We start from the raw sequence: 72,089 nt of genomic DNA, 5'->3' as shown, positions 1-72,089 counted from the left end.
GTGAATGACAGTCAGTATAGAGTCCTGCAGATATAAATGAAAAATCATTCATCTTCTCTATTTCAGACACATTTGGTCTCCTGATATTTTGTCCCATATTATTCTAGCATACTTGAAACTCTGAATGGTGTAGGAAAAAATAAGGTTATGCTGAAAATACAGGCCACTGGAGAGCAGCTGTGTTGTGCATCTATCATTAAATAAAGAATAGAGCTCTAAAAGTGTTTACAGATTATAAAACAAAAGCAGATTGAATATGTTTTAAATTCTAGGAACTAACCTAAAATTTGCTATAAAACAAATATATGGCTTACAGCTGGAAACCTGTCAAAACACCCAAATGATTGCTCTGCATTGTCTGGAAAGAGTTTCTGTGCCCAAAGAGTTTAGAACAGCAACAGATGTACTATTGCATAAGAGAGACTCCTTGTTTTGAATTTCAGTTTATAGGACAGAGAGGCATACAAGAGAAGTAAAGTTCTTTTCATCTTACCCAGGTGCCTCTGCTTCCTCCTTAACATCTTGCTCCATGCAGTTCTCCTATGGTAAAGCGATTAGCAGAGATATAGAATGATGGGAACATACATCATTTTAAGAATAGAAAAAGCCATCTGGCTCAGTGTTTGTGGCTGGCTCTTAATTCAACCATGTTGGGTTTTTTCCATGCCCCTCAAGCCCCTCCCTTTCCAGAAACAATCTATGTGATCCCACATCTCCTCCTCAGTAACGCATTCCAGATGGTCAGCTTTGTGCAGAACGGATTTGCCTTAGCTTCCCAGGTTTTTCCTAGGGTTTTTTTTTTTTTTTTTGGTTGTTTTGGGGTTTTTTTCAGATTGCTTCCCCTTTATTTGAAACCTCTTTACCCAATCATCTAGCTCTCCCTGGATCTTTTCCCCTAATTTTTATAGTGCAATCAAAAGATATTTTTCTCACATGGGTATTTTTATCACACTCACTCCCTACCACACAACAATATTGAAACTTTTCTTCTCTTTAAATAAAGGTATGGAAGAGAAGTTGTGGGAGGCTGTGTAAGTAGGCAGTTTTATTGAGGGTGTTCAATTAATCAGTATGAATTTGGCATTTTTATTGAATATTTTATTTGGTGGATTAAATAACATTCCTAATTCCAGTTAGCACTATGGCCTTTTGCACTTTAGGATGGCATCTACACTTCAGAGAGCTCATCTCTGCAGTTCTTATCCATCTCCCTGCTTCCTGGCTGCCCACATGGCACCAGTTTGCCCCTAGCCCCTCCTCTGGTTGAACTGGTTCCCTGCAAAGCACAGTGTGCATGTGGTTCTGGAGGTCTCTCCTCCCTCCTGAGACCCTCCTAGAGGATGGATTTGACTTTCATAGCCTGCTGGCAGGGTCCTGGCAGTGTGCTAGCCCTGTTTAGTCTATTCACATCGGTGGGACTGAGGAGGTTCTGTATTTACAAGAAATTTTAGAAACTGGAAATAATTATGAAAACATCCTGAGGCCTCATGGGAGTTCAATCATTCTGAAGATGGAAAAAGATGATCTTTTATAACTGAAGTGTTATACCCTCAGTCCTCCCTGCAAGGAAATAGCCAGTTTTCCTGGACAAGAAGTAAGACAAGTCTCATTAGGTTAGGAAGATTTCCCACATTTTCCATCTGTTGGTGCAAATTTTAGGAGGCAATGAATGTGTGACATTTCACAAGGTCAAGAGATTCTCTCAATCTATAGCTGGGGGCTATTCCTGCTCAATGAAAGTTCAGCCTTTAACGTACAGATTTCTGGGAGAAAAGTGGTTCTGTTCTGTGCCAGGACAGAACAGCTGGAGGCACCCAGGCACAGTCTGTCTCCAGCCTTGCCATGGCTCAGGGGTCTGCCTGGGAAGTCAGCTGGTCACCTACCCAAAGCCTTCAGCCCAAATTCTTCTCTGAACTGCTGCTTCTCCCTGCCTGCAGCCACAGGAGTGCATTTATTAATTTTAGAGGCATGGTAAAGCGCAAAGTAGGAGAATTCCTTCTATAAATACACCTTAAAACAAAGAGGCTTTTGGGGTTTTTTTAACATGGAAAAAATATTAAGCAAAACAGTGGATATCTCACAGCTCTTATTGTTTAGAAACAGGGATTTTATTTTTCCAGTCTGCTCTTAATTTTTCCATTCTCTCTCAGTTTGGAGGGCAATGAAAATACAGCACAGCTACATTTCTGCTTTCTGTCCTACACCTTGCAGATCACAGAGACAACAATTTAAGCAAAAGGATTGCTCAGAGTCACAAGGATCCTTTGATTTACAGAAACCCCTAGACTGGAGACACACCATGCTCTCCTGCAGGAGCCCAAAAAAGAATGTTGTGTGGATTATGTTGCATATTTTTATTAATATCTTTGTTGTGTCTCTTAAGTTCATACCAGTTATGAAGGAGAAAAACTTTCTGTGTTAAATCTTGCATATCAAATTTGATACATAAGCTCAGTTCCACATGTTTAAGAGCAATGACAAGAAAATCAGTCAAAGCAACCTATTTTTTTCATATTCCCTGGTGAAAAAGTCTTCTGAAAACTAGTTGTTTTATTTGTGTTCAGTACAGGCATTAATAAGGCTAAAAGAACTGCCAGTATGAAGACTATTCATAATAATTTCATATTGCAGAGGGTTTTGTGGGGAACTTTATCAAGATAAATGCATTATACACACACACTTCTTGAAGGCTTATCTCTGTTTTTTTCTATACTAGTAATTGAGCAAGAGAACACTGCAAGTATGTTAATCTGATTTGAAATAGGACTGAACCACATTTGAAATTTTTAAATTTCATTTATCATAGCTTTTTAGCATCTGAGCTTACCTAAATACCCAGGAAGTGTTAAGGTAGACCTCACTTGATAAAAAACCCCCAGGCCTCTGTTATAATTGTTTTTTTCACCATAATGTTTCTGATGAAGTTGTCTCCAGTCTCTAACAGAGACCCTGTAATTGTACCCTGTGCTCTCTGTCTCTCTGTCTCTCTCTCTCTCTTTCCTTATCTCTGAGAGAGCAATTGCATTGTGGAACCCCAAAACTCAGGAACACCTGGATTTGCAGTTAATGCATGTAGGACCAGGGCTGCAGTTTTGTATACTGTGTTCTCTAAGCATTGCTGTCCTGGAGCAGTTGCCTTTCACAACCTAAGCCCTGCTTGTGGTTGTACACCCTGATCCACTGTATGATCACCTCCACACAGACTATGTCTTCTGCAAAATTTTGCTGCCTCTGCAATGAAGCACAGTGGAGTCTGCAGCCTGTAAGATGCCCAGAGCTGAGCTGTGGTCTGTTTAGTTTTGGCTCTGCAATCAGGATTGTGCCTTTTCTTTGAGATGTTTGTCTTGTGACATAAATAAGTGATTTTACAATATAAATACTGTGGTTTTAAAGGTTACTTTTTGTGTTTGTTCTTAATTCTGGCAGTTACACCAAAGCTCTGGGGATAACCCTTATCTGTTGGGAGCACACCCTTCTCTGTTCAGGAGGAGTTGGAGATTGTGGCAGGCAGATGGGGCATCTGCTGTGCTCCAGGGAGGCTCTGGATCTGTGCTTGTCTTGTGCTAGCCTAAGGGTTTGTAAAGTCCCTTAGAGAAGGTGTTAGGGAATTGCTGTGTGTGGGCAGGCTCTGAATGGGTCCCTGCAGGAATTTATACAGCCTAGGTCCAAGGTCTGGGGACAATGACAGCAGTGGCAGGTGGTGACAGCATGGTCTCACAATAAACAGGGAAAGTGGCTTTGCAGCAGATGTGGGGAGCAGCAGAAAGCCAAGGAGAGGGCATCAAGCTGCAGCCCCTGTGTGCTCACAACACAGGTCTCTGGTGGGAGGCACCACAGCAGCCTGGTGGAGGCTCCAGGCCTGCAGAGTTATCAGATCCATGTGACATTACGTCTTTTGGCCAGGAAAACTTTGTGGAAAAAGCAAAAGTTGCACTGGATCTTGTTTTGATTATTTGTTTCTAACCTCACTACAAATGGAAAACATTTCTCTGGTGAGTGTCTGCTTGTTATTTTCCTATTGTTTTATCATCCTCCCTGCTCTCAGCAGGACAAGTAATCCTCAAATGCTGCTCCAAAGGCTGACACTTAGGCCAGATTATAGAGCTGCAGCACTGGGGATCTTTCCTTCTCTTTTATTTATTTTCCTTCACTTTATTCTGCATCAGCTCCACTCTCTCTTTCTCCTTTATTTTTCTGTCTCTCAAAGGACTAAATACAACCAGCATTGCCTGCAGCAAACAACTCTCTCTTTTCCTTCCAGTTCTGTTTGAAGGTGAGAGAGATAGCTTGGTTGTGATAAACAGGAACATTTTCATAATCAGGACAAGTAAGGTGTAAGCACATTGAACACACACAGACAGCCAGTATAAAGTAGGGCATTTAGGGAGTATGTTTCCTAAGAAAGAAACCAAAAAATAGTTTTAGGAAGAGCAATAATTTGTAGTAAATTTGCAGCTCCTGAATCAAACTGAACCAAAAATTGTGTTTGAAATGGCCTTTCTCAAGCATATATGGCCTTTTGAACTTCAGAGACTAAGGAGAAATCTCAGGTAACTATGGGCTCTGCACAAGAAGAAATTTACTCTCAAAGAACTGAAATACAGATTCATAGAATCATAGAACAGTTTGGGCTGAAAGGACCTTAAAGATATCTCATTCCAATCCCCCTGCTGTGGGTAGGGACACTTTTCACAAGAACAGGTTGCTCAGAGTTCCATCCAGTCTGGCCTTGAACACCTCCTTCACAGATTGAAGATCAAAATCTGACATAGGAGATGATCAATAATGAGGAGATGGAGAGGAAGAACATCTCTGCAACATCAGTGACCTTTGTGAAGCTGGATGTCCCATGTGGCTGGGCAGGTACATTGAGGTTTTACTAGAGAGTGAGTGCTGTTTTTTTAATGATAAAGATGTTATTTCACACTGAACCACAGAATCAGCTAGGTTAGAAAAGTCTTTGAGATCACCAAGTGCAATTGATGGCCTAACACCACCATGGCACTGAGTGCCATGTCCAGTCTTCTCTTAAGCACCTCCAGAGATGGTGACTCCACCACCTCCCTGGGCAACTCTTCCAATATCCAATCACTCTTTCTGTGAAGAACTTCTTCCTAATGCAGAATTTTCCTCTGGGTAGTAATTAAAACCAGTCAACATGTAGATATATATATATATATAACATATAAAAAATATACCTGAAATTATCCTAAGAAGTAAGTTTATTTCAGGATAGCTTTAAGTTCATAGGGTTTATGTTCCAGATAGGTAAGAGATGCATTACTGTGCCTAAGTGGAGAAAGATTATGCAATACTTAGCTAGATCTAGCTAAGTATCTATCTATCTAGATCTAGATCTAAAGTTAGGCCTTTTGTGATCCTTGCTAGCTTCCAAAGCACCTTACAGCTCATGTAACCCTTGTTGAGAAGAGCAGCACAAGGCCCTGATATCACAGGTGTCCCAGCTTTCCCGTCTGCTGGACCTCACTCTCAGCTCTGTTTCAAGACACAGATCACTAGAGAAGGTGAAGGTGAAGGTTATTCATGGTGCTTTTCCAGATGCACAGCCCTATCCTGCCCCAAAGTCCCAAAGGATGCACAGCCTCAGCTGCCTCCTAGGCCAGCAAAGCTGCTCTTTTTTTGAGCAGTTTTGAGGCTGCATCTGACAACTCTGTTAAAGAGAAGATCTTGGGGGTGCATCAAAGACTTAACTAGTCAATCATAATCTCTTCAGCTAGATCTTAAATTCTTGATTGCCTCTACTTATAGCCCAGTGGCAGAGCAGCATCCTTGCATCCCCATCCCATTCCTCTGGGCAGTCTCTCACCACATCCCGTCTTGCATGATGTGGTACCTCTCCCCTTACTGAGCTCCACAGTGCATTTAATGTGATGTTCTCTGATGAAGTCCAGACCACAGAGGAGCTTGGATGGAAAACAGCTGAATTTCTGCTCCTGCAACTAATGGAATATTGTAACGATATTTCAAAATAGAAGATATTTATGGTCAAAATGTGTTTTTGTTCCTTGTCCAATGGCATGAACATTTTCCATGGTGGCCACCTATTTCTTTGTGATGAAATTTGTTTACTCAAAACCCTAGTATTCTCAGTATTTTTTTGAAAATGAGAGACCAGTTCTAAACCATTGTATTTGTTTAGTATGGACTGCATTAGTCCTCTTTGTTAAATTTAAGGATAAAAATCTTTGAGATAAGATATATGGCCTTCAAATTTTGAATTTAATTCCCTGCTTGACTGAAGGCTGTTGTATGCCCACCAGGTTTTTCCAGCCACATCCACTCAGCACAAATACTGTGATGGAGTAGACCATGGGCTGCTGCTGAGGCTGTCAGCCTTTTCTGTGGAGATATCAGCCACTCAGACCCTGTGTGCACTATATAAAAGCATTTTAGATTAAAAGTTTGAGTCTGAACCCTTCTCTAGTTTCTAAGCATCGCATAAAACTGAATCATGTTTTTGACAAGTGATCTAAACATCGTAGAAGAATGTAAATGTCTGAACAAAAAAAGCTTTTCCATTTCTGGAACCCCCTTTCCCATTATGCCTCTGGACCTTTTGTTTTGCTAGTCTGATTGCAGGGACTTTAATAGAATCACAATTTTATTAAGCAATTCCTTTCTTTAAAAAGCAAACCTCTCTCTTTTAACATTTGCTGAACCCTAATCTTGGTAAAATCTTGTGCTCATAAAACTAAGCACTACAGTAGGAATTTTTTGAAAGACTGAGTTATTTCTTCCTGCTGAACTTTCAAATTGCAAGAAAAATATATTGCCCTTTTCTAAAAATATATTCTCCAGTTAAATTCAAAAATAAATCTCTCAGCAGGTGTCTTGATAGATGCACACTTTACTGTTACTAGTTAATAGAAAATTAGTTTGTCTTTTTAAGTCTTACAGTAACTTATAAATGGCCTGTTTATTTCACCTCTGAGGTTCATTGTTCTGTTGTTAGATAAGAAATTATAACTTCTGTTTATGTTCTCTTGTAGAGTATTGATTTTTAATACCTTACTAAGGGCCCCTTCCCTTCCCTTCCCTTCCCTTCCCTTCCCTTCCCTTCCCTTCCCTTCCCTTCCCTTCCCTTCCCTTCCCTTCCCTTCCCTTCCCTTCCCTTCCCTTCCCTTCCCTTCCCTTCCCTTCCCCTCAACACCACAGGACTCTCAGCATTGCCTGGCTTTATTCCACTTGGAAATTAGCAGCAGAGAAACCTGCTGTCCATTTGAAGTGATTTACCCTCTTTTTACAGTGACTTTACTTTGTGCTTTTTTTCATGAAAACAGTTTAAGAGACACACCTTGTGGTAGGTGGACACCTCACACCTGAGGGAGTTGGAGTTGTTCAGCCTAGAGGAGGGAAGGGAGAGCTTACAGCACCTTCCAGTACCTAAAGGGGGAGGGAAATGGACTTTTTGTGTGGGCCAATAGTGACAGGACAAGGGACATGAAACTGAATGAGTGCAGGTTTAGATCAGATGTGAGGAATGAATTCTTAATTCGGTGGGCAGTGATACACTGGAATGGGTTGGCCAGAGCATTTGTGGATGTCCCATCCCTGGAAGGATTCAAGGCCAGACTGGATGGGATTCTGAGCAACCTGGTCTAGTGGAAGGTGTCTCTGTATGTGGCAGGGAGGTTGGAATTGAATGATCTTTAAGGTCCCTTCCAACCCAAACTATTCTATGATAAAATGGCACTAAATCTCATTTTCATTTCCATATTGTTTTCATCAAGAAGGAGATTTGCTTCTTTTGCTTTATGTAATGTTAATTAACCATAACAACTATGAATTTGCTTTACCTAATTTCTCTTGTAAAGGTTTTTCCAGAATTCATAAACTGCAATACTTCACAATGGCACAGGAGGTAGCTTGAAAAATTAGTTGGCAGTAAAACTGGGCAAATATGACCACAAAGGGAAAGGCTTTGCAACGGGAGCAAAACACCTCCTTGGATCCACTGAAACCCCAAAAATGCAAAAAACCATAAGGCAGCCTCTTGAGATCCAACCCACCCTTTTCCCAGCTTATTTAATGATCTTCCTTTTGCCTAGATATGAAAAGTGATAAATACTCTCAATTGCATTTTAAGATCTCCCTTTCAATCCTTCATACCTTTGATCAAGAAAACTGAGTATGCCTGAGAAAGTCCCTCTCTGTTTAAATAGCTAAGGGATATTTTTTTTGTCTCTGCAATTTTTTTAGGAGATCTTTTTGGCCAAGATTTCATTAAAAGTGATTTTCTTCTGGAGCTTATGGTAGCAAAAAAAAAAATACCCTTGTTGTATGCAGTTGTTGTTTCAATCTGTCAGTACAGCTCAAAACAATTTCTCATGGAATTAGATATTACAAGGAAGAGTATGAGAAATATCTGTAGATAAAAAATTTTTGTACAGACCAAATGGGAGAGCAGTTCTGGTTTTTGAAGCTGAAAACTGACACTGAAAGCCCTTATCCTTTCTCAGTTTTTGCATCATTCTCTTGAAGAACCACTGTCAAGATCAAGATTCATGGTTTCTCCCATGGCTGCAGAGGAAAACATTATGTTTTTCATCATCTGATAAAGCTTATTAAAATGTTTATCTACAGCACTTTTCTTAGATTGTTTGTTCTGAGTGGCATGTTACACCATTTTAAATGATTCCCTAGGGAAATAAGGGCCACATTATCCAGCTGTTGCAATGAGTTAAGAGACATTCCAAATGAAGGGAGATATATTAACAAGAAAAGAATGGACGAGTGTTCTGATTCTCACTAATCTAAGGCTCCTTTCCATTGTTCTTTTTGAGAATAATATTTGATTAAAGACTGAAAGACTTGATCCAGTGAACTTCTGTTTAATGAATGTTCTCGCAGAAGGCGAAATCTACTCAAATCTGTGTTTCTGACTGTACCAAATCATGGATGGAACCAGTTAATGGCAGGAATAGCCTGGTACTGTGTGGCTGCTCTGAGAGGAATCTACAAACCTCAGATGTGTTCGCCCCAGACAGTCACTAAGTCACCAGTTACAAGAGGAAATGCTGCTGTAGCAAGTCATACACAACCATCAAGGTATTAGTAATAAGAGAAAAATCACAGAAGAATTTTTGAGGTATCAGTCACAAAAGCACTTCATAACAGTGCAGTAACCAGGTCCCATTAGTTCCTAAACGAGAATATGTGTTGCTGGATGCAAGAGAAAGAAGTATGGGAAATAAATGCCCTTTCATCCAGGATAATTTGGGTCTGTAATTGTCTGTATTATTGTTGATTATTTGTCAGCAAAAGAAACCAAACAAAAGCAAATAAAAAAACCCACCAAACAAACTAATAAAAAACCCCAACCAACTAAACCCTAAAAGCTACAAAAGTATAAGAAATGTTTAATTCTTGGTCTTTCAGCCATTTTTACTGCTTGGGGCCAAGAGGGTCACTACCTGCAGATTCAAGGGACCTTGACAGCTTGGAGAGAAGCAGACTCCAAATGGGCTGGAAGAGAATATGGCAGGGAGGGTTACCATGCAATCCTATTTTGGTATGTTGGGGTTTTTTCCTGCAGGTAATTAAGTCATAACATCTTAAAGTGGCGTATGTCTAAAGTGGTGTCTTCATTAACGTAAGTCCTTGCAGAAATAAATGATGAGCCAGAAAGTTTTCACATCAGGTGGCTCCTGAAAGAATGTGCAAGCTCCATGGGTGGCATTAGGTCTGCCTTTAAATGACCTCATGGTCTGCCTCATGACCTTTAAATTGTAGGGCCTTGTCACTACATGGAAAATGTAAAGTTGGCCCTGGCCTCCTTCAAGGAGTTGAGGCCCAGGATGGACTGAGCTGGCACTCAGCTCCAGCAAGCCAAGGGCACATGAAATTCACATGTTCATCTTATTGCTACAATCCTTGAGAGCCTGAGGAGAAGAAAGAGGGCTGCTCAACGAGACCTCTGACAGGAGGTTTGTTCATTCCAGTAAGATTTAGTACTAGATGTCTACCAATGTTGTGGTTTCCATCTGTGAGTGTGTCCCAACCCTGGAATACGTTTGGTATTGTCAAGTTTTTAATGTCAAATTAACTTGCGTGAAGTTGAAGCCAGGCCCTTGTGGTTTCTAAGCAACTGTTCCAAAACAGTGGTTAACAGGGGGCTGGGATGTGCAGAGCTGGAGGCAGGGAGGCAGGCAGCTGCACATCCACTGTCTCTCCCTGTTCTGAGCAAGGTCGTTCATACACGTGCACCTGAGGACTCTATGACCATCTTTGGGCTGGAGTCAGCACCCTGCTCTCTGCAGGGCTTTTTTCTCCCAGCTTCCTGTAACAGCCTTTTCATGACAAAGCACGTTTGGAAAACAGTGCTTTCACATACGACAAGCCACCGAATCCAGGATCAGAAGCTATAAACCAGAGGCAAGTTTTTCCACCCACACACAATTCCTTTGCCCTTTTGCCTGGAACCTTTCCTGATCCTGTTTTCCCTTCAGTTGAACCAGAAGAGCCAGAAAATACCTATGAACTGTCTCTGACCTTGAGAAGTCCCCTTTTACCCTGTTGATTTGGCAGCAGGCACAGGATGTTAATGGATGTTTCTGCTGTTCTGTTGATCCTGCTGTTCTTTTCAGGGGTGATCAAAATGCCTGTGTTTCAGTTTCCAACTGTCTCTGAAGAGTAGAGCTGTTTTAAAGGGGGAAAAAGCCTTTGATGACCAGTCAAAAGAGAAAGATGAAATTTGCAGAACGTAATGTGGGATGCCAAGGACAGGTGACCATCTCTGTACATATTACCTGTGTGGGAAACCCAGTGTGCAACATCCCTGTCAGTCACTTGGGTTTCCCCAGGTTGCAAATTCTCCCTCTTTAACTGGCAGGTTCTTGCTCATGAACTTACCTTGCTGACTCATCTTGAAAGCCCTCTTGCTCCCTAAAATGGATGCATGGATGTATTGTTTAATTTAATCTACACTACATTAAATTAGAAATGGGGCTTTGATGTGTGGGTAAGGGCAGAGAAAGAACCAGCTAGACCTCAGCTTGCAACTGCAGGGGCTCACATTGGTTAGTTCAAGTCGTTTGCCTTCATAAATCATACACAGTTGCAAAATGTCATGATACTGTTGAATGCATACCATCACACCTCATCTGGGTTTATAAGCAATTCAGACCTCACACTAAATGGAGGGAATGGCTTACATCAATAAAATCATTCAGGATCATTTAGGAAGAGAACAGCACTGAAAGCTGCAGGCTATTTTGCTCTCTCCCTAACCCACAGTAACTCTCAAATAAGAATATTGAACTGAACTAGATTGACTTGTGTCCTGTACTGTGCTCAGTAGACTGCTCTCCTGACTGGAATTTAAATGGAAATATCACTACCCTGCAGCATGGCACAAAGGCTGAACACGACCACGTCCCTGCTGACTGCTCAGTGCAGGTGACTCACCTGGATGATGTGTCAGGGAGCATCAAAGTGCAGACACCCCCAGCAGTAATTCCCAGAGATGTGTTTCACTCATGACTATCAGGGTCACAGAAAATGGTCCCTGAACCATAAGGGATTCGTAAGGGCCTCGTGTTCAGGGAGGACAGTGCCTGCAGAGCCACGTGGCTGCCTCTCCATTGCAGGCTCAACCATCCTGCAGAGCTGTCCCTGAAAAACAAATAGTTGAGGATAATGTGTTTCTCCAGTACACACAGACCAGCATGGGGGCTGGTCACAAAAAGAGGAGGCAGTTGAGGCGCACTTCCACCCCAATCTGAAGCATTACTGTGCCTAACTACGTGACTAAGTACCACTTTTTCTTCCAGACACGAGAGATCAGATTTGGTTTTGCATCTGATTCATCTGAAATAGCTGACAAGGGCAGTAAATCCTGGATTTGTTTTTTTTCTGATTTATTTCCAATGCTGCTGAGTAATTCCCTTTTATAGAGCTGTGTAGTTGAGATACATCTCACTCTTAATTTCCACTTCCTTTTACTTCTCTAACTATTTTCTTGCAGAAGATATAAGTGGAAAAGTGAAGTAGATGGGGACATGGCACAAAGGCAGAGGTTCCTACAAAACCCTCCCCTACTTGCTGTAACTGAAGATATATGAAAGAAAAAGATACAAAGCTGGGTTTTACACAGTATTCTCAAATGTTGTTGAACTCCCACTTGTTACAGTTTTGACTGCATTCTTTCTCCTGCTCTGAGTTTAAACAATTTTTAGTGGGAGTCCTTTACAGTGGATACTTCCAAGTAGCTGGCACTGATTTTGCATCTCTTATATTCCAGTCTCCTATTCATGGGAAACAACACGTCCTCAAAAAAAAGTCTGGGCTGATCTAGAAATCTCTAATTTTAACATAAATTCATATCATATTTACATCTCCCTTTCTCTATTCTTTTCAGGATTTTGTTTCTGAGGTGTGAGTCTTGTCAGCCCCCAGCCTATGCAGGCCTGAAGTGAGACATGGCTAGCTCCAGGCAAATGCCAATGCTTGCAACCCTCAGCCCTTGCTATTAAAACTGAAACTTTGATAATCAGCTTTAAGTGATCTTTCTGCATGCCAGTCTTGTAAGACATTTGCTTTTGTGATCTTGGTTATTACTTTCAGGGCTGTAGCATTATTGTAACTTGGTTTATCTGTAATTGGCACGACACAAGCCAGCCTGACAGCCTGACATTGCCAGTGGGACAGGGATTGCAGCTCAGCCACCAGAAAGCAAAGTTCAGCTGCCTGAGGCTGTCTGTAATATGATAATTGCATTACCACATGTTGGTGACTAAAAACCAATAAGAGAACGATGGGGCAATGCAAACCCCTTCATTTGGGAGGGTCTCTGTGTCCAGCCTCTTCCCACAACCCCAGTGCACTGGCAATGATTTTCTTCACAGTGTAAATGCCCTGAGGCCATTTTACAAATGATTCTGTAGTTCCAAATAGAATGGTGATATTTTGGGAGCTGAACCCCATGAAAACAACTCAGGAAAGTATCTTTGATCCATTAGTTACTACTTTTTTGTTAGTGCCAGCGTCATCCTTAATTATCCTGAACTTTTACTTTTGGTGCCTCTTTGGTTTTGCCCTGTGTTTTGAATACCAATAATCAGATATACATGGTCTATAGCCCTGAGCACTGAAATAATTAATAACTGATAATTTTCATCCTTTCCTTAGAGAACAAAGTGTTGTCCTGAGAACAATAACTTATGACAGCAACCAAAACTTCATAGAAAATGTGAGACATGAGAGAAAAAAGCACAAAACCTACCAAGCACTGGGACTGAGCCCATGCTTGCCAAGGATGGGTGCCTCCCAGAAATATAAACCCCCATGCCTCCCCACCCAGTCATTTCAGATGATGTTAGAAAAGGGCTAATAAAAAGTTCCTGTTGTAGTTAATCATTCCTTCAAACTCTCCCAGCCAAGCTGAGTTGCACTTCATGAGGTCAGCACACTCCTTGTACTCACAGCCAACGTTCCCTTTTTTATTAGTATATCAACAGCACAGTTTACTCCAGTAACACAGTCAGGGCCTCATTTTCCATGGCATGAAACTGTTCCCACTTCACCTGCTAGCAAACACAGCCCTGGCTTTTTTTGAAGTAGACAGACTGTTCCTATCTTATATCCCTTGACTTTGTCTTGAAAGTTTCTCCTGACAAGGTGCAGGCCAATTTGTGAGTTATTACCCTGTCCTCCAAAGTAGCTTAATGTCTTTCCCACGGTGAGGAAGGTAATTTAGAAAAAATGTTCTCAAAGCCAGCTTGGTTGCAACTGAGTTATTATCTACAGTTCTTATTACGGGCTCGTCATATGTGGGCCCTGTAAGGCTAACAGCAAACTGGGAGGCATGAGTTTAAAATATGTCAGTATTGTCAGTGTCTGACGAGTTCTAAAATATCAGGATGGTTTTGAAGGTTTTGGGGCTTTCTCAGGCTGTCAGAAATATGCTAATTAAGAAATCCAAAGGAATTGCAGAATCAGAGAAGCCCCCAAGGTGAGGGGGGCAATCCTCCTCTTCCCAGCTGTCAGTGATGGGAAGAAACTAAAAGCAAGAAAGTATTTGAAGGCTGGAAAAAATAAACAGACAGAATGGTTCCTCATTTAACAGGCATTAAAAAAAAGCTGTGGGCTCTAAATGGCCCTGGAAATCTTAGGAGATAGGAGAGATTTGACCCTGGTCTCTGCAAGGTAAATAAAGCCCCAGATCAGCTAAGGAGGAGCCTTGCTGATAACCAGGGTCTATACATGCATTTCCTTGCTTGATGTTTTTCATTTGCAATGCTTGCAATTGCAATGACTAAAATATCATTCTTAGCCTGTTGATGTACTGTAAGAAGTGCTAATTTCTTCTGATTTTCATCCAGCATTAAAAGCAGTTTCAAAGAAAAGTGACACACAGTAATGTTCCTGGAGATGATGCACCCCAAATGACATTTTTAGTATTAGTCACAAAGACAGACACATTTGGGGCTCCCCTGCAAGATGCTTTCCCCTAGAACTGTGTTTGCGAACTGAATAATCAGATGTTTAGTGAAGGAGGGAAGAGAAATCTTCCTCACTGGTTGTCACCATTCCTTCTTCTGCTACTAGGGAAAGGCAGCTGCACAGCAAACAAAAACATTGCAAAGATGATAAATGCAATGGTCCACAATGGTGACCAAATTATTGAAAATTAAAAAGTAGGATCTGCGGGGAAATCTGAAATCAAAGAGGCTCCTAATCAGGCAGAAGACTGCCTGAGAGAGACTCAGAGATGACTTATCTCCCCCAGAGAAAGATTTTCTGTTTCTATGGGGCAAACTAGCATGCATTTAAGAGCATGGAAAATATGCAGGTCCTGCAAAAAGGCAAGGAAAGTTACCTTGGAGCAGCCTTGCTTTCATGTCTTCCTTCAAACTTAGTAATGGAATTCCAGAAGCCAATAAATATTTGAAGGTCAAAGCAAGTACTCTTACATTTCCAGAAAACATAGAATTAACAAGAATATCACAGCAACCTTTTTCCTAAACTAAGCAAGCAGTGTTGAGTGTTTTTCATGTGTTAGATAATGAATCTTGAAAAAAAGGATAATTCACAGACTACTTTTCTGAGAAACCAGTGGGAGGATGGTTGGTTGTTTATTTTAAAATTCTTTGTATGGGTTACATATATCTCCCTCAGTTTCTGCCTGGAGGGAAGCTGAGAGCAGAATATTCTATTGCAAATTCTTCTGGAACTGTATTTTCAGCATTAGCTTTTTTAGGGGAAGAAATTGCAAAAGGGAGGCAAAATCTGGCAATATGTTAAATCAGTGGTTACATAATTTTTTTAGCTGTCTTTTTATCCCAACATGCAAGACAATACATCAGGAATTCTAGCTTGAAAAGGCTTAGGCTGAATCTTATAATTTTAGGCTGAGAGAGTCTCACTGGTAAGCATGGAAGTCCCCTGGGTCTTCCCAAGGTCTGTGAAGTGCAGTTAAATTTACACTTCTTAGGGTGCTTGAAGGGAAGAAAAAAAAAAGAGGCGATCAGTTTGGAGGGGGGAGAGCAGCCAGACACAGGAGTGGCTCTGGGAGGAGCTGATCCTGTTCTGGAATGGTTGGTAAAGAGCTGGGGCTGAAGGGCACTGGGGAGCTGGGCCTGCCTTGCTGAGTGGCTGCAGGTACTGGGTGCATCATCTCCAGGAATATTGCTGTGTCACATTTCTTTGGAACTGCTTTTAATGCTGGATGAAAGTCAGAAGAAATTAGCACTTCTTACTGTACATCAACAGGCTAAGAATGATGTTTTGGTCATTGCAATTGCAAGCAGTGTTGCAAAAGAAAAATACCAAGTAAGAAAATGCAAAGGACGCATTCTCAGACTGCTTTCCTGTACTCACCAGAGTGTTTTCCTCTGTGCTACCAAGTCCTTTTCTCCCCAGCATCCAGTTTGCCTGGCCCTGGGAGCAGACCCTAACCACACCGTCCCCAATGTGCCTGGTGTCCCTGGTGGGGAGTGCAGGGTGCAGGGCATGCACCCAGCTCAGCACAACCTGGTCCTGTCCAATCCACGTGTCCAGCCAGAGCCCACATCTCAGCCAATGACAGATGGAAAACAGCATGAGCTGGACAGAGAGCTGTGCTTTCAAGTGGTGTTAAATAAATGTCCAAAGTGGTGCTTGCATGACTGCCCCCTTCAAGCTCCGTTCAAATTGGCTGGGTGTTGACAGTGGCAGGTCACTAGTTTCCATTGAGATTTCATTGTTGATCAGTGAATGTACAGACTAGCCACAGGGTAATTTCTTCTCCTTATTTAATCAAATGGAAACTTTCAATCCATTTTTGTGTTCACAGAACAGCCATTGCAGTTTATTTAAGTAGGTTAAATATAAACCAACACCAAAAAACAGCCCAGCAGCATAACAATGGACTCCCTTTTATTTCTTGATAATGATTTGATACAATTGGCAATAATTTATATTATCTTTATTTTCCTTGGTCTTGTGACTTTTCAGAAGCATTTCCTATAGTGCCCATTGGCATATGTTTGCTAGTGCACAAAGCTCTCTGATTTATAGGCTTTGACTTGGTGCTGGGGCTTCAAGGGCAGCAGCTCAGCAATTACAGCTCCAGCCCAGGAAGAAAAAAGCGGCACCTGTGTTAAAATCAGGAACAAAGCTCTCCATGGATTTAAATGGAGCACAATGTGGACAGTTTTATTTTTTCACTAAATATAGACAGCACATTCTGTCCTCCAGATGTACAGAAATAGGAAAGAAGAAGATGTAGGTTTTATACAGTGGGATTCACCTGAACACAGTGTGATGGAAGGAGGGTGGGGGTGGCTTTTCCAAAGGCACTGGGGAGCTCCATGTGCATCCCATGGGAGCACAGGTCAGGGACACTGTAATGGCATAAGGTACTTACAAAAATTGCCTGACTGGTGCTGTGGGTGATACTGGGATTCAGGTGCAGCAGGGCCAGGCAGATCTGCACTAGATGTGGCTGGAAGGTTGGAAAAATTCCTCTTCAGTGGAGAAGAGTTGGGTTGGGGATTTTTTGTTGTTTTCTCATTTTCACATTCCCTGTAACAGCTATACACATGGAAAATCAAAAGTAGGCAGTGAGGGAGCAGGAGGGATGTCATTTACTTGAGGAGGTCTGGAGAAGATTCCTGTCAGCACCTGACACGGCTTGGCTCCTTGAGTTCTGTAAAACAGAAGAGATGGGAGTAAACTCTTCCCAGCTAGTGAACACTGAGCCATTGCAGAATTAAAAGAAAGTCAAACAGCTCTCAGGAAGATGTGATTGTTTGATAAACAAGAACATTTTATGGTAATCTCTGCATTTACAAACACAAGGATAGATCAAATGTCTGCTCTTGGAAATTTTTTTTTTCCTAGCAGAAATTTCCTTTAAAGCCTAGCAGTTAGAAAATGCTTGTGCTAATAATAACTTGTAAAAGGGCAATATCCATCCATTATCTTTCTCTCACAAAATTTAGTATTTTGCAAATATTGCTGGTTTTTAGATCACTCTATTTTTGGCAAGGTAATCTAAGCTCCTTCATATCAGATTATAGCACCTGTAAATCTTAAAAAACACTTAACTACAGGCACATCTGGGAAAGATTTCAAATGTAATGTCTGATGCTGAAAACTGAAAGGTACTAAAATGGAAGAGGATGTCAAAGACATCTATTTCAGCAGCTTTGGTGACAATATGTCCAAGTGTACATGTACAAATGGATATATATTGACATTTATGACATTATCCTTGTAGATGCCATTTTAATTAGCAAAATGTCAGTAATAAATGTAAGAAAAATTCACAAAGCCATCATTGAAATATATTCACAGAATGTGATGTTTCATCTTTAATCTGTGATTATTTTGATATACTTTGCTGATCAAATTATAAATAAGAAGGTAGCATTTAAAAACCTATCCTGATTGCTTGGAAAAAGTATTTACATTTCAGACATCCTGGCTATGAGAGGTTGCAGGCTGCTCAGTGTTTTTCATTATTTAAGAAAAATACAGACAGATGAAAGACAGGATCAAAATGCCAAGAAATATTCCTCTAACTTCCATGGTCCACATCCCATAGTCTCATTTCACTGAAAATTCTCATTGTCTTCAGTTCTGCAGTACAAATTTCATGGAACTAGAGGGAATCCTTCATACTAGGACTATGTAAAAGCCAAGCCAACTCTGTAGTGCTTGCCTGTTTTGTTTGCATTATGTGTTTTGGAAAGATATTGGTATTGATCTGAAAGACCTTTATGAAAGTTGCCACTGTAACCAGATATTGAATCCAGCTCTGAGTCTGTAGTGCACAACAGCTCATAACAATTAAAACTGAATATCCTCAAAGAATTAACAGTTTTGTGTAACAAAAAGGAAAGTCCATTAATACAGAAAAACACTGAACAAGACTAGACATTGATCTTCTCAGATTTGACACGACACTTTTTTTGGTTAGAAAAAAGCTATTTTGGACTACTCTGCCCTTTCACAATATTTTCTACATCCAGCTGCTAAGGTATTTTTGTTAGTTCTAATGTTTTGCAATGAGGATTCTGTGTATCTCATAACTTTTCAACAGTTTTGTTGTTAATTTGCTATTGAAACAACCAATTATGTCATTAAACGACTATATCACAGCTTATAATATGTAAATTTTAATGTCTAATGTATGAACAAGTTTAGGAGTTAAGTCTAAGCCTTGCTAGAGAGCTCCAAAATAAGATTAATGGGATGAGTAAGATAAATGCTAATTCCAAAATTGCAAATTGCAAGCTTTGATGCAGCTGATGACTCAAGAACATTACCATTCATTTTAATGTTGCATGTAGGCAAAAATAATTACTGTTCCAAATATAGAAACCTCAGAAAAATATCACCCACTTGAAAATGGAGAAGTCGAAGATTGACATCTATGTTTCCCACCTATGTTTCCATGGTAACATTGCCATTGTCTAGAGACATGGATATTCCCTGTCTGAGTAATGTTGCCTGGTGTTAACAGTGAGCAGGTAATGTGCCATCACATGCTGTGTTCCTCTACACACCAGATGTTCAATCACCATTATTTAAATAAAATTTTTATGATTAAAATAATAAAAATTATGATTACTAAGCTACTTCTTATAACTGGTGTGGTGTTGGTGAGATGCTGATTTTAGGAAGATTGCAAAGACAAGGATGAGGTTGATGGCAACAAGATCCAGTCATCATTCTTTTTTGTCCTATCTGGGTACTGCTGTACCTCCAACTTTGCCTGTACTGTAAATTATTTGGAACAAGATTAATTTCTAAGGGTTAAAGAAAAACTGCTTTCCCATCCTTATTTATTCTTTGGTGTCTCTTCCTACAGGCATGCTGATTTTGATGGGGGCAGTGATTTTCATCTGTATTGTGAAAATGTAGATTCAAGATGCCACAGCTGTGTTCACTAATTCTTCTACACAATGATCAGAGGTCAACACCTTCTGTTCAACACCAGTCTCAGCTGCAGGAGAAGCAATGATATGGCAGATGTGCTATTATTGTCACCAACATTCAGCTAGCCATCCCTTTCCAAAAAGAATTTGAAACTTAGCCATAAATTGCTCGGATATGTACAACAGAGAAATATAGTGAGGAGGGTGAGAGAGAAACATTCCATTCTTCATCCTACTCATAATCCTGCACAGCTTTCTCCACTTCCTTGTTGCCTAATATAGTAGGAGAGCTCAGCATCTCATGGCTGCTCCTACCTCCTCCCCACAGCCCTCCAGACTCCTCAGCCCTTACAGCCTGAAAGCATGATGCTTACAGAGATAGATCTACTCCTGCCTGTCATTTCTCTCTAGTGTGACCAAACTTTTTAAATGAGATTGGCTGATTGATAAAGTGAGGCACTATGAATTTATGTTGGACACCACAAAAGCCACTTAATAACATTCAACCAGTATTCCATTATATGTTGGTAAATGTTTCCTTTATGACCAAGAAGATCTGAATGACAGAAAACTTCTCCTTTGAAGAAGCCATTGTTTCCTTATTGTCCTTTGTGAAAAGATGAGAAGAACACACTAGTTTGATTGGCAAAAGCACCAAATCAGATGGAATGTACTCACCTGTGCCTGCTTTTTCAATAAACTTCTGGCTGTTGCTTTTTCCACACATTAGGTAGTATGGAGATGACTTCTCTTCTGTGAGGTTCTTTTCTTCATGGGAGGTAATGATCTCTTTTACTGCTGTTCACCAAAGTCACAGGCACAGGTTTTGTGGGTTTTTTCAGTGCCACAGCTCAAAGTGTGTTTGATGGTCTTTAGTGACTTATGAGAAAGGGTCTCTTTGCTAAACACAGGACCAAATCTGCCTGGCTGAGCAATGCCAAAATCCAGAGCTTTGGATTCTGACCTGGCTCGGCTGTGCAGTGTCGTTACAGCCATGTCCCTGAGCTGTGGGTGAGGAAACCCAGAACTGGAGTCTGTAGCTGTGTTTACCTCATCACAAGGAAAAATAAAGCAACATTACAAACATTACAAGATCTGGGAGAAGAACATGTAGCAGAAAACCCCACCAAATCAGAAGAAGGCTCCCTAGCAAAGAGCAATCTTATCTATGAAATGAAGCACCAGTCCCACACGTGCATGTATCATGACACAGAGTTAACTTGGTGAAGCTCCAAGAGTTTATGCACAAACACTTACAGTAATGTATTCCCAAAATGTTAACAAGGACTTTGCTTGCACTTTTCACCTCAGCCACTTTTCACCTTGGCCACAGCACGTCCCCAGCAGGAAGAGAGCATGGCCATGTGCCAGAGGCACTGGGGATGCTGAGAGCAGGCACATGGGAGGGCAGCTGCTCAGAGAAGGGTGCTGGCCTGGGGTCCCCTGGCAGACTCTGAGAAAGGAGTTGGTAAATGAAGACACTACAATGGGGGGAAGCAAGCAAAGAGTCATTGCAAGGGTGCTTTTGCCACAGGCAGAAGTTTAAGTCCTTTCCACTGACTCCTCTACAGGATGGGAGCTCAGCATGACCTGAGCTGGGCAAGGTAAAGGGGAGTGGTGGGAGAAGTCCCAGACATGAGGCACAAGGGAGTTGTGTATGATTTGCTGTGGAATGAGGCATGACTTGTGCCAAGAGGGCCCAGTGACACATGGGAATGGAGCAACCCCAGGAAAGCAGCAGCAAACTGGCCACAGGGCTGAATGCATTTAGAGACTTCTTTCCTATAGTTTTGGGCTTTACAAGACTCCGTAAACTAGTTCATATTTCAGAGCCATGGTATTTGATTCTGAGACGGAAAATAAAGTCCTTCACTAGCCTGACTGCCCTCCTGGTCTTTCCTTTGTACAGTGGTACAAAATCCTAAAGAGTGAAAAGGTCATTGTACTCTTTGACTTTTCTCGCTTGCCTTGAGATTGCTCAGGACTTCAACTCAAACAGAATGAAAGGCCTGGTATCTGGTTATGGGATTCAGAAGGATACACCAATTCCCAAAATTAATATCTTCTGCTGTCTGAGACACAGGAAAGGAGGAGCTCTCTGCTTTCTTCAGCCCTATCAAGGTACCAGAGAGCCAGGGGAACACACTCCCTTGTTCCTATTCCACCACAGGCTGGTGCAGGGACAGGCATGACTTTCACCCATAGCTGATAAAGCAGTGACTGAGCCATAAAATTTATCTCAACAGCCTTGATTGACCCTTCTGAAATATATAAAATTATCAATCATGTCATGATAAAACACAAGTTCTGTACAAACATGAACTTAAGCATTGCCTGACACACAAGCTCCTATTTTAAGTAGCCCTGAAGAGGTAGAAAGAAAAGCATAGGGACACAGATGAAGGAATTTATTTTCCCTCTAGTGTTCTAAGGTTCAATGCCCTACTAACAGACTGCCTCCTTTTAAATAATGACTAACATGCAGGAAGATGCTTCTCACATGTTTTTTCAAGCAACAAATCACAACAAATTAAGTTTGACACTAGTATGTGCATGCAAAGTCAATTAAATTCCAAAATACATTTTGTTTAGGAAAGATTTTGTTTTTTTCAGTTATAAATCAGTCACACTCAAAATATTTATTTTTTTCTTTAATGGAAAATTGTAAAGTCACAGCCCTGAGTGAAGATGAGCAAGCAAATCTCTCTAAGCTGCCATGCCCTGTGAACAGAGGCCACGGTGCTGGCCAGAAGGTTGAACTGCTATGCAGAAGATTTTGCAAGAAGAAAGGTCTCTGCATCAGTCCCAAGAAGTCCAGACCTGGTAGATAACATAGGATGTTGCAGTCAGTGGACAAGGAACTGAGAAATACATTTTTTCACATGTATGTCACACTCACAGAAACCAGTATTCAACATATACAGCTTCGATGTATATTCCTGATGGTTGGGGTAACTTAGGATGGTACAGCACAGCTCACAATGGGCCTTGCTGCCCTTTAATTCTTCTGAGAGACCCCATGGGCCAGAGGGAGGCACAGATGGGAGGGAGATGTACTGCACCAACACACACAGCCATCTGTGTTAGTCCCTGGGAGCCCAGAGCATTGACACACATGCCCTTAGTGCCAATATCAGTGTCTGTATTTGGGCACCAGTGAAGTTTGCTGTCCCACTGGCTATTTCTATTTAGCTTTACAACATGACAATTCTGGCCAGGCCATTATTCCCACTGTTATTTTTCCACCAGCTGCATGTTGAAAATTACTCCTTACTATTACACTGAGCCAAAGAAATTCACAGCTGATACAAGAAGTTCCTTGAATAAAAAAGCAAACTAGAAAGACAGTAGAAATTGTAATGTGGTATTATAAAAGACTTACACCAAGGAATGAGTTTGTTGGGTTAATCCCAGCAGCAATTTCCCTTTGGATCTCTAGTGGAGAGCATTTTCCACTGCACACACTGCACTGCACTGCACTGCACTGCACACATATCTGTCCACACATGGTAGACAGATACAATTTCAGCCTCATTGCAGCTTCTAGAGAAAGTCCTTGATGATCTTGGTGACTCTCAGGTTCCTTGCTCCTTTTGGGGTCGGTATGGTTGGACAATGCACCAATACCTGCACGTGCTTTCCATTTTAGTGTGTCCCCTGGAGATTTTTGTGTGGTGAATGGTTAAAGCACAGAGCCACTGAGAGACAGCCAGCTCCTGATTTGAGGGCAGCTGCTGAGCTGATGCACATTCCAGTGTAGCTTGGGTACAGAGTATGATAAACTGGGCATGATAAACTTTTCAGAGCTATCTCACTATTTCAGAAGGATGTAAATCAAGTCAGTGATGATAGGACATGAACTGGACAACTAAAAGAGGCCCATTTCAGTGGAGCTCATGTATGAAATGCTGCCTGGTGGACACTGCTGCTATGAAATGCTGCTGTGCTGGACACAGCCATGCTGGACACCTGATGCTGTCCCCAAACACAGATCAGTATTACTGCTTTTCTGTGGAAATCACATTCTAAATATGAAAAGAAACATGAGGACAAGACAAGATACAAATTAATTTACTCCACTCAAGGCTGGATGTTTGTGATGATATGAGCAGGATGTTACAAACCAGAAATGATCTGATGGTGCTCAGCAATGATTCATCTGCTCAGCAGAGATTACAAACAAAAGAGACCTTTGGCTTTGCTGCTGTTGCTGGCCAGTGCCAGGATAAACTGATGAGCATGTCCATTGACAGAAGGAAAAGAAACACGTAAAGAGAAGGATTTGCAGAACAGACTCTCTGCCTTCCTCTGCTGAATACTCCTGCCAGCAGTTCTGGGTGCAAAATCCCCTATGGGCTTTGCTCTGTGCTGTACTGCTGTGTCACTGGAAGACATGACAACCCACACATGGTTCAGACTGGAAATCAGGAGCAGATACTAAAGCCTGGTTTTGTCTGCTGAGGGCTCCCTGTCAGTCTGTAAAACCTCAAGCTCTGCCTCCTCTGCCTCCCTGGTGTTGATGTTGTTCCTTGCATGGGTGATGCTTATGCCCTATCTGGAGGTAGAGGAATAGCACTTCTGAAACAGCCCCCTTTAAGTCCTAACAACTTCTCCTCCTTTCCCTGCTTTGGGGGTGGTTAAGGAAAACCACTGACCCCTTCCCATTGTGCAGGTGCCCAGTTCTTCTTGGAGGGGGCCAGCAGTGACAAAAAAAGACATCACTCATTCTAACTGGGTTGGAGCATCCCCAAGGCACAGACCAGGGACACTTCCAGGGCATGTGACCCTGGGAGCTCTGACAGAATTGAAAGCTCTGGTGGGAATGGTATCTCTGGTGCTTGGAGAAGAGACAGCACTGACACACAGGAGTGCCTGTGGTGTGACACTGATCCTTGAGTGGTGACAGTGCTTGTCATGATATGGTGTTTCATGAAGCTTTGCTTTCTTCAGACGGGCTTTCTTCTTTTCCAGCGTTTCTTGGGTTTCTCTTCAAAATGTGGACTCAAGGACAAATGCTACAATAAACATGCCAATTATAAGGGATAAATATTGCAAAGCTTTAAAGATTTCTTTTGGCAGAGAAAGCACCTGATAATTTTAAACTGTTAGAGGGATAAGAGACCCTTCTGCTCACATTGTTAAATAGAACCACGAGTTGATTACTGAACAGCTCTTTTGGTTTTAAGCAGCTACAGACCCATAAATATTTCTGCCAAGGCTTGTCATCTCCACAGCAGTTCCTGCTGCTGTCCAACCATACCAGCAGCAGTTCCACAGAGGTTTGCAAGGGCAGTGTTTGTGCTGTCCAGCCAAGCTCAGGCAAGGTGCTGCGTGACAGCATTGTTCTTTCCACTCAGTGGCATTTGCAGAGTAGTCACTGCAGAGTGGCCCTCTTGTCAGGGCAGTCACCCACCATCCATCCATGCTGGAGCTGGGGCAGTCCATGGGATGGCTCACTGTGCAGAGATGTGTCTGAGCTGGTAAGACATCCCACCCCAATCCTGACCCCCCTCCTAATGTCATAATCTGAAGCCAAATAGCAGCTGAGCTCCGAGTGTTGTTTAGCTGTGTTTAACTTTCCCATAACAGACATTTTAAAATAAGCTTCTGCTTTCAGTGCAGAGTTAAAGATCATTCAAGAGTCACATGGGGACACTCAGTGGGCAGAGTCCCCCCCCCCCCCCAGCCCCTCAGCTCCTCGGGCTGAACACAGTTCTGCACTATGGATGATTTTTCCACTGCATTTACTGGAATGACCCTGTCCTGCACCAGTGCCCAAGCACTCTGTTAATAAATCTTTCTAGAGCCCAGCACCAGTGCTGCCAGAGCTGTGAAGCCACCTGTCTTGGGATGATGTGAAATTAAGGATGCACTTAGAGCACTAGAAACTTAGACCTCCTATGTGCAATACCTCTTTTCCTGTGTACACACTGGTGTACACAGCTTACACCAAACCACCTTGGCTGCTCCTCCTCAGAAACCCTCCTCAGTGCAGAAGCAATTTAAAAATTACTCAACCCACCCCAGGCCCGCACTGCCAGTGTTGTTTGTACACAGCATTCCTTTGGCAGTAATCAGCACTTGTTCAGAACTACCCAACTCTGAGGCGGCGAAGGGAGGGAACAGGACAGGCAACAGGAAGCACAACAAAACATGCTGTGTTTATCGAGGACCTGAGCCTGCCTGCTCCAGCTGGGCTACTCCCTCTGGCCACAGAGAGGGTGAGGATGGGCTCTCTGGTTTGATCCTGCCCCAGTGCACGAGTCCTGCAGAGAGGGAGGGGGCAGCTGCCCTGAAAACTGCATGCTGCAGGCTCTTGGTGGAGAAAGGGTTAATGTGAAAGAGCAGAGGGTGCCCAGAGCAATGCACAGCAATGCACAGAACAACAGAAGGCATGTTGTGTTGTGCTTCTGTTTTATGCGTAACTGATCAAGACTGGAAAAAGATATTGGGAATAAAGAAAAGGATGTGAATGGCCACATAAAAACTGGCAATTTTTTTTGCCAATGGAAGACTGTTTTTTTCAGTTAAACTATGTCATTCACGTTAAAACTGAAAGAAAGTTTCCATGGAAACATGGAGTATGTTGGAAGCATTTTATTTTGGAAAAAGAAAACCTCCAGAAGCCTCTCAGGAAGATGAAATATTTCAATTGTTTGGGTTTTTTTTTTTTGTTTGTTTGGTGGGGTTTTTTTGGTTGTTTTTTTGTTTGTTTGTTTGTTTTTTATTTTGTTTTTGTTTGGGGTTATTTGGGTGGGGTTTTTTTGGTTTTTTGGGGTTTTTTTGTTTTGTTTTAGTTTTGGTTGGTTGGTTGGTTTTTTTAAATTTCAATAGTCAATTTTAAAAATGCAGTGTTTTTCTGTTACTTCAGGATAATATTTTTCAAAATATTGGAGGTTTTTCTTAGTAAAAATGAAAAAGTCAATGTGAAATATTCTTATGGACAGAAAATGGTGGGTTTTCAGGATTTTAATTCACTTTGTGAGAATTTCATGGTGCTCTGTTTCAATTAGTTAAAGAAATTCCCTCAAACAAATATTCTGAATATGTTCTTAATCTGACTCCTGCTTCAGGATGGGATCAAAAAAGAAATTTGATTTGTGTTTAATTTTAACCTGTGTTCCAGCACTGTGCCCAGGTAGCCAAGAAGGCCAATGGCATCCTGGCCTGGATCATCAATAGTGTGGCCAGCAGGAGCAGGGCAGGGATTGTCCCCTGTACTGGGCACTGGTGAGGCCACACCTCGAGTGCTGTGTCCAGTTCTGGGCCCTCAGTTCAGGAAGGACATTGAGGGGCTGGAGCATGTCCAGAGAAGGGCAATGGAGCTGGAGAAGGGTCTGGAGCACAAGTCCTGTGAGGAGAGGCTGAGGGAGCTGGGGGGGTTTAGCCTGGAGCACAGGAGGCTCAGGGGAGACCCTTACTGCTCTCCACAACTACTGAGAGGAGAGTGTAGCCAGGCGGGGTCGGCCTCTTCTCCCAGGTAACAAGTGACAGGACATGAGGAAATGGCCTCAAGTTGTGACAGAGGAGGTTTAGATTGGATATTATGAAACATTTCTCACAGAAAGGGTTATCAAGCATCAGAACAGGCTACTCAGGGAAGTGGTGGAGTCACCGTCTCTGGGGGTGTTTGAAAGACGTGGATGTGGCATTTCGGAACATGGTTCAGTGGTGGACTTGGCAGTGCAGGACTAACGGTTGGACTCAGTGATCTCAAGGATCTTTTCCAACCTCTTTTATAGCATTATTCTATGATTCCATGCTCCTGAATGCACCTAGGTGTGTTTTAAGTTTAGCACCTGCTTTGTATGGTCAGCAAACTCTGAAATCTTCTGTAATTTTGCGCCTTCTATTTCTCCTCTCATCCAGCTCCTGGATGGGTGAGTACTTCATGTCTTTCTCACTCAGCTTTCTCACTTCTTTTCTCTTCTTTTCTTTTTCCTTTAGTTGCTATCCAAGATCTCTAGCAAGATTTCTAGCAAGATTCCCCTGCTTCTCCTTATGTTCTATATTTTCTGCCACAAGTATTGGTTTCTCTTCTTGTTTTCCTAAATCCTAGGCCCAGTGAATCTCAAGTTATTCACACACTTGCAGTTAATGTGAAACATGAGTATCTGACTTTTAAGGTTCTGTGCTCTGGAGTGGGCACTAGAGCAAGCCCAAGGCTTTTGGGCACATCCATTGCTGTGCAAGATGAGGAATACACAGCTGCCCAGATCCCATCAGCCCTGAAGTATATTTATTTGCTTTAAAAGGCACAAACTCTTAGGGAGCTGAAATGGAAGAACAGCAGTGACATATAAAGAAAGAAAAATATTTGCTTCCTGTGCAGATTAGCTTCGTCCAAGCTTAGACTTCAAAAAGATTTTGTAACTTTTAAACAAAGCAGTTCCCCTAATCACATGTCTATGATAAAATGATGGTAGCACCTAATCCACTGTAGGCACTAACTTTAGACTGGTTTTGGTATAATTCACTCGCTGTATTACAGAAGACATTTACTGTTACAAGGAAAATACATTGTAAAATTATGCACAGCTTATAGCTTTATTATGTAATGCATGACTCAGGCAACTATGATTTTTCTGTAACTTTTTCTGTAACAGATAACCTTGCACTGCAAGAAGGTGGTACTTTAAGGGAATACATGTTTCTAGCAGTCAAGAGACCTGGCAGTCCCAAAAAAGGGGGCACAGTACGTATTCCCCCACTGTGGAATGGTGTCGGTGGTGCATGTCCTGCAGTGGCATAGTGTAATCACACAAAACATATAATAACAATGCATAAAGCTTAACAGCCAGGTTCACATGGAGAGCTGCTCAGTAAAATGGGAGGAATTAATTGCACTGCTAAAGCAGAACAGGAATGATGGGCACTGCTGGCTGCAGGAGGTGAGTGCTTTTGGATTTTCACACATACAGCATTTTATTCAAGGTCTAGGGAGAGCTGCAGAGCTCCAGTTGAACCAGGCTGACTGCTCACGTGTAGGGATTCTTGTGGTGTTTGTGCCACCAGCAATGGGGGCTTGCCTCCTCCCCTGGGAGCACACAGGGCCACAAAGCACAGCATCCTGCTTCTCAGGCAGCCCTGCTGGGTGCAGGGATCCCTTCTTTGCAGGGATCCTGCTGCGTGTATACCAGGCAAATTTCTTCTTCCAGCGCTACTGCTGGGAAGATGTGCCAGTCTTGGCCTTCTGAGTCATGAAAGCCAAATTCTATCATCCACATTAATGTTGTTTGTAACTAGTTTAGATTTCCATCTTATGCCACTTTCCCTTATATAGATATTTTTTTCTCCTGGTGTTTACTCTTTCTTGATGTATTTTTAGAAACCTTTTGTATTCCTTTTCTCTTCCCTGCTAAGCAGGCGCCGGTCCCTCCTGTAGGATAGTCCCCATTAGTCTGACCATTGTCTCATTTGCTCCTGTTTCAATTAATCTTTCTTGACAGGGATGCCCAGGAATGTCCACAGTGTTTCAGATTGGACCTCACAGTGTGACACGCCAATATTCATAATTTGCTGGCTTTACATCCTTTCTTTTCTCATGGCTGCGTGGCAGCAGTGGTTCACTCCCATCTAACATCATACCACTATAGTAGGCTTCCCCTTAAGCCATTTCCTTCTGTTGTTTTAGAATCAGCAAAAATCATTTTTGATCCCCAAGTGATAGTGCCCCTCACAGTACTAATGTTCAAAACATTCTTGCTACCTATTTCTCAAGGTCACCTTTTATTCCTTAGTGATACTCTAGTTCTGCATTGTGCTGACAATCACAGACTACTTGTGTCTCTAGAAAAGGCCATTGGAAAAATACAGTATTTGCTGAAGTCTCAGAGGAAAACATTTAATTAGATGAAACCAAGTCTGATTTTTTTATAAACCCTAACAAGGTATTTCAGCCCAGTAATTTCCTTTTCAATATGATCTGTTTCACCTTCTCACTGTGAAAGCCTGGTATAATGTTTGATCCCATTTCTATCCTCTACCTTCCTGAGTTCTATTAAGCTGAGTTATATTTCCCATCTGACAGAGTATCAAAATACCAGCTGACACTCAGTGGAATTCCATCAGTTGGGTTCTGGTTTTTTTGGTTGGTTTTGGTTGTTGGTGGTTTTTTGATTTTTGCCCCAGCCCACTACTTTTTCCTTCCTGAAAAATCATATTTGCTATTCTCTACTCATAATTGCAACATTTTTAACTTGATACCAAAACTGTGGCTACCAAAATTGTCATTCACTGTAACTACTTCTAGAATTTAGGAGACAGAAGTCCATTATTAGAAGTTTTGTTTACACCTCAAAGGCTATAATTTTCTTTCGTTTCCTTGCTTGTTTCCATGCTTTATTCCATTTTTCTAATTGCAATCTAAGTCAATGTATGAATTAAATTTTTAGCCAATTTTTTATTTAGTCCTTACTCTTTTGTGGCCCTACATCTTTCCTTGTTATTTTTTCTTATTATGCTACTGAAAAAATGTTTTATCTTTCACTTTCATTGCAAGATCAAACCTGAGTTTTGGCTTATTCTTACTTTACATCTCCACATCCTGATGTACAAAGCTTGGTTTTATTTGTTCCTAAGAATTTGTTTGTGCTCTTTAAGGACCACAGCTTTATATCCTCATAAGTGTTTCTATTTTGAAAGGACTATTCCTACTGTCTTGTTTGAGAGGATACTCAGTCAATTAAGCCTGGAGTGCTTCTCTGCATCTCTAAGTTTATCTCTCCCTACAAGTAGTTTTTGTATCTTTGGCTTAAAGAAGTACCAAGAAAAATCCTCATTCAGGTCTCAGTCAGCTTCACCATTTTTATTTTTTTAACCAAAGCTCATGATTTTGGACTTGTAATTTTTGTTTATTGACTTATATTTGGCAGTCTTTCCAGAAAATATGAATGTTTAATATTTTAGCTAAAGTTATATTTTATAATCAGGCCTTTTATAATTTCCTCCTACTTACTGAAGTCAAGTCTAAAATAGTATTGCTTTTGTATATTGCTTTTGTTTGTTCAGCAGCTTTTTGAAAGCATCTCCTGGCTAGTATACCTAGGAGCAGCTAAGATCCAGTTCTTCAAGCAGACCTTGGGAAGTTCATGATTACACCACTCTGAGTCACATCCTAAACTCTGGTTCAGTTTGATGACTAAGATAGACACTGATGGTCTGCCACACGTTCTCTGCTCCATTTCTGGAGATTGTATCTTTTCTGTCTTACTCTATTTTGGTCAACAAAATTGCTCTTCTGTTTTTCAGTGTAACCATATCCTCTTCAGTGCTTTATTTCTGCTTTGTACTCCTGTATAAACTTTTACTTTTCCTTCCTCACTGTTTGTTTTCTTCTCTTGATACTACACTTCTCCTGCTCCCTTTCTCACACAATGATGTGTGTCCTGTCCATATTCGGTGCTACTACTTGCCTGTGGGTGCTCTGTTCCATCAGGGGGGGCTTCATGCATAAATAGCTCCTGTCAGGTAACTCCTCTTGTCATCTTTGTCATCACATCCATTCCTGGCAATATCTCTACTCCTGACCTAAAAAAAATAATTTAAATTCCATCATTGAATTTTTTCATCCCTTACATTTTTTCCCCAGTTGTTGCAGGGAAGTCTAAATACCCATTTATACCCTTTATTAATTGTTTTCCTCTTGTTTGGCCCAGTCTGGTCAGCCAAAGAAACTCCTTTCCACTCCCTGTGTACTGCAGTTAAGTGGCATGATCTTAGAGCTCTCTCAGTGCCCTCAATGTCCCACAGGTAGTGACAGATCCTACATGTGAGAAGTTTCCTCCTTGCAGCCTCTCCTGATTCCCATTCAGCTGTTGTTGTTTAATGTCATACCACATTACCACAGCCAAGACACTTGACACCATGCCCAGGCTAGAATGCTCCTTGGCCTGGGTTTAGAAAGCTAGAAACACTAATCAAAACATTATTTTGGGGGATGGGAGACACTGCAGTTATTCTGTCAAATCTTGGAGCAGCTGATGCATTACCATACATAATATCACGTGGTTCTATTGAGTTAACAACATTAAAGGCATATTTTTCCTACTCTATGAACAAGAAAATACCATTCCTTGCTGGTGCATCCAGGGATGTTCTGGAGTTTGCTAGTGAGAGGTGAAATTCATACTAAGGGCAAGTTCATTGATGTAAACAATGAGATTCTGCAGTCTTCAGAAATTAAGTATTTCAAGGATAGCAGGAAGTAGTACAATGTAAGTTGGCTTTCAGGGAACACGCCTGCATTTATCAGAGCAATAAATGGAAGACCATATTCTACTCCTCATACACAAATGTTGGTATCTTTAAGTACCCAAGTGTCTTGGAATGCTTCAAGTATGTTTCAAGTATTTTCCATAATAATAATGGAATGTTTCAAATAATGTTTCAAGTATTTTCCGTAGTGTTTTCACTAGGTTGCTGTATAGGGACATAATACAATAATCACCTATTTTCTTGAAAAACTAGAGTAATTTTTGTATTCCCTTTGCCCTAAGACATCTTTTTCAATGTCATCTGTCAATCTAATCCAAAATAAGTGACAGAATAGTGGTATAAGTGGTATTTCTGCATAGTATCTTCCAAGAGACCATAGACATTCTTCTTCTGGATCATTGTTTTGATGTTGGGAGCTTGGATGCTGCTCCAATCAACTAAAAAATATAGTCTATCTTTTTGATGTGTGTTACCAGTTCATCAAAGGCTTTTCAAGTGAGTAGCCCCTCTAGTTGTAGTCTCCCAAATGGAGATTTCATGTTTTAGGGAAGTCCATTTTGCCATGGAGCAGCCAAAGCAGATGATCACTTCACCCCTGGAGGTGCACATTTAAACCCATCAGAACTCTTCTTGTGGGAACAGACTCATCTAATGCTGCAGTTAAATCTGGGATATCAAAGCAACAGGCAGGATGGTCCTGGCTCTCCTCGGTGTTTAGATTTCTTTAACTTATCAGACAAGTAATCAAAACATCAAGACAGATGCTGAGTAAAGGGAAAATGCAAGTTACACTCTTCTGAGACCTCCCAGTTCCAACGGTGAAAAAATGTTCAATTTACAGAGGTCATTCTGCTGGGATTATCCTAGTAAGAGAGTTCCAGTAAAACTCCCAGTAGATCCTAGATCTGCCCCATCTTGGCAGACTAAAACAGCTACCTGTGATTTCAATTAAGACTTGAAGGCTGTTCTGTTACAATAAGGTCAGTTTTAATCCTGGATGTACAGATTGCATTAGAAATCCTGGAACATGGATAATTTCTGATAGCAAGACATATGAACCAGAGATCTGAATATCTATTGGCTCATGTAATACCTGAGATCACAAAGGCCTGCAGCACTCCATTCCATCCAGACATCAGTCTCCCTGTTTTCAGAAATCATCTTTGAGCTGCCTTCCTCACAAGACCATACCTGATGACACCATCCTCGGAAAAGGATGGCTGCATGCAAGGATTCCCCACTGCCCTTTAGGGTATCTGGTGCCCTGCAGTGTTGGTCAGAATCATTTCGGGCTGATTTCTTCTACATGGTGGTAAATCCTTATTCTTCTAAATGTTATCTGCAAATCTCTCTACATTGTTCTGTCAGCTAGTCCCCTGTGTTGGAAATCAGTGTTAGGTGACACCACCATCATCAGTGTGATATGCTGTATACCTAACCCTTGGCCAGGCTTGCTCAGAACAATGCTTCCATGTCTTCATTTTCCAAAGTGCTTCTTTGTCAGCTTGGGATTTTCCCTTCTTCCACTCTGAACTTACTGGCTGCATCTGAATCCCCAACAAAGCACAGCTGATCTGCCACCATGCCAAGGAAGTTTGTCAAGAATATTTGCATTGCTTCTCTTTTAAAGCTCTTCATTTTTCAGCTGGCATCTGAGTGTTGGAAGTCCTCAAAACACAGAACGACTTGTCAGTGTTATCTGAACCTGTTTTCAGCTAAAGCACTGTGTTTTCTTGCCTAGCAATACAAGGCTCCAGGAGAGGCTGTCCCATTACTCAGCTGAACCCTTTCCTGCTTGCTCTCATCTCTTTGTTTTCCTCTCCCATTACTCATGGTTGTGACTCTCTTTATATGACACCTCCCATGGTCATGATGGCTTTATAGTTCCACACATCTTGAAGCCCAGAGGGCAGTGCCACCAGCTCCCACATCCACAGGCCAGGAAGGGTCTGCCCAGGCTTTGTGGGCATCCCCAGGAGCTGCTGAGCGCTGCCTGTAGGCCAGCAGGGTACTGAGTGTTCCTCAGAGCAGGCTCAGCACTAGGCTTAGGGCTCACAGGCACCAGGGAGTGCTCAGACCTGTTTACCCTGCTCCAAATGCTCTCTTCCCCACCCTCCTGCTTTTAAGGTTTCCTGACATTTTTGTCACTCCAGACTGCACTCCTGCTTTCCCATTGGATGTACCATGCTCAAGGCACACTGAAATTTTGAATCATGACCTGATCCTCAAACGTGGACCTGCTTTGTCCACAATTCCACCCTGGCTTTGGTCCCAGCTTGTTCTTTTGCAAGCCCTGTCTACTTCCATTACCTCTGCTTTCCTCTGGTTTCATCTAGTCCACTGTACATTCCTGGTAGCAGATATAAATTGCAACTTGTTTGCCTGTCTTTTCATGCCACCAATCTCTGAAGGCATAGTGGTGCACCCTGAGAAACAGTAATGCCCCTGGCAGGCTGGTTATAGTCATTCTGCTGTAAGCATTATGTGATGACAAAAAATGGCACAAGAAGTGGCACAGGAAACAGCATGATGACAGAGAGCTGCTGTGTCTCCCTTAAATGTTAGTTTTTACAGGGATGCTTCTTGTGAAAGCGTTTTATGGAAACACTTCTTTGTTAATACTACCTGCAGCTAACATTTCCACATGGAAATCTGCACATTTTAAGAGCACCTTCAGACTATAATTGAGTTGTACCTTTTTCTTTTCTTCCTGTTGTGTGCTTTGGTGGCACCCTCTGACTCCTCTGAGGGAGAAGGAAGCACTGTTTTATACTGCAGTGTTAGAAAATGGGGCTTCACAGTGGGTTTTTGCAAGAAGTCAATTTTCAGATGAATATTTTGTGTAGTTGCAATGATGATGGTGGCTAATTTCTGAAAATAAGCCATAGGTTCTACTGTGGGAATTTTTAACTCTCTCCATCATGGTAAAACACCGGTATGCAGTGCAGCAGAAAGATAGCAGAGTTTCTTTAAGGCTCTCAGTAATGTGAAAACTGGTTTAAAACACTGGTTTAATAGCCACAGGCCTGTCTGAGGGGCTGAGAGATTTCCTAGCAGCAAATGAAACACTGGAAAAGGAAATGAATGTGCTTTGTGCATGTGCAGGAACGCACATCAAAGGCAGACCAAGGCTGGGTGATAGGCCCTTGCAAATCAAACAGGCTCTGGAGATTGCTGGTATCAATAACATTTACTATCCAGGGTATCTTTCACTCCCAATATTCTGGGAAAATGGCTATCATCACAGCTCTGCTGTGATAACACCTCCCTGAGCTTCTGGGAAAACAGCTCTTTCCTCTCCCCTGGAATCTGAACATCCTTTACGTGGCACCCACTGAGTCACTTGGCATTTCAGAGTCTCTGGCCAAGCTCAGTCTCCCGCTCCCTCCCTCCCTCCCTCACTCCCTGGCATTAATGCTTTCCCAGGCAGGGCTCTTGTCTCTCAGGGGGTGCTGGGGCACCTTGGGCCACCACGGCACTGCCACTGTTGCTCCCTGCTGCTAATGCCAGACCTTTGCCCAGTCTGTCTTTGTCATCAGAGATGGGGACACCATCCACACAAACAGCCTGGCAGGAGCTGTGTTGGATGAGCTGCTGGAGGCTCTGCCTGAGCCAAGGGCCCAGTGAGGGCTCTCCAGGGCATGTCCACAGCCCCAGGCAGGTGATGGAATTCCATGAGTTCACTTGAAAGGCATTTCTTGTCAGGTTTGGTTTTTGCAGATGAGGTGTGCACCTGGCAGAGAAGGCACCTGCTTCCAGATTCCAGGAGCTAGGCCTTAAAAATGGCATCCCACATGGGCTGATGACTGCAAAGCAAAGAAATGACCAATACAAAGGGTGGACAATAGCACGCCCCAGCTTGGGGTATTCACCTGCTGTCCCTGGGGCCATCCTGTCCTGCACCATCACAGAGCTCTGGAAAGGCAAGAGGCAATAGCAAGTGACAAAACTTCAGGCCCAGCATCCAGGCTGTTCCTAAAATACAAGGTATTTGTGACTAAATTACTTGTTTGTACAAAATGGTTTATTGATGCTCAAACCCACATAGCCAGAAGAATGAGTAAAAACAGTCACTGCCTAGGGCTTCACATGTATCCCCTTCTCTTTTCCTTCTTATTTTAACTAATTAGTTAAAATAATTCATTTCGCTTTCTTTTGGCCTCAGCCCCCTGATGTAAGCACATAGGAATATGCTCTGTTTCTTACACATTTATCCAGTCTGCTAGCCCACACTAACAGTCTGACTTACACTGAAATAATAAACCCCTCTTAGCTGTGCCTCACTTAAAAGAAGTGCACTGTGCATCATGGAAAAAAAAAAAAAAAGAGCCCAGCAAAACACTTAACAACAACTGGGACCTAAGACAATAAACGTAAGGCTCTAAAAATTAGACTTGGCAAAAGTCTGATGCAGATAAAATCAATAAGGAAAGGATAAGAATATATTAACACAAAATATTTCCCGGGGAAATGGAAAAAGTTTCATAAGAGTAGATCTTAACATCAACAGAGTGATCCAAAGGGCAAGAAAAAAAATCTGTAACCTTTCAGATGTTGACCAAAAATGAAAGAAAAACAGGCGCCTTCTCAGTCAGGTCTGGCAGCAGCAGCCACCAGCAAAAGGAGCTCAAGAGGGGTGGCAGCTGGAAATCACTTGGCTTCTGAAGTCCCTGGCACTTTGCTGCCTCTAATCCCTCTGTGGCCACCAGATCCAGAAGGATGCATGTGCAGCCTGAATTTCACTCACATCCTTCCAGGCAGGAGGGACAGGATGGTTCTGAGGGGCTGCACAGCCTTCAGGCCTGTCCACTCATTCAGGTCTTCAAGTGGAGCTACATTTCTATGCTTCTGCTCTCATTGTTTTTGGTGTGTCTTGCTTGGTGCTGCCTTCCTCTTCCTTCTGCCTGCTGATTTCCCACCACTACCTCTGCTGGTAACCCTTTGCTGTCCAGACTGAATGTGTGAAAGCAGCACAGCAGCAGCTCTGCCAGTCCCCACCTCTTGTCAATCTGCTCAGCTGGGTGGGACAAGTTATTTCAAAAGTCTTCTTGAGTTATAACTAAGGCAAATCAAGTCATTACTGGCATCACTCTGGTACTACCAGTCCTCCACTGCTTTTCCACAATGGCCTTTCTGTGTTGAGTGAGCACAGACATGTCACTTTGCTGGGAAGGGACAAGCAGCACAGGTGAGCTCAACTGTACTGCACAGAGGGATGGGATAAACCCTCTGTGAACCTCACATGAGGAAATGTCTTATGGATTCAGCTGTTGCATCACTTCAGCGTTGCCAAACAATGGAAATAATTCAAATGTAGGCATGTAGTTCTGCAATGAAGGCCTCAGGGTGTGAAATCTTCAAAGGGGCTGTTTCTGGCAGGTGGAGAAACAACAGGAGGTGTGTTCCTGTGCTGGCTGCCAGCACTGGACTGCAGCTCTTTTCACTTGGTGATGGGATTAATGCACCAGAGGGATCTCCCCTGGTCTCCATATCCCACCTTCTTTTTGGTCAGTTCTGAGAGCCAGGAATCATGTGCTAGATCTACACCTCCCTTCGAGGATTTTCATGTTAATGTTAGTCCTGAGGAATAGTGAACTGGAAAAGGAAGCTGTAGAAACACATTTCTTGACCATATTCAGCATTATGGAATGATTCAGGAATGGTGAGATGGTGCTTGCTTAACCCCCACTTTTAATACTGATGTCATAACCAGACGTAAGTGGGCAATAAAAGTTGTCATGCTAGCTGCAAACACAAGACACTTCTTCCCCTTGAGCTCATCTGTGGCAGAATATCTTTTTGCAGCTGTACCCTTCACCCATCTGTGGCCCTGAAGCTGTAAACAGAACAGGCTCAGCAGTTTGTCTCCCTGTGCTGTACAGTCTTTCACTATCAGTGAAGGAACATGCTGTCCAGCAATGAGTTCAAAGAGCTGCTGCTGGTTTGCCTCTAATCTTCTGTTTTTCTTTTGGAATATGCAATCAAAAAACTGGAAGCATTTTTCCTGGCTTAGGGTCCTTAGCATGATCATGCTGTCCATCTTGCTGAATGTTTCTGTGGTATTTTACTGCACTAATGGACGCTCATGTACACCATTGTAACGCTTTGGTCATAGCCTGTGGTGCTTCATTTTTCTGAGCTCTGTCCATAGAGGATCCCAGAATCACTGAGTATTTTAAGCTGAAAGGATGGTCCCTTGCTGTGGCACAGACTTGTAGCTCTGGGACTTTGTCTGACAATTGAAGCAGCAGATTTCTGAGTCCTCTGTTCAAGACCTAAAGTCAATCAAGAGGGAAGGAGAACTTCTCTGTCTGGCTGAATGGCATTGGAATGTCATTTAAAGACTGAGTGAAAGATCTCTGGTGTCTAGAAGCAGTGGTGACTCTGTGGATTACATTTGCTCCTTACCCTAGTTTGTATAAGCAGTTAGCTAATTTCAGCTCCCAGTTCTGGCCAATCTGTGGAAAATAACACTATGAATAAATGTGTTTATTTATTTTAAAATAAAGTCTTCTCAAACTCTTAGCGAGGTTCATTTAGGATTAGCTGCTACACAGAGGGACTGGAAGAGTACCCATCTGCTTTCAGCCAAAACCAGTTGCTCTTTATCAGCCAGTTTCCTAATCCCACCTCAGTTCTCTCTCTGCTCCTGCACATGGTGCTTGCCTGCCACAACAGCGCAGCTCACTGCAGAGCCATTTTTTGGGTGAAAACCCATTTCTCTCTGCATTCCCCAGATCTGTCCCCCAGACACGGGAGGGGACATGCCAGTGGCTCCAGCCAGCTGCATGGCACAGCCACCCCAGCCGTGCTGCTGGCACACAGCCCTGCCCACCCATCCCCATGCCCCCAGGGGCTGCCCCACCTTTATCCCATTAACGGGCACAGCAGTGGCTACGTGTGTGTACTGTGAGGGCTGATGAACTCTCCTTCAAAACGTGGAATCAGCACATGTTCCCCACCTCCCAAAGCTGCTGTCCTGTGGCATTTGTTCCATAAACACAGATAAAAATCTTGTTCTTACTTTTCAAGTTTATATTTACAAAGGGTGGAAAAAGAGGCATAATGACAGTTTAATTAATGTATGCCATTAATCCTGGAGATAATCAAAAGCCTGATAAGTCTCTAATCTTGTAAAAAAGAATTGGAAAGCACTGAAACATCTTTTGCCATTTGTACACATTTTAATGAGATGCTGCATGCTTGGAGGAGGAGCCATGGAAAGGAGCAGTGCCAGAGGACATATTCTCAGCACATTTCATCACTGGACTTCTTGTGTGATATTATTCTTGGCAAAACTGGAGTCCAAAGTCATCAATGTTGTTTTTAAAATTTGTCCTCCTGTCAATGTATAAAGCTATTCTAAGAATTTGTGGATATAAATCAGGAGAGCTTTCACATGTCTACCCTTTTCTTGTAAGAATCATATATTTAAAGCACTTCAGCTTTTACTAATTACTTCCTAGTTGTTCCTACAGGTGTGAAAGTCATGCCAGTATACAATATCTATTATTCAAGCAGAAAAAAAGAAATAGAATTAATAGAAGGCAATATTTCCAAGGTGTTTAAAAACTAATAATGTGGCCAACTTCAGAGCACTCTATTTTTTTTTTTTAATCTGTAGAAAATTCTTGTTTCAATGCTGTCCATAGCTTTGCACTTTTATATGTAAGGTGCAGTTTATGTGGTCAGTTATTACCAGTAAGTGTCAATGAAACAACTTTGGAGGATGCAGTGACTCACAGGCACTGTCCAGATTTTGAGGAGCTCAAAAAGAAGTGCTCATCCTTGAACTTGGAGCAAGTACAAGGGCAAAATGTCCTAATGTCTGCCACTCCTGCAGGGACCTGGGAACCAGCTGGAGCTGGTGGGAAGCATGGTGGGAAGGAATAATAATAAGTATTGCTTCTCTTCCTCTCCAGAGACCCAAAGAAAACTGAGTTTGTCCTCTGGAGCGGAGGCGGGGGGCAGCAGTCTGCCGCAGGGGGAGAGTTAAGGCTGGGTGAGAACTTTTGTCTGGCTCCCAAAAAAGACTGAACCAGTGAAGGAGCCAGAGCAGGACTGGGTTAAATAAACTCTGGAGGAGAAGTTCTGGCAGGCAGGCAGAAGGAGGGTGAAAAAAATGAGAATATTTGTGTCAGGGTTGGAAATGACAGGGTTTTTTGGTTTTGGTTTTTTGGTTGTTTTTTTTTTTTAATTTTGTTTAAGTTTGAACAGTTTAAGCAGCACTAAGAAGCAGTGGTTGCCCAGGCACAGGTCAGCCAGCAGCCGAACTGTTTAGGTATGCCCCTGCAAGCATGAGCATCCCAAACCCCTTGAGCACAGAGGCTTTTGGCAAGTGGGCTGGGGAAGGGGGCAGAGGTGGGTGAGGGTGTCAGGGTGCTGCAGGCCCTGCCTGTGCCCTGGAGCAGGCAGAGGTGTGGGCTGTCAAGGGGCCATTGCAGCAGCAAGTGTGCTCAGCCCTGGGAATGTCACCCCAGGGCAGAAGCCAGAGAAGGAACACCCCGAGGGAGTTTCCTGCAGACTCTCCTACCACATGTGAACAACATTTAGTAAATAGCTGCAGGAGGGCTGATTCCCAGTGCACTGAGACTGAAAGTCATCAAGACTGAAAATGTGTTTAGGACCCTGAGGAGGGGCAACATTTTTGCTGGTCTGAGGAGCTCTGCTTTCCACCAGTCTGTGGGCAGGTGGGAGAGGGTGCAGTGAATTACCCCATGAGACACAGAAAACAGAGGAAGTGTTAGGCTGGGGACAGGGGCAAGGTCCTGCTGTTAAACCAGTCCTAAATGTAGGTAAAGGAGGAAAAGAAATTTTTTGACCCTTCTCCAGAAAAGAAATTGTTCAAAATAGGAGATGCACTTGAGTAAACTTCGCAAACACAAAGAGAGGTCAGGGAGACAGAGCAAAGGGGAACTTCTGCACATTTTCCCCATCTTCAGATGTTGGTATACACAAGTACAATGACTGCTGATCTTTGGCTCCTTTATTTATAAAACAATATACTAATCTTAATCCCTGGACACACTGATGTAACTGAATGTCATACTTTCCAAATATAATGGATTACATTCCCATCATAAAATAAATACATTCCAGCAGTGAGCCCCCCAGCAAATAACAGAGCTCCAACAGCTGGGGAAGCTGGGGCAAGAGGTACAACAATTGGGTTGTGTTGCTGAAGCCCAAAAGCAAAGTTTTTGCTGGCAGCATTCTAGGAAAACCTATTATAAATGCAACCCTACCAAAAAAGTGCTCTTTTCTTTCTAGTTCTGTGCTGCATGCAAAAGCCATTAAAAAAACCCTGGGTAAACAAATATGCTCTTTTCCATATGACCTTTTCTTGAATGTTTTCAAAAGTATATTGTCTTTTCAGTTTAACACAATATTTTTCAGCTTTTATTTATAGCTTAAAAGAAAAGCCTTCCTCAAACTGTCACCAAAAATGCCCTTCTATAGGCATGCTGTCAGGAGAAAAGCTTTTTTCTCTGAGTGTAACTCTGGGTTTCAATACATTTTACTGTAACTAGTATAGACGTGGCTCCAGCAATCATTGCATCTGGAATCAGCTGGACACATATCAGTCTGGCCTAAGAGCCATTTTTAATTTGTATTAGGTGAAAGTAAGGGTTAAATATAATAGAGAACCAAGCAGCAATGGTTTGCTCTCATGCACTCTCATTTTTTATTTATTTTATAAAATAAGCAGGGACTAAAATCTTTAAAGAAAATGTTTATTCTTATCTTATGTATGGGGGGCAAGAGCAATATTTGCAGAAGTATGATGAAACAGCATATTATCTACATGACTCAGCATAGGGTTTTTTTTTTACTTGGAAACTGTAATGAAAGGCCATGGTGCTTCACAAACTGATTTTACTTTATGGGATATCAAAAAAGAAAAATTGAAATGTCACATTGATGGTACAAATTCAGTATAATGTAAGCAGGCACGGCCCAGGGCAGATTACAGATTGCAATAAGTTTGGCATCTCCTTTGCTGAGAGTCAGAGAGATTCCTACAACTTCATGGAGTATCTTCAAATGTAGCACAGGACTATTCCCCAGTCTGCTGTTCATTGACTTACAGAATTGGAAAGAGACAAATATGTGCAGGTCAACAAACTGTAGTCCTCTGTAAAGTCCATATTTACTTCAGCTGTCAGATGAAGGAGACTGGTCCCATGTATAGATCCCTGAAGGAGCTCAGCATTTGGTGCTGTCATGAGTTAACACTTTAGTCAAAGCTGATAAGCTTATTAATGGCTACTGTTAGAGGTTACATATGTTTTATGTTCTATGACTGAATAGTATTATGTACAAAAGTGAGGCCAAACCCCTGGGAGTTTTTTTGTGCTTGTGTTAGCACATCTCTGAGCTTTGGAAGCTTCACAGTTCAGTCATTCATAACCCAAAGGGTGGTTTTGTCCCTTGATGAAACAGTCATTAAGTCAGTCTGTTGAGTTCAGCATTATCTTTTGCATCTTTGGGATGGCTCTTTTCATTTTTCTCTTTGTATCTCATGTGGCAAAACACACCCGCTAAAATGGCACCTGAAAAACAGAGAGTGTTTGTCTGTAAAGGGGAGAGTAAACTTTCTGAAAAGATGTTCCAGCAAGGGCCATGACACTGCCCTGTAAGATCCACAGTGCTTTACCTCTTGAACAGAAGCAGCTTTGAGAAAGGACCATGCAGCATGGGACCAAGAGCTGGGCAGGATCAATCACCCCAAGGATGCCTTGGGGTTTAGAGGCCTTCCCCCAAAGGAAAGTTTTTCCTCTAGGGTCTGACCAGATGGCAAAGCGTCTATTTTAGCCCCCCCTCCCACTGAGCAGGGATTTGTATGTTTGTCTTGAGATGCAGTCCCTCATTTATATATATATATATATATAAAATAAATAAATATATATATATTTATATTTATATAGCCTCATTTGATCTTTTAAAATCATGAAGAGCTCATTATACTGTATATAAATTTATTTCCTCTTTATCGGTGTTAGAATGAATATGCAAGATGTAAACCTGCAAAGTTGAAATAGGAGAATAAAATGATGACTATAAGCTACAGGTACAGATCCTATAAGTAGGAAGCTTCAGTATTTTTACTATAATCTGGATGCCCAAGACAAAACTCAAAGCCCCTCCCTGACAGGCAAAGGGCAGTAAGTAGCAATGAAATGACACTTTACTAGAGGTTCAGTAGTTTCTTCTGTCCCAGCTGTTTTTTGTGCCATTGGATATTTTTCTTACAACCAAAACCTTAGAAGTTTGCAGCCATCATGATGCACAATCATGGGATCTTCCCTCTTTCATTCATTCTGCAACATGCTTGACAAATCTTCACCCAACAAGTGACTTCATGTCAGAAATGCAGCAGCACCATCATATCTCAGTCTGCCTTCAAATCAGCCAGGAAGAAGTGACTTACCAATGATGATCAGGACTGCAAGCAGAATCCCAATTGCCTGTCCAGCGGTTGGCCAGGAGTGCTCACGGTCTATTTCGATAAAACATGAATTTTCACTGGAACACTTGCAGATACTTACTGCAAAAGGAAATGCCATGAGGTTAATGAGAAGTTTAGTAGTCACATTTGGTTATTTATAAATGTAACTGCTCTCTTGAAGGTAATAGTTGTGTGCATAGAATACCTTTAAGATTCACTTTGTTTTCCAAAGGCGGTTTTCCATTGTCATTAAGTATTATTGGAACATCATACACCTTCTCTTCAAAGTTAGCATGTTTCGGGGACAGGAAAGCATGAGTAGCTGTAAGTAGGAAATGGGACATTCATGTCAGCACAAGAAAGTTAGTTCAACATTCATACCAGCTGCAAATGTTCTTTTTTTTTAAGGCTGCTTTGCACATTATAGTAACTGCTGTTTTCCTCAGTGTCTTCCAGGATCTCATTGGTTTGCAGACACTAAGTAAAAAGGGAATACCTAGAAGCCTAGTCTGGCCTTCATCATAATATGACCATAAAATTTCCTTCCTAATTTCTACACCAGGCAAAATCTGATCTTGAGTAGTGCTGCATTGATAGCATCCCATCTAAACCTGGAGTAGTCCCCTATACTCACAGAGACCACAAGCAGCTTAAATTGTTCCCAAGGAAATGTAGGACAGACTGTCCTTCTAGTGAACTTACACTGTTACATCTAAGACTCTTTAAAAACTGGAAAAGGTAAAACCAGCCATTGGGATCAGATCAAAAGTCTGTTGATTTAAGTATCTTGTCTTCAGAATAAATGGAGATTACGATGAAAAAGAAAGCATGCATTTTATTTCCTCCTCCCTCTCACCCTTTAAACATTTTCAGCTCAAGGACTTCTTGAGCAAGATGTAATTTCTTGCTTTGAACTTCTAGAAAATTTCTGCACAGACAACACCCTGTGATAGCAAGTTCCCAAGTCAGCTACCTCCTCATTCTATCTGCACTGTAAATAACTCCACAAGCTTCACTTGAGGGTCCCAGGTTTGTGCACTGGAAGAGAGAGCAAAGGATGAACCTTGGCCACCCTGACCACAGCATTCATAATCTTATATCTCTCTATTGCATTCTTTCCCTACTGTCTTCCAAGATTAAAAGTAGTAGCTTACTTTGCTGCTCCTATACACTTCCTTATATCAGGCCATTCTATAACTCTGATTATCCTTGTCAGCCTATCTAAACCTCTTTCCAGTTATACTGCATTTTTATGATAGAGATAGAGAGACTGGAGTTCAAAGCTTGAAGAAATTATGGATTTATACAGGGGCATAATGAAGTCCTCTGGTTTCCTCTCTGGTTGTTTCCTGGTAATCCACAGTATTTGACCTGTTTACTTGAATACTGCTGATCTCACATTTCCATGGAACTGCTTACAGTTCTCCTTCCTGATTCATAATGGCCAGCTCAGCACCCATGATTTCAAAAGTGAATTTGGGAGTCCAGGGTTCATTAACACCTGTGAATTTTATTGTTCAACCAACTCAGTCTTGGAAAAATGTTCTGAAATTCTTCACACTTGGTTTCTATTCAAATAACTTGGTATAATGAGTAAACTTTGCCTCCTCATTGCACATCAATATGTGTTGAGTTATGCAGATCCCAACAAAAAAACCTTTGGAAAACCACACATGAACTCCCTTCACTGCAAGAGCTGACTGTTTACTCCAAGTCCTGAATTTTAAATTATTATTTATTCTTTCAAAACTTTAAATTTATGGCAACCCAGCCATAAATTCATGGCTGGGTTGCCATAAATTTAGTGGGACAATTCATCAAAATGTTTTAATAATTCAAACAGACCCTATCAGCTGAGCACTTATTCATGTGCTGACTGTCCCCTTCAAAAAGCTCCATTCACTTTGTGAGGCAGAACTTCCTTCTGCATGAAATATCAGAAATGTACAGTTTGCAAACTGCTCTATTTCTTTTTCATCAGTGAATTGTGTTCGTTAAACACACATATATTTCATACTTACATGCTTCTTCTCTCAAAAATACTCATGAAATTATAGCTTGCAACATACTGGGTTTTACCTCTTGCAAAAAATAATGACTTTGGTGTTCTCAACAACCCAATTTTTTTTCTATGTGGGACACTGGTTATGCAATAATAACAGTGAAAAGGAATTCTGTAATTCTTCATATTCACCAGAGTACCAAGTGAGTCCCATATCATTGTAAGAACAGCTGAATTAGCTTACCATTGAATTTTGAGACTTCCCAATTATTTCTTGCATTCATTTCATCCGCAAGGGAAAAGGTAAATTTTGAATAAAATAATTGTTCATCAGCATCAGTAGCTTGAATGAGAGTTCTCTCTCCTCCACTGACTGGGTAGCAGAAGAAAGTAGGATAATCTGTAGCTATTTGTGGGTAGTTGTCATTCACATCACGTAAGTGTAGAGTCAAGAACACTTTGGATTTCTGAGCTGCATTATCTGTCAAGTTTAACAGAATGCAAAGTTACATGCACATCTTGGATTTACACTCTGGGCAGTTGTATTTGTAGTTATCACAGAGGTACACCATCAGATAGGCAGTGAAAGGTGGTGTTCTGTCTAAAGGTGGCAGAAACAAGGTCTCAGGAGGTCCTGAGGGATTTGTGGTAGCTGCCACTACTTTTTAACGAGCATTTTTTACTTACCACCAGTTCTTGCAAGCTACAGAATGCTAGCAAGGGAAGAGAGGCAGATCTTATCTAGTAATCTGTCATATCCATCATGTCTGGCAAGCAGTCACATCCAAAGTGACCGGTGCTCTTTGGAGCACTCTTAAGCATGAAATGCCTTGAGTTTCCCACCCCTCTTCTATATACAGAAAACACAAGCCAAAATTGAAAGATTTAATGGCTGGAACTAGAAGTCCTAATATATTTCAGACCTGACAGAGTATTCATTTTAATTATAACAAAATGAAATTCTGTAGAAGATTACAAACTACTCTCTGGGTATGTTTTCAGGAAGCCTAACCATACCTTGGAGAAAGACTAAAATCTTCATAGCTGTAGAGAAAAAAGCAGCAGAAAATATTGATACTGAAAGCAGTGAAAAAATTTGAATCTTCTCTATATGTCATGTGGTTCAAGCAAATATAAGAACATACCCAACTTCATGAAAGCTATTTTAATCCTTGTTATCAACAGCATCAAGAGTTCTTCAAGAAATTTAAATTCTTAAGAAATATATACTTCTAAGGATACACCACAGGATGCATATCCGAGATTACATGTTCCAGTACTTTTCATGTGCCTAGTCATGGTAGGTATGATAATTCCTCATAAAAGAGTAAGTACAGGGGATTCCTCTGTGTGTATATTTAGTTGTTTCATCACTTACTTAGCTCTGATACAACAACCTCTACTGAGTATATTTCTTCAGTTTCTCGATCCAAAGGGGAAGCAGTGTATACCTGCCCAGTGGCTGAATCAATTCTCAGCCATTTCCTCACGTCACCTTCCAAGGAGTATCTTTGAAAAGAAATAGAGAGGAAAAAAAATCATATATACTGTTCCAAATTGGGAAAAAATTCCAACAACGCAAATACTTCTTTGTTGACTTTATGTAAGAAGCTCGATTACAGTTGTACTCAAAGAGAGGGTTCTTGGAAGAGTTGCAGTGCTACAATACTACAGCCAACCAGGAGACATAGACAGAGGAAGAGAGGCCAAAATCATCCAGAATAAGAGTGAGAGCAGAACTACAGAAATGCCGTCTCTGCTGTAGCCTGTGGGCTTGCAATCCACTTTCCTTCTAAATGGAGAACCTGAGATGGCACTGAGCTTTTAGTCCAGAAGTGTGATTTGTCCAAACTCCATGTCCATCTCACCCCATCACATCTCCCACATGTTGATTTTGATGGGGCCACAAGCCAAGGGCTGGGGGACAGAGGGGCCAGGGCAGCCAGGAACCCTTCTGCGGATTGAGGAGGGACCAGGACCCCAAGGTGAACCATGGTGATTATCTTCTGGCAGTCTGGAGCAGCCTGTTACTACCATTGGGGCAGCCTTGGAACAGTGTGTGCTTTAAGCATCACCACATAATTGCGTTTATATCATTGTTTAAAAAATCACCAAGGTCCCTGGGTATTTACTTACACAAATTTAACCATGAACATAACAGTTAAAGCACAGACACTTGTTGAGTAGAAGTGACCAGATCTCATTCAATGTTTTTGTTCTTTCAGTACCCTTTACACTAGAAACAGCATGCTTGTACTTTTCTTACTTCTACATCTTCTACTTTTCTTACTTTTTATTTTATGCCCTTTAGCCTATTTTTAGCAGAAATGTGGTTTATGTATAGCTAAATTCCTGTCATGTGTCTCTGTCATCATCCCCCAGAGCTTCTGGACTATGTGGCTCCCTTTCAAACTAGCTTGACAGAAGGCCAAACATGATAAGTTCCCAAAAGTTAGGGACAAGTAGAAAGCCAGATGAGAAATCTCTGGGAATAAGAACCCACAGGAGGCCTAAGAGTCACATTGTACAACTCCATTAACCACTTGGTGTTTTGCTGAATTTCAGTTAAATTTCAAGAACTGTTTATTTTAACTTCATCTGTTCAGCATTCCAGCTGGGAATTGTACAGCAAAAGTCACAAATAACTCCTCCATCTGACTCTGCTGTGTAAGGTACATTTACACCATGCAACACAGCACAGGAGTTGTCTTACACAGAGCTTTGCATCCACAATAGAAAGAGATGTATCATCTCTGACACCTAGGAAAGAAAATGAATTCTTTTTCAGTTGTAGACTTGAGGATGTGTATTTTGGTGGAGAAAAAGTTGAGGTTGTGCATTTTGGTTGTTTCCTGTGTGACTCTCCTACTGGGTCAGGGGTATACACCTTATACAGTATACGCCTTATTTTTTTGATAAAGGCATTATGTACAGGGAACCTTGTTACTCTCAGTCCAGCTCTACCTTTCTCCTGGAGATATAAATTAGCCTGCTTCCCTTGTGGTTTCCTGTTTCAAGGCTGATATTTGTCACAGTACAGAAATCTGGTCAGAAAAGTACTACCCAGCTGCAGGTGTGTCACTGGCCCCTACCCCACCACACATCCACCTTCTACTAGGAGATAGTTCTTCTGTAAAAACAGTATTTTTCCACATGCCAAGTATTGGGCATATTTTCCTTGCATGTCCTTTAGAACCATTTTTGAAACCCTAAATTCAATTAACTAATCACAGTCACTCTTTTTTACCGTACAGAATCCCCTTCAGGATCATAGGCCTCCACCGTCATGACCAAGGTATTGACAGGAATGTCTTCAGACACCTCTGCTTTGTAAAATGGCTTCCGGAAAGCAGGAGGCTCATCCACATTTGTCACAGCAAGTTTTAACATGGTGAGAGAGCTCGCGTTGTACTCCACGCCTTCCACCAGTGGCTCGGGGTTTGTGGCATTGATCACCAGGTTGTACAGAGGCCTTGTTTCAAAATCAAGAGCCTGGATGAATTAGGAAAAAAAAGGTTTGTGAAGCAATGGCTCTGCTGCTGTGGGGAGCTCCAATGAGAAACTAAAAAGTCCAAGTCCCCCTCTTCTCAAGGAGGAGATTGCATCCCAAATGCAGGCAAAATAAAGAAGAGCTGTCAGGAGAAAATTACACTGGGAATGTTCCATTTAAATGAAACCATATGCCTGTTTAGAGGCCTCCTCAGCAACTGCATTTTCTAATAATGTTGCCACCTGCCTGGCTAAGTTTAATAACAATATCCTGTTTACAGAAATAGTATTTATAGCTCTGTATGAGAAGGCCTCAAACGACCTCCGGGTGCCAAAAGTCATGCAAGGGTTGTTACGCTACAGAGTTTCTCACAGCTACCTCCTTGGGAAAAAAGGAGGCTGAGGCTGATGCTGATGCTGAAGATGGTTCACCAAACACTGCCTCTGCCTGCACTTGGCCTGGTGGCAGCACACAAGCTGGAGGCACACAGTATGGCACCCCTTGGAAAATGAGTGGTAGTTTTCTGGAGCCATAGTCCAAGCACCTTTGAGAAGGTTAACTTCAAAGGGAGAGTAATTTTGTTATTGAAATTCATGGATGCAGCAAAAAGTGTTCCTTATATTCCTGTCTCCAGCATTCAGCATATGGGCTGTGTCACCTACTGCAGCACACGCTGTCCTTGGCTTGGTCACAGTTAATGTTCCCCTCATCAGGAACAAACTACATCTCCATGCTCACATTGAGACAGGCTGGCTACACTTGCCCCTTGCTTTGCAAAGGCCACCAATGGCCAGAGCAACTGCAGGGAGGAGAATCTGCCCCTTCACAGCCCACCACTGCCACCACAGCCATGGAAGCATTATCTGGCTTTCTCTTGTCCAGAAATGCTGCTGCAAAATCACTCAAATAATGTAAATTTTTTGTCATTATGGTGCATAAACACCTACTTCATTGGCCAGAATCTGCTCTTCTGGAGAAGCAGCCAGCAGCAGAGCCAGTGGAGGGAGCTGGTGGTGGTGGTGAAGGCAGAGCAAAGGCAGGAGGATAGGTGTGTGTGTGAGCACTGCACAGACACAGAGCCTGAGTCCAAAAGTGGAGCCTCCTGCAGGCTGCACCGTGCTTAGGGTGTCCCCACCCCACCACCAGTCAACACCCTCCTCACAAATCATTACCAGGGCAGTAACTGTGTATAACAAATAAGTAACACTAAAGGAGAAGAATAAAATCCATCTATTCACCTTATTAATCCTGATGAACCCTCGGTTTGTTTCAGAGTCTGTCTCTATGGTGAACGTGTTGTTTGGATCACCTTCCTTCACTTGGTAAATGATGAGGGAGCTCCCTGTGGCAGGCTCATCTCCATCAGTTGCTTCAATTTCTGATATCACACTTCCTATTGGGGTATCTTCTGCCAGAGTCACAGTGCCATACTGAAGAGAGAGAGGTGTCATTGAAACATGACATACCATTTGTGGATAAGAATTTCAGCACAACCACAAGCTTGTGACCCACATGTGTGGATTCATTTTAACCCACAGCAGCCACACAAAGGAGAGAGGCTTTTTAGCCACACATTTATGGTAGGTAGTGGGATCTATGTCAGTGCCACTAGTACAGGACCAGTCCCAAATCTTTAGTTCCTCTATGAAAACCAGCCCATGATCATGCAGAAGGGATAGTACAGCTTCCCTGTACCCTGTGAGCACCCTGGCCACTCATTGTTAAATATTTGATTGCTTCATGCACCATAGGTTGTTGCCACATTGGCATCCCAACTCCTCTGACTGTTTATGTGTGCCCTTGCCCAGAAGCCTCACCTTGAGACCAGATTCTGGACCAAGACCTTGAGGTGAGATGGTGTAAAACCTGCCCTGCAGGCATCTTGTCTGCATGAGATTGTGCTGACCTTGCCATCACCTGAGATGGGCAATACAGTCTGCAAGGCTCAAAAACCAACACAGCTTCCCTGAAAGGACAACTGTGCCTGACAGGCCAGACACTTACATGGCCTGCAGGAGTGTGGGAGCTGGGACACCTCTGTGTAAGGACTTCAGCCACTCCAGTGTCGCCAGGAGGCTTGGGCCATCAGGCAGAAGTCATGAAATGTCTGCATGTCTCTGCCAGATACCAGCACCTCCACCAGAGAAAAGACAGGAGCCTGACACCCATCCTGGAATCAGGTTTGGGCATGGATTGCTGGACCACTGTTTCTGGCCAAACCACATAGGGCTTCTGATTCCCATTCATCTTCTGGCTGTTTTGGGTACACTAGTGCTGTGTTTGGAAAGGTACTTGGGAGACACCAGCTTTTTTTCCATTTAGGTGTTTGATTAATTTTAAAGCCTTTTCTTCCCCCTTTCCCTTCAGAGCTTGCATTTCTGGAATAAACTACCTTAATAGAAAAATTTCTTTCTGTACACAGTTTTCCACTGAGCAAATTACCTTAAATTTTGTAATTAGCTATTAGTCTGTCCCATTGCTCACTGTCTAGATAGAGCTTATATGCAGACTTGCAGCAATATTTTACCTTTATTTTTACTAGTAGTTACTCTATTACTTTGTCTGTAAGTGGCTAGTTTCCTGCTGACATCCTATAGACATTGAAGGTATGCTCAAACCCTTGTCAAAAGTTATTAGAACATTCAAAATGGTGTTAAAAATACTCACATCTGAATTTATAAAGATGGGAATTTGATCATTGATGTCAATTACATGTACTTCCACATTACAGATTGTTTCGAATTCTGCATGGAAAGAGATAAACAGCGTTACACCAGCCTTTCTGCCAAAAATAACTCTCCTCCAGAAGGGTTCACTGTGAGCAAAAGTGAGCATTTCCAAATTGCCCAATCTAAGCACTAAATTGAGAGAAGCACTTATCTCAGAGATCTCTTAGTCAATGACAACCTCACTCTCTATCTTACCATTGATCTTCCCCATTTCTCCAGCACTGTCCCATCCTGTTTCATTTCCCTCACTTTTTAAAACCATATCTGTTTACCAGGATGATGATAGCTATGAATTGTGTTAACTGTCTCAGTATAACTTTTCCATGTCAAAAAGTAAACCCTGGGTTGTTAATGCTCCCTTGTCCTCTTGGTCATCAGGCAGCACCCCCAGTTTTGTTACAGGCAGACTTCAGATTCATGTAAATCTAATCACTACCTGAGCAGGGGCACCAAAAGCAATGGCAGGTTGTGATTTTAGAAGCATAATATATCCATATATAGATGGATTTTAGTGTTTTAAAAACATACCTCATGAGCTGAAAGTTAAGAAAAATTCTAAACAACGTTTGGGTGGAATTCAAATAAGCATTCAAGACAAATCACCAGCTTCCTCCCTCTGAAAGGTTTTCCATCGTCTGCCAAAATGATGCCATTTCATTTACAGACATCTTTCTATGCCAGTGCCTTCATGCACAAGTTTTGCCTGACTGTAGGGATTCCAGCACAAAGCTTTAAGCTTTGGTATGAAGTTTGATTTCCTTTCCATTCAGTGAATTACAAAGGACTCATGACAATTTACATAAGGGACAAGATAATTTTTGAAGTTTAATTTCAGCTTAATATTCTCTTAATGTTTTAAAATATTATCTGGACTGTCTGAACAGCTGTGTTTAATTTATTGATTTTTATTTTTTTTTCCAGTTAAGTTCCTTTGAATGATCTGGGGGAAAACCACAATCATGATCTCTTCATTTTTCCCCCCTGTGGAAGGGAATCTCTTTCTGAAGTACTTGTTAACAAGCTTCCCAATTTAGCCACCCTCTGTCCTAGAGCTGGTTCCCTTCCATGCTTGCATTATGATTCATGATTCATCTCCCTGCATCTCAAGAACAGGACAAGTACCATGCCAGAGCAAGACAGCTCTCAGTGCTACTGCCTATTCAGCAAATCCTCCTTGTCTCCCCACATCCCTTAGACACTGAACACAAGTCCTGCCAGTGTGGGCAGTTATTCCAATGTGTAACAGCAGGCATTACTTACGTGGATCTGTCACCAGGACCTTCAAGAAATACTTGGCTGATTCACGTTTGCTTAAGGAAGGGCCAAATAATTGCAAAGTCCCGGTGTCTTGCTGAATATAGAAGAGATTCTTTGAGGGGAATTCAGGTTCCTGACTTTGGATTTGGAAATGCAGACGAGAGTTAAGGCTGTCCTTCTCATCCATGTCCGTAGCAAACACAGTGCCAATATTACTCCCTGGAGCAGAGCAGAGATGAGAATCAGACACAGTGCAGTGGCTCCATGTCTCCACAGAAGTACGCAGTGACAACAGTGATACCAGTGCAAAGGGCAGAGGGTCAATAAAAATAAAGCTGTATGGAAAACGCTTCAATGGACATGCAATCTTTTCACTTCTGGGAGTTTTTGCTTTAGCCTCCCAACATACTGGTTTGGGGTCAGGGCAGTCCAAAAGACTGTAACAGCAGACTCTTCACTCCTGAAACCAAATAACTGATGTCAAGACATTGGAAGATTTTGGTAATGGTCTGTTGAAGTCAGAGGTTTTATGCTGGAGCTGCAGCTGAATGAGGGAAAATGGGCTCATACCCCTTTAAGAACAGTTTCTTGTATTGGTAATAAAAGAGGTGTTTTTCTTTACACAGTCTAAGCAGTTATCCAAATTTGTGGTTGTGGGAAAATGCAGTTTTATATTTTAAATAAAACAGCATTTTCAAAGTAGGTGTTTTGGGTCTGTCCTTCTCAGGTTCTTGAAATCCTTTCCATAGGAATTATTGAAGGGAAAACAGGAGGGCTATTTGCACAGGAAAATACTTCCCTGGGACAGCCATGTTTTAATCTTTGGGATCATAATTTTTAGCTTCATTCACACACAGCTGGAAACAACAGGAATACAATGAGGTGTATAAATTAACAGAAGTTCTTTTCTTACCTCCCTTTTCATTTTCTTGAACTTCAATTATGGTGAGGTCCTGCTGACACACAGGGGGATTGTCATTGATGTCTTCCACAATAACGTGAATTTGCAAAGGCTTGTCCACCAGTTCTCCTGTGTTATCTTTTGACACCACATAGAATGTATACTGCAACAAGAATATAGCAATTAGATGGTTTGAATGTCCACTGTGACAATATTTTGCATTTTACTATGTAACTACAAGAATATGAAATATCATCTCATGAGTTTGCTCAGTATTTTCTTTTTGTTTAAATCAGAACTCTTCCATCACCCTTTAGCTTCTGAGGGCTGAGGATTTTAAAATCTGTGGTCCCCAAGGTCTGAAGTAGATCTGAAACCTCCAGATCTCCTTCCCTCCAGAGCCTATCTCTTACTCATGCACCTACAACCCTGCCATAGCTGGTCCATGCTGTACATTGTACATATGCTGTGGGCAGGGATTGCTACTGCCAGGCCCACTCTAGGGTAAGGACCTGAAGCCTGTTTACAGTATAATAGGTGGATGAACTTTCACATATATCACATCATTTCCAAACAGAAGTGACAAGAAACAAAACTTTTATCTATTCTCCCCTTCCCCATCTCCCTTCCATTCTGTTGAGCTTTCTCATATTTACTCCCACACCAATAATCAGCTTCCTGCTGTGCTCTCTGCCATCAGTGAAGTTTTATATGTTTACTTACAGTATCCTTTTCTTCCCTGTCCAATGGTTGGGTCACATAAATATCCCCATTCTCACTGATGGAAAATGGGAGCCTTGGCAGCTTTTCTTTTTCAAAAATGCCATAAATTACACCTGGTTCATTTGACTGCACCTAAAAAAACCCCAAAAAATAAGTCAGGATAGGAAGTCAGAAGTGTAGAGTGAGATTTAACAGGGATTATTTCTGGACCACAAACAGAAACAACTGCATTCCTGTTAGCTTCATAAACCAGAAAATTACCAGTTTGGCAGGCTTTCAGGATGAACTGCAGAAAATCAGACTGATAATCCACCTCTGCTCTCTGAATTGTGTGCTGAAGCCACTTTGCCACAGTTTCTCCATCTGTCCAGATGGGATACAACACATCCCCTTTTATAAAAAGATTTGGTGATGTGGAGATAAAGAGTGATTATGAGAAAAAAAACATTATTTTTGTTTTAATATCTTGATACTAATGATTTCCTCTCCTAACACTCTCTATTCCTGCCTGTTGCTTTGTTTTATTTAATTCAGGGAAATGGAACAACGAAACAGCACTAAATTAGAAGGAGCTGCCGACTCCTTCCAGGACAGAGAGGCCCTGCAGAAAGACCTTGATAAATTATAGAGATGGGCAATCATTAACTGTATGAAGTTTAACAAAGTGACAGATTCTGCACCTGGGATGGGGCAATCCTGGATGCACAGACAGCCTGGGGAACAAGAGGCTGGAGAGCAGCTCCACAGAAAGGACCTGGGGGTCCTGGTCAGTGGAAAGTTGAATGTGAGTCAGCAGTGCCCTGGCAGCCAGGAGGGCCAACCCTGTCCTAGGGGGCACCAGGGACAGCATCACCAGCAGGGCAAGGGAGGGGATTGTCCTGCTCTGCTCTGAGCTGGGGTGGCCTCACCTCAAGCATTGTGTGAAGTTTTGGACACAACATTATAAAAAAGACATTAAGGTATTAGAGAGTGTCCAAAGGAGGGCCACAAGGATGGTGAAGGGTTTGAAGGGGAAGCCTTAGTAGTAGCAGTTGAGGACACTTGATTTGTTAAGCCTGGAGGAGACTGAGGGGAGACCTCAACATCTTCATGAGGGGAGGCAGAGGGGTGGGACTGATCTCTTCACTTTCTTGACCAGGGGCAGGACTTGAGGAAGCTCAACTCGGGCAGGTCTGTGTTAGATATATCAAGAAAAGGCTTTTCACCCAGAGGGTTCCTGGGCACTGAAGCAGGATCCCCAGGGAAGTGGTCACAGTACCAAGCCTTCATTAGTTCAAGAAGCATTTGGACAATGCTCTCAGGCACATGGTGTGACTCTTGGGGTGTCCTGTGCAGGGCCAGGAGTTGGACTTGATGATCCTGATAGGTCTCTTCCAATACAGCATATTCTATGATTCTGTAATTCTGTGCAAACAAATACCTGGTACCTGTCTGTAAATGGGTGCATGCGCACTCTTTACATTCATCAAAGCTCATGAGGAAGGCTCTTTTTTGGGATACCGCATATTTAAAATGAAATTAAATACACAGACTGGTTAGTTAATGGAGTCAGTATTAACATTTATGTTCTATATAGCAGCAGCTACATTTCATTTTCCCCTAGGCAGAATCAACATGACATTGGCTACCACATGAAATGTTTATACAAGTGACCCCAAAATGGGTGCACCCTTACATGTTAGTCTTCTTTCTACCTGTTTTCATTCTGGATTTCCTTGGGCTGTCACTGAGAATAGCACCAAGCCAGTTACTCTTGTGAACAGGATCCATGGAATCCTGCCATGTTCAAGGGATGACAGCATTGGGGGTGTCATTGCCAAGGCATTTTTCAAAGTCAAATATTTCTGAAAGGCTGTTGGCCTGTTAGTTAATATGTACTGATGTATACACTGCTATTGGTCTGCCATTATCAGCAAAATATTTTGTGCTTGAACTGTGAAAAGAGGAATATTGGGAATGCAGGCTGTGAAGGAGGGTATTTCAGTCCTTTCAAGGTACTTTTGATGTAGCAGTTGTGGTGCATGATACAAAACCAGTCACACCAGGCGTCCCTGAGTGTGAGGGACTGCCCACAGCAGGGCTGTTGTGGAGCTGGTCTCCTGCCCTGCTCTTCTGCAGGTGGAAGAAGCTAACCACAAAATAAGCTCCAAAAAACTCTTTGTTTGCTCAAAGCCTAGAGGACCCATGACTGGATTTTGGTCGCAAACTGAAAGGCAAAGTACAGTCACTCTAGTGTTTGTATTGACTATATCTATATCACCTTCAAACTATTAACTTTTGTGCTAACAAAAAATCAATGAGACCTCCACTAACAATGATTTCCAAAGGATGCCATATTAAAAAAATGACTGGGAGGTGTCAAAGTCATTCTGAAGAACCTGGTGTTGGATGCAGTAGGGACACCTTCACAGTTAGTTGTGAGGAAACAATTGTGTGGTAGAAGGAGAAGTTCATGGAGTGTGGTCAAGGACCCTACCTTGCTGATGTTGACAGGGTGGACCTGGGTTGAGTTTTCTGTGATGCGGATGATGGAGGGAGCTTTCCACAGGCTCTCCTTCACAGTGATGATCACATCAACACTGCTGGCGAAAGCATTTGCTGTCGTCCCTGCCATGTCCTTCACGTAGACAACAAGTGTGAAGGTGTCCTGCTTTTGAGGATCCAAGTAATAAGAGCCTAAAGACAGAGCAAAGAGTCAAGAGAAATGACACAGAGGCTGTGGGGGCTGTTTATTTGCCCATTGCCACCTACATGCACTATGGTTCTTTGACTGCCTCAGACTTACTCCTTAGATGGTCCTTTGGGACAAACCTCAGCAAGCCACTTCCTCTGGGTTCTCTGAACAGCATGGCCTCATGTGCATGGAATCATATGAGGCCTCTGTGCTGTGGTCTCATCTTGTGCAGAGGCATCCCTGAACAGCCCTAGCCCCAGTCAGGCACTTGTTCAGCCCAGCAGAATAGATGGGAGTTTCTAATCATTGCAATTCAGTTGGGATCACTTGTCCAGCTGAGTTTTCTCTGCATTTTTCATGTTACTGCTTTTGAGTTTCTAGATTTCATGGCAGAGAATAAATTCCAAGATATGACATAATGGAGTCCTGAAGGACAGAGGATCTATCTCTCTTCTCAGTGTACTTTTAGAGCTCAATCCCCATTTCTGTTAGCTTCCATTGAATTTGATGGGACAAAACACAAGTTCCCCAAAACTAGGGTTTTAGTGGAGTATGTCCCACTGACTGTATTTATTCACAATGTTGTTGTTTTGTTCCTATGCATATCCCAGAACTCATGCTTCCTCTTTGCAATCAAGAATCTTTTTACATACCTGTCCTGCTTGGTGAGATTGCTCCAGTTGCATTATCAATCTGGAAAAGCATTTCTGCATAAGGGTTGGGAAAATGATGGAGAATGCTGTATGACAGCTGTGCATGGAGAGTTGTAGGATCATCACGGTCAGTGGCGTGGACATACATGAAGGGCTTGCCTGTTTGGATTGGAGAAGAAACAGAGGTAAGAGAAGAGACTGAACCTTAACACATAATCCATTCGAGCAGAGCTCTCAAACCAGGAAAGCAACTTATGGGGAGCTGCCATTGTTCCATAATGCATCTCCCATGGGAAGCCATGCGCAGAGGTTACACTGCTGTATGCCATCCCATAGGTCAGCCCTCCACCAGCTCTGATTAGTAGGATCACAACAGGTGTGTTGACCAGTTGGTGAAGAAGGTGACAGAGTTAAATCAGTAGAGAGCTATCTATCACACAAGAGTGCCTGAACCCAGAATTCAGCTCACTGGAATCTCTCCTTAAGGCCACTTTGCAGTTCTTACACAAATCAGTTAAACCCAAAGCACCTTGATCAAAATGGTGCATGACCTGCGGCACAGATACAATAAAAGAACAATCATACAGTGAAAAAAATATGGAAATACCCAGTAATGCAAGTCAACTTTTACCTTTTGCACAGCAGGGCAGCATTCAAAATCTTTTTGACTTGGATGTACTGAGGAATATACAGTAATATGTTTCAGAATAATTTTCTGACCCCATGGAGGTTTATATGCATGTTATTTAGCAAAAGTTTCTTCTTGAGTCCATAGCCACAGCAATAACAGCTGTATGAGTACTTTGTTTTATTTCCAAGATGTAAGTCTCAACCTACTGCTCTTTGATGCTTGCATGACTTTTGGACTGGATCACTGCAATTCATAATCTAAGACTCTCTTCTAAATGTTAAGGTTTAGCCCATGTTCTGAGAAGCAGCACTCAGGGTAAGTACATTCCCCATATCTACACTGGCACTTTCTTTTACTGATATGTAAAGACTCAGATAGTATTAGCCTTCTCTTTCTGTATAGTCTTTGGTAGCTTTTAAATTTTAAACCCCTTCTACCATAAGGTTTTGTTGTTTGTTGGTTTTTTTCCCCAGAGCAATGGACAGAGCAGCAATATTTGTCTGTTAAATGACACTTGCAAAGAGTAAGTAATAAAAAATATTTCTGATTGCACTCATCCCCTTACACCACATAGTGGTCACCTCTTTGCCCTTTCATTATATTATAGAGGCTTTCATCCTTATTTTGTACAGTCCTGTGGGAAGAAAAACTGATCTTTTTCCAGCTTGTATAGCAACAACTTTACCTTCCTGCTTAATTTACCTACCTTCCTATTAATGATAATACTTAATTATGGTGGCAATTACCTGGACGAGAGTTCTGCCTCACTACTCCATAGTACTTTGTCTGGTTAAATTCTGGGGGGTTGTCATTGATATCCTCCACATGTATTGTAACATCATATGGGCCTTTAACTCTCTTTCCACTCTCATCCAGACTTTCCACCTGATTCAAAAAAAGAAGGAACAGCAAGTAAATATTTTCATGCAGATAGGTTAAAAGGCATGAATTGATATCAGGGTGTCAGATGGCAGGTCACTCTTACTGTCATGCAAATCTGGTGAGAGCCACCACTGGATAGCTCCACATACAAGGACAAATTTGCCACTGCAGCTCCCTGACAAAAAATTGTCACAGTATATAATGCCAACAAAACAAAACAACCCACTCCTGCTTCTGATGACAACTTTCAGAGGACAATTTCCCACTTCCAGATTCAGCAGACTATTTGTATTTTTTCACAGCTTACAATTCATGTTTTTCTTTAAACAGCAATATATACTTTCTAGCAAACAAGGAGAAAATCCAACATGATATAGCATTTATAACTAATTGCTATTATGAATATAAATCAGAAAAATAGTCTGATATAAGGGTTAGTAAAGAAAAATTAATTCTTAATTCTAATGACTTTTTTTTCCACACAATTTGACTTATTTTCCAGCCTTCTTTAAATCACCAAGTATATAATATATCTGTCACACTTAACTTTGTTTGCACATAATAGATAAAATCATGATTACTTATGCCTAACCAAGCATAACTTTTTCATTCTGTCATCACTTTTTGTCTATAAATTATTCACATGCTTAGGGTTATTAACTTCTGGGGCTAGGAAATTGTCCTCTCTAATTCCAATCCAAGGGTGCTTTAGAGCTGAGAATGTGAAACCATGAAACCTGAAGTGATAGACTTTAGAAAGACTGCTAAGGCTGGCTAAAAAATCATCATGTGCTTTGCCTGTTCAGGTACTGATCCTCTCATGATCATCTCTTCTCAGCTGCTGGTGCCTCAGAAAAAGACAGCACCATTTTTGACATGGTTTAAGAGGACAAGGATGCACTGAGACCCAAAGACTGCCCATCCACTGCTCCATTCTCAACAGTGTTTGCACTAGTGAGATCCTCATGAAAAAGGCATAATAGCAGGACAAGCACACAAAGTTTTTCCTCTCTTAGAGTCCAACATCTGCCCAACAGCTTTCTGCTGTTATCTGTGCCTCCCTGCCTAAATGTCTTTCACTCACACTGTTTTACAGAGTCACAGAATATTCCAAGTTGGAAGTGACCCACAAGGATCATCAACCCTGAAGTGAATGGCCCATACAAGGATCAAAGCCTGGCATTATTAGCACCATGCTCTAACCAACTGAGCTAATCTCAGTTGGTCACCATGTATATTGTGAGCTTTCTAAATTATTAAATAGTTCATTGTTCAACTCCAGAAATAGACTTCACCCTATCAGCCTTCAGGGATAACAAGAAAAGCTCATTCATGAGGTTAGATTTTACTTCCAGTCAAGTATTCCCCTCATATTAGGAGAGCTAGAGGGTTGTGCTGGCATCACAATTTTTGTTTTCTGAACATAGCCTTCCTCTGCTAAGGAGCATTTTCCTGTTCAGTCTTTGAGAGCTACAAAACCATATGTCTTCCAGCAAATCTTGATATTAAAACTGAAAAACCTGCCTGTAAACATAGGCAAAATAAAAGATTCCAAATTCCAACCGATTTCTCTTACTACCAGGTATACCCAAAGAGGATGAATGTGAATACTTCTCCTTTCCTATTTTTCATTGAGTTTTTACCTGCAGCTTGTGCTCTTGTTTGGTCTCCCAGTCCAGAGACCCATTGATATACAGGATGCCTGTCTTCGGCTCAATGTCAATAATTCCAGCTTTTTCACCAGATGTTCTGAAACTCACAGCAGGTGGCTCGAGTTTGAACTACAATGGAAAAAAAAAAAAAACAAACCAAAAACAGAGGGAAAAATCATCATTTTTTTTTCAGCATTTTCACCATAATAAAAATAATTTCATGCTTTTGTGACTTTTAAAATCTATTGCCAACAGTGTGTTTGGCAGGGAGAATGATATTCCAAGAGTCTGCTCAACTTCCAAGAGCAGACCTGAAGTCTGCTCTTTTCTGATCCTCAGCAGAGGAGTTTTCACATTGTTTCCTGAATGCTGCAAGAAATCCCGACTGCAGTTTGTTTCCAAAGCAAATGTCTGCTCAGGCTTTGTCTGAGCATGGGAATGGAAAAAAATGACACACATCCTCCATTTGCCTGGGAGCTGGATCTGTCCTTCTGTGGCTATGGCTTTGGGAGGAAAATCTCAGAGTCAAAGGAAAATGATGACACAAGTTACATGGAAAGAAGTTCTCCAGGAATGTTGATTTTATTAGTCCCTGTCTTAGGATATCCTCTTAAATATGTGTTTGAGAGGGGGTTGTCTCCTGCTCTTTGCATGTAGCCTCTTGAATTCCCAGAGAGAGGAATTAAAAATTAATTTTGCATCCTCTTGAGGGACTGTTCTTCCCACCAGCACAGAGACAACCCTTCATATGTGGTCTCTTTGTGCAGGCTGGGGGGTTCTTGACCAGAGTGGATAACACAAGACACTTGATTACCTGGTAAAGGATGCGTGGACCCCCTCCTTCCTGAACAGAGAAGTCAATGTCCTTCAGAGGCCCAGTTACACTCAGGCCCTCCAGACTAAGCCACATGGCCTGTGAGAGAGAGGGAGAGAGAGGGATGGAGGAAAGCACATGAGGGATGTCTGTTGCCACCACACACAAACAGCAGCTCCCAACCCCTGAGCCTCCTTGAGCTCTTTTGCTACAGTACAAGGGCAGAGACTCTTCCAGGCTTGCACTGAACATCTCCAGGCTCTTTAGTGTACATAATTTTTAAAAGCAGAGATTTATTAATTAATTAGAGAACAAAGGCTTGTGCCCTTTTCTGACCACTACATAATTAAATGAGATTGGATCTACCTTCAAGAGCAAACAGAAGAAGAAAATAGATTAAAGTAGACTAAGAGCAAAAGGGAGTTCATAAAATCATTGCTGGATCTCCCCTGTGTCCCCAGCAGGACCATCCATGACCCATCCAAGAGCCACAAAGCCCTGTGAAAACAAGTGTGTCTGGAAATCAAACATCACACCTGGGGATGAGGAGGAGCTGTGGCTGCACCCTTTGTAATTTCCCCAGTAAATCAAATCTTTTTTTGTATGGGAATGAGGTGACCCTCTCTGGGTTCCTACAGCACCCCCTCATGCCACAGCCATCTGGGCAAGCCACTTGAGCCCTGTGCCTTCACATCAATTGCATGTGAATGAAAACCACAGAGAGAGCAAATGTGTCCTTCAGATCTTTGGCTTTTACCTGATGGCAAAAATGTCACACAAATCTGTCTCAGCCTCTGTCTTCCTAATGGCTAGCAATGTCCTAACATCATGGGGTTTTACTGCCAAATTTTTATTAGGTTTTTAACCTCACACTCCCCAGTGCCCAAAGACCTCCACACTCCTGCCCTAACATTTCAGGGCTGTTCTTGCTTCCAAACAAAAGAAACAAAGCAAAATTGAGCCTCTCAGGGCAGGCCTTGCATACAAGACTATTCACACTATGGTTCAGATAATCAACCTGTTTCTTCAGAGGAAAGACCAAGATTCCCCAATTTCCCTGTCTTCACCACCTATCTTGACAACGCTGAGTGTCTGCCTGTCAGAATAAGGGCTCCATTATTTGGCTGAACAAGTAAAGTTTCTTTTCTTCAATAGTAAAAATTAATTTATTTTGCTTTACAGATTTAGAGTACCATTGCCACCCTGTCCATCACACCACAGAGTTGAATGTGTGTTCTCTGCTGCATGACTTTTCCTCTGGATTTGATCCTATTGCTGCTGGGACAGCTATTCAATTTCTGACAGAAAAGCACAGTCTGCATATTACCAAGGGAAAACTTAATTCTGCCTATGACAAAAACATAGCAAAGTTCAGCACAATTCACCCTAAAGCACTGCTCTGTGTGTGTGTGTCACAAGTTCTGTTTCAATAATTCCATATTGTTCTTAATTATAGCCAGAGATGCTGTCCCACTCGCCTACAAGGCTTTGTGACTCCTTTTGAAAATGGGAAAAGCAGAGAGCTGGGGAAGGAGAGGAAAGGATGTTAGTGAATAATAGTGTGCGCAGAAGAATATCAACAAATGTAATCTGATAGCTATGCATCCAGGAAAATGCACTTTGCAGCTACCTTTTTAATATTTTTGCAAAATGCTGACTGCTGGCCTTGCCAGGGACCAGGTATCAGGACCCTGAATCTGACCTGCTACAGCTATTCCCGTGTCACACAGATTGGCACAGCCTGGCTCCTGGAGGCTGCTCCTGGGGCCATTTTATGGACAGATTTTGCTTTATCATGTTCCCTGCCATGGAGGAACAAAGGCTGATGCTATAAAAGCAAAAAGTTCAAAGTGCAGCCTGTGAAACAAGTAAGCGATATCACTTCTGTTGATTAAAATTACTTTATGTGGACCATAAATATTTCCAAACATATTTCTACCACATGAATCACTGTTCAGGAGCTTGGAAGGGAAAGAGGCTTTACCTCTTGGTCCATATCCATTGGTATATCTTCTGAAGATGGCTATAATGCTTGCAGAGTGGCTTCATGGAGGGGCCAGCACTGCCACAAGCAGTGAAATGGGAAGGGAAAAGGAGGTGTTCACTGTGCCACCCCTCAAGGTTCCCATACTCTGAGGCATTTTTTACTGAACTTGAATTTGACACATTTTTTCAATCTTTTCTGTTAATTTCAATTGTGAAGTGGAAGTCACCACTGCTGTAGCCTTTGCAAACATCAGTAAATCTATTGCATTTAATACATAACGTCCATAAAGAACATAATTAACACGTTTCAGTTCCAAAAAATCCTCTGAAAAGGGATTCACAGGAATCAAATAATGAGGATACAAAATTAACATGCACAGTTTATTCTATATGTCTTAGAATACATTTAATATGTCAGAACATGTATGGATTATAATGCAGAACTCATGATACTGATGTTTTCACTCTTTGGTGATTTGTTGCAGTATGTTTAAATCTTTTCTAGCATGAAATTCATGTATTGGAAACAGTGATATCTAAAGAGAAAGTAGAAGAGGGAAAACAAGTAAATTGGTGCCTTCTAGGTTTTGGAAGTTTTTTTCCCCTAATGACTGAGATGTCTTCTCAACTTGCCATGGGGGCCACACACCTGTGCTGGGGACACACCCAGAGTTACAGCCACTGTGCTGGCACCAGGCTGCCTGACCTGTGGGCTGGCACACCCATGGATTAGAGCTCAGAGCAGGCAACCTTTGCCTTTTGCTCACAGATAAACAAAGGAAAACCTCAAACTCACCGAGTGAATGAGAAGAAATTGAAGTCCACACAGCTTAGGCATGCTGGAATATGCTTTGCTTCAGCTCCTGCAAAGAGATGACATTCACTTTAGCCCCACAGAGCTGGCCCAGGCTATTTGCACACCAAGGCTGAGTTTTCCTGAGGGAGAGACCTGAGGAGTCCCCAGGGAGCAGCTGCAGATCTGCTCAGGAGAGACAAGAGCACTGGTACCCCTGGGCTGCCAAGGAAGGCTGTGCCCATCCGGTTCTGCCTAATGGTGCAAGAGAGGCAATATGTGAGATTCCCAAAGAGATCTCAAAGATTGAACCCAGCACCAAAAAGCCCTGCAACCACATTGTTACAATTATTCTGTACCACAAAGCCATTTTCATTTCTGGTTTACTAAAAGCAATGAGATGTTCACAGGAATGCTATAACCACAGGACAAAAGTCTTGCAGAGAATGTCATGAGGTGTCTGTCTTCTAATTCCAAAAATTTGAATTCAAAATTCAAAAATTTCCTGCAGATTGCAGAGGCAAAGGAAGCCTAAGGTGTCTGCACTCCCTAAAACTACACAGCTACTGGAAACAAAATTTCCAAGTCCAAGGAGCACTCTCTGCCTCAAATTTCAAAGAAATGTTGAGCACGCACTTCCACAGTTTATGTTACATCCTCCTGAAAATTAGATGGCTTTTGTAAAATGCTATCCTACTTCCTCACTGCCTCCAGATTTTTACAAAGAGGATGGGGCCAGTTCTGGAAGGAGGTGAAGCTGGCATATTGTGCTGCCATCTTCAGTGGTGCTTCATGTTACATGGCTCACACCTGCAGGAATCCTCCCACAGATCTGTCCCAAGGAGGCCCCCAGTGGGAAGAACACAGTGTGGAGGCACAGCTCCCTCCAGGTGCCTTCCTGCTTGGGCTTCCCATCACACCATTTCCCCCCTTTCTTTTCTTTCCTCAATGGCTGAACAAAAAGGGGACCTGTAAATACAGAAACTGCTACCCGCAGTGCTGTTCTCTCAAGCACTCATTCTAGGACATGCCACAGGAGTTTATCTTCCAAATCCCATTCTGAGCTGTGTTATACTGTGTGTGCAATTGCACCCTTTGAAATACTGGGCTCTTTCCTTGGACTGGAGATAACTGTGTGAGTACTGGAAGAAAATAATACGACACGCTTTTGAAACCAGAAGTGATCAGAAAAATCATTAAATTTGTCAGGAGACAAGGGCTGAAATTGAGCCCCCTGTAGATGCTTGGCTGTGTTGCCTCCTTAGTGGGTCCTTCACAGACCTCTTGGAGCCAGAGGAGGTGGTACAGGCAGGGCAGAAAGAAGGAGAATACCCTTTGAACCTCCTGGAAGGACACTTCAAACCAAAACTGTTGCTGATATTCTGGTTACACAGTCAATGAAAATTCTTTCTGTTCCTCTGCCTATACAACCTCTCTCCTCCCCACCCCTCCTGCCACTCTCTTCTGAATATATTGGCCTGTTCCTGCTGCACTTAGTAGCCATGTGGGAACTTCAAAAAGAGAATTCCTTAATTTGTGGCAGAAGGTGGGACAGAGTGCCCAAGGTGTTCCCTCTCCATCTTGTAAGGTAGCAGTCTGTGCCCAGGGGCTCCCTGCAGGGTTTTATCTGTCCCTCTGGAGGAGGCATGGCTGGAGGTGCCCCTTTGCCAGACAGCAGTGGAGGAATACCAGGGAGCTCAAAGTACTGGGGGAGGCCATCAAAACAGGGAAAAAACTGTATGGGGTGGTCTGGGGTACCATGGTCTGGATTCAGGGAAAAAAGAAGGAGCAAGACCTACTGGGGAAGGAGAAAGTTTCAGGGCAAACATCCCACCTTACTTTTGGGGACATAAAATGCTGGCAAATTAATTGCTAAATGTGGCTGTGTCATGGCCAGGTTCTCCTGTCCAGATCCAACTACCAAATGCAGCAGTGGAAATTCAGCCATTTCACAGTTTGCATGACAAGTGCCTTTGATGTTCCCTTCTCTTTGAACATAAACATAATTTCCTTATGTCATATCATTTATGGCGCCTATTGCAAGTTTTGATCAGTCCTTGAACATTTATTTTTGGGTGGAAACTGTTACCAAGTCTTATGAACCATCTCACTGCCAAGGACCGAAACCCCAAAATCCATACTCCTCTGTCACTCAGAACAGAGTTCCAGTATATATAGATTCATTTTAAAGTTTTCAGTAACAGGCAGTTAGAATAGCATCAGCTTAACTAAAAGCAGCTTGAGATCTGGGTTGAGGACTGGAGCCATATTTTCTCCTTCATTTCTTAGCTTCATCTCAGTGCTATATCCCTAATAATCCCTCACGCTTCCCATGACTGAAGAGAAATCTCTAGGATAACTATCATACAAATATTCCAGTGACTTTCAATAATAAACATTCAGAGAACAAAGAATATTCCCGGAGATTAAAGATCAGTAACAATCACAAGTATTTGGTTCCATGGAAAAAAATATTATTTTCTTTAGTTGATTGATTTCAGATGTTCAAATTCAGCAAAGAGAAAACAGAGGAAATTGATCCAAATCAAATATAAACCAGATTAAGCCTTAGCACAGCAGTCATCCATTTTACAGGGACAGCTGTGTTCTTAACACTGCCTGAAAATCCTCTAGCAAAACCCCCACTTCAGCTTTTAAAATTTTTCAGTGAAATGTCAGTTAGATCATCCCTTACCTGTAACATGAAAAGCTTATTTTGCTCTAAAAATGCTTCTTTCTTTCAGCTGTGTGAATCACCTTTGCACGGGTTGGCGATGTCTGTCTTTGCTTATCCAGTTTATAGTTCCTCAGACTTGCCCTCAGAGATTCAGCAGCTCAAACATTAACTGCAGGACAATTATTGATTCTAATGACTAGGTGTGGTATGAAACAGCAGCCATGTAAGGAAGAAAAGTAGCTCCAAGGTAATTCACAGTCTTCAATATTTTTTACATCCTTTCTGATTTTCTTTCTGACTTCAATTTTTTTTCAGTCAGACTGTGAGAAAAGAACATGCAGGGCATGGGTTGGAGACACAGGGGAAAGACAGCATTTCTAAAAGTGGAGAGGAGAGGGCATGGGCCTTGGGTGGAGAGCATGTTTGCTACTTGCCTAGTCGCAGGAATAATTCACATTCAGAAGACAAGAATTTGGACATAAAGGTGGCTTGTTTTCACAGCAGATCCTTTCATGGGAAGGACCCAGACAAGTTAAAATAATTCATCAGTCCTCATATTGGAAAGTTCAAATTCTGTCTGAGCTCTGCTAAAAATTTACTTTGGGTAACTTTGGGCAAATCAGTCTGTCTGCCCTTTTCCAGATAATCTCATGATGGATGCAATCATTCCTTTCCCTTTGTGCCATCTCTCACGTCTGTTTTACGTTCGCAGCCTTTCAAGGGAACTAGTCCCCACTAGTGTCTGCATTACGACACCTCCAGTAAAGGGAATTGAAATCAATTGGGCTGTAAAGGACAATGGTAAAACAAATAATCAATAAAATATATTGGAAAAATAAACTATTTTTTTTTTAATTGCAGTTCTTAAAATGTTATGCTTTTTGTATCTCACTTTTTAATATAGTGCTTATTTCAGAAGTTTTGGACAGGCTTATTTTGTTGTCTTGAGAAATGTTATTTTTCATCCAGGTTCTAACTTCTGCTTTCAATTTCCTCAGTCTGTCAGATTGCTCTTGAACACTGTTAAATTATCTGTGCAGTACATTATTTTCTGAATTATGTATCTAAAGAAAGAAGTGTTTAGAACTGATTGCAGCTCTAAGGTGTACAGTTCTGGGAAAAGTTAGGCCTTCTATTTGTGTTTCAGATCACACTTTTCCCTTGAAATCAGTGTTTGTTTCTCCAGGAAAAAACCTCTAGGCTATGCTTTCAGCATGCTTTAAAACACAAGTGTTCTCCATTCACTCATGCACTCAGAATGACTCAGACTCTCTCAAAGCTGTCTGCTAGCAGTGAGTTATCTTTAGACCACAGCTCAAAACCAGTTTTGAATAAAGCATTAAAACTCATTGCTGTTGATTTCTAAATAAATATAATAAGGAGAGGGGAAATTAACTTTCTCGGAAATGTGTTGATTTTAAGTGACCTACATGCAGATTAACTGTGTACTAGTTGGATATGAATGAGCAGTATTTTCAACAAGAAGTACTAATTTTAAAACAGCGAGATGAGACTTCACGTGGCAGAACCAACTTCACATCCACAAATTCCTAATGACATTTTTAGTCCTCTTTCACATGACAAGTGTAGAGTAACACAAGTCATGATGTCAGAAGTGCAATCCCTATAAACAAGTCAAGCATTTGCCTTTCAAGTGCTAGTGTCTCTGCTTGGAAGTTCAATTCCCTGGAAGTGCAGTGTATTACCTGAAGTACAAATACACAGATGTAAGGTACCTAGTATGCCTAATTGAATGTCCACATGATTTAAAGTCAGAGGTGAGCCTGTCATACCCAGTATCGTTCTCTGGCTGAAAAAGTTTCCCAGGCACAGACCAACTGCTTATAGGTTGCAACTGCACAGCAGAAAAAAAAAAGCCTCCCATGTCAAATGCATTACAAAGTCCAGAAGCACTTATGGCTTTACAACAGTCATAACATGGTGCCACAGATAAAATCACAAGAAGAAACTCAGCAGTGAGACTGGGCCCTTGAGCCAGCTGTTTCTCTGAGTAAATCCAACGAAAAAAAAGGCAAAAGTCCAGGTGTTTATTGTGTGAATCATTGTTCAACGAGTCAGTTTTTCCAGAAACAACTCTTCTCATATCATTAGTCACATCCTTTTCACCCTTCCCATTTATCAACGTTGTCATTTCTCCCCCGCTCCTTTTTCATTTTCTCTTTTTGTCTTTTTACTTTTACTCCTGGTTTCCACTCAGCTGACATCTCTCCATGTACCGCTTCCACTTCCCAAACTAGCTGGACTTGCCTGACCTCAGCTTCCCTCCCTTTCTGTTTGTTTAGAAAATATTTCTTTTATGGATCTATTAGGGTATGATAATTTCACAATATAATTAATGTGTGTGAACATGAGATAGTACCACTGGAGGAAAAAGAAGCATGGAAAAGTAATGATGAAAACAAATTTAAGTTTCTTTTGACCTAGTTCCTTCACTTCTCATGTGGCAGAATCACCTATACCTGCAACCTCCCTGACTGTAAAGATGCAAATAATGACCAGCCTTAGTTTCCATACCTAATGCACTGTGGGACTTTCAGCATCTGCTCATTCACATGGATGCCCTCTGTACATTGCTCAGTCCCTCCACCCTTGCTGGACCTGTGCCTCCATATTCTCCCAGATGAGACTTCACAACACTGCTGAGGAAAAGTTCCTACAAAAAGCATCTCCCAAACAATCTACCTCTTACCAGTGCATTTATTATGTATTTTCATGTCCATTGCTCTGATAGTTGCACTGACATAATTATGATTTTGTCTGTATTTGCCTACTCTATATACTCAGTTTAGTGGTGTAACCTACTTATAATTGTCTGAACTTCTTTGAGAGACTGAGAACAGTGACGAGCTCTGATTTAGCAAAGATTAACTCTGATTTAGTTTATTTTTACTAACCTTCCTAATACTACTTTTACTTTGGGACATATGTCATTCACTCCATTTATAGAGAGACCTAGTCATTCCTGCTAATGCTTTTCTTTGGTTTATTGCTTATGAAATTCTTCTTATCACTAATCTTATTTTATATAAGTCAGCTTTTTCCAAGTTCACTGTAATTTTTCTACTTTTCCCTCTTTTTCTTTGTGAGGACTGTGGATTCTCAACATGGTATAATTACCAACACTTATATCATTGCTGTCTCTTGTACCCTGCACTTCAAAATAAGTACATGCATCCCCATCAACATTTCACTTTTTTCCTGACAGTTCTATTTTCCTGACAATTCTTTCTGAAACACTAAAGTGTTTCTACACAAACAATTCAGTCTTAAATTATTCAGCCAAATCCCTGTAGTTCTCATAATCTTGAGAATATATTAAGTGTTAAAGGACCACATATTCCTTCCATTTAAAGTATTCTTCAAACCTTCCTTTGACATCTCTCACTCTCTTTTGGTAGCTTTCCCCTTTCTATTGTTTATACCCCAGTTCACACTGAGATAATTTGTCTTTATACAATGGTGTGAGAAATGTGCTGAGGAGAGGGTACCTAGACAAAAAAGCACAAACCAAGAGAAGCAGATGAACATGTTTTTGTGAGCAAGCATCCAAAACAAGAGACATCATGATAAAAGGCATAAGGGGAGAGGTAAACCAGGTAGGCATGTGTTGGGATAGTACCAAAGAATGGCACTGACTGTTTAGCAAGCTCTGCACAAAAGAGGGAAGGCAGACGTATCCAGTAGTTCACAGTACTAATGCTTGCTCTCCAGAGTAAGTGAAGCTACACCATTTGTGTGGCCCTGTTCTCCTGTCCAGGAGATGTGGCTCTTTGACTGGTCTGGGTGTGCTGTGCCTTGGATGATGAAAACCTTGCCTCTATCACCCCTGCTCCCAGAACATGCTCTTCAGTTTCGACCTGCTAATCTGAATTCTCAGTTGGATCAGTCCTCCTGTCTGAGGTAGCAGAAAACAGATGACCAAGAACTCAGGAGAGGCACCTGAAAAGGTTCCCCAACACTGTCTTAGAAGCAGACACCCTTCCTGCTTGCTTCCTTCCTCTCAGCAGTCATTATGGACTGCCCATCTGCTGGAAGACATAGGCTCTGCTCTTTCTCAGGGAAGTTCACATACAGTTTGAACCCCACTGAGGGGCACAGTCCTTCCCTGTTGGTGCTGCCATGTATCTCCAGCTTCTGTGTTTGGCTGTCCTCAGAGTACTCCATGTCCATTCTACTGGTGTAATTCTCCTAGCCCCTGCTGTGTCTCAGCCTAGCCACCACCCCAGCAGCCCTTGACCCTCATGGCACCTCATTCTTGGCTTGCAGTGACAGTGATGCCACCTCTCAGCTTGACAGATGTCTCCTAAGCTGGTTTCACCTGTTGTTAGGTGTGGCTGCTCTCAAAGCAGGAGGAAGCTGAATCAGCAGCACATCTGACTAATGAACAGCACATGCCCACCTCCATTCTCAGAGGATCTCCCTGGAGGGCTTGGTCAGCCCCACCCCTGCAGAGGGTGCCCCACACAGTTGTGGCACTCCCAGGCTCTGTCCCCAGGCGTGGCAGTGTCAGCTCTCCCACTGCACACACCTCACTGTCCTGCCCTCTGCACCGCTGGCACAAGAGGCCTGCTGAGAAGTTCCCCAATTTGCTGTTGCCAGACCCTGGCCCCTGTTAGCTGCTGAGCTAATGCTGTTGAGCTCCTCAGCTATTAAACTTGCACAGGTCAAGATGATAGATTTTAGTTTGCCTTTTTCTTCTTGCAAGCAATGACATAATGGAACCAAGTGGCTCTTCTGGAATAAACAATGCATATTCTAGAGATTACTTGTGTTTACTCTACATGCAAGACCTCCAAAGAAGATAAAACTTGAGCTGCATACTGTAATATGGAGATATTCCCTTTCTTTCAGTATGCTGGTGTCCTGTAAAATGATGTCTTAAGGTGGCATATGCATTAAGACTTATAAACTGCATATTTCAAAATTAATTTTTTCCTCATAAATGCGAAGGAACAATTTTTTACCTCTTGCATCTATAACTCAATACCTATATAGACATGTCCAAATTTGTATAGCTCACTATATATATATAACACTGTGTAAAATCTAAAAAGAAAATGCAAATTTTTCCTCATCTATAGTCTTTTTACAAGGCTTGATAGTATTATGACATGAAATAACCATCAAACTGGCAGACTGATGCTTCTCTTTTTT

General features: G+C 41.9%; 1 protein-coding gene across 1 annotated transcript; it reads right to left on the bottom strand.

Moving 5' to 3' along the window:
- Positions 1-42,047: 42,047 nt before the first annotated feature.
- CDH17 (cadherin 17) lies at positions 42,048-64,282 on the bottom strand. Its single transcript, XM_071449418.1, has 17 exons — positions 64,241-64,282; positions 61,459-61,557; positions 60,636-60,773; positions 58,857-58,995; positions 57,480-57,638; positions 56,629-56,828; positions 54,153-54,284; positions 53,442-53,592; positions 52,532-52,747; positions 51,210-51,286; positions 49,781-49,972; positions 48,300-48,544; positions 46,431-46,561; positions 45,297-45,533; positions 43,256-43,372; positions 43,033-43,149; positions 42,048-42,154 (listed from the first exon to the last, which is right to left on the bottom strand). Exons 1-17 carry the CDS (start codon positions 64,280-64,282, stop codon positions 42,048-42,050), a joined length of 2,499 nt encoding a protein of 832 aa, XP_071305519.1.
- Between the last annotated feature and the right edge of the window lie 7,807 nt (positions 64,283-72,089).

The sequence above is a fragment of the Agelaius tricolor genome, unplaced genomic scaffold (genome assembly GCF_023055355.1).
Source record: "Agelaius tricolor isolate 1412-34295 unplaced genomic scaffold, bAgeTri1.0.p SCAF_2, whole genome shotgun sequence".
Taxonomy (NCBI): Eukaryota; Metazoa; Chordata; class Aves; order Passeriformes; family Icteridae; genus Agelaius; species Agelaius tricolor.
This window is presented reverse-complemented; position numbering and strand designations above follow the sequence as displayed.

Excerpts from the sequence above, each read along its gene's own strand:
- CDH17 (XM_071449418.1), bottom strand. The coding sequence starts at position 64,282 with ATGCCTAAGCTGTGTGGACTTCAATTTCTTCTCATTCACTCG. Across the intron at positions 51,287-52,531 it reads GGTCCTGGTGACAGATCCAC|AATTCGAAACAATCTGTAAT; the intron begins GTAAGTAATGCC and ends CTTTCCATGCAG. Across the intron at positions 49,973-51,209 it reads CCATCTTTATAAATTCAGAT|TATGGCACTGTGACTCTGGC; the intron begins GTGAGTATTTTT and ends CTCTCTCTTCAG.